This window comes from Mauremys mutica, unplaced genomic scaffold (genome assembly GCF_020497125.1).
Source record: "Mauremys mutica isolate MM-2020 ecotype Southern unplaced genomic scaffold, ASM2049712v1 Super-Scaffold_100125, whole genome shotgun sequence".
Taxonomy (NCBI): domain Eukaryota; kingdom Metazoa; phylum Chordata; order Testudines; family Geoemydidae; genus Mauremys; species Mauremys mutica.
The window spans coordinates 710,343-781,416 of NW_025423274.1; the positions used below are offsets into that span (position 1 = coordinate 710,343).

The 71,074-nt window shown below is 50.8% G+C and overlaps 6 non-coding genes across 6 annotated transcripts; 4 read left to right on the top strand and 2 right to left on the bottom strand.

The window, feature by feature from the left end:
• Positions 1–8,469: 8,469 nt before the first annotated feature.
• On the top strand, positions 8,470–8,551 carry TRNAS-AGA. Its single transcript has one exon. It is a non-coding gene; the product is annotated as a tRNA-Ser (tRNA).
• A 1,798-nt stretch (positions 8,552–10,349) lies between these two features.
• Positions 10,350–10,443, bottom strand: TRNAI-UAU. Its single transcript has 2 exons — positions 10,406–10,443; positions 10,350–10,385 (listed from the first exon to the last, which is right to left on the bottom strand). It is a non-coding gene; the product is annotated as a tRNA-Ile (tRNA).
• A 2,010-nt stretch (positions 10,444–12,453) lies between these two features.
• Positions 12,454–12,525, bottom strand: TRNAQ-UUG. The gene has a single exon. It is a non-coding gene; the product is annotated as a tRNA-Gln (tRNA).
• A 2,876-nt stretch (positions 12,526–15,401) lies between these two features.
• Positions 15,402–15,483, top strand: TRNAS-UGA. The gene has a single exon. It is a non-coding gene; the product is annotated as a tRNA-Ser (tRNA).
• A 2,972-nt stretch (positions 15,484–18,455) lies between these two features.
• TRNAK-CUU lies at positions 18,456–18,528 on the top strand. Its single transcript has one exon. It is a non-coding gene; the product is annotated as a tRNA-Lys (tRNA).
• A 2,657-nt stretch (positions 18,529–21,185) lies between these two features.
• Positions 21,186–21,258, top strand: TRNAK-UUU. The gene has a single exon. It is a non-coding gene; the product is annotated as a tRNA-Lys (tRNA).
• Positions 21,259–71,074: the final 49,816 nt, after the last annotated feature.

A 71,074-nucleotide genomic window follows, 5' to 3' on the forward strand; every position in this document is an offset into this window, starting at 1 on the left:
TGAGCAATTTTTGCTGGGCTGCTGCCTGCGCCCGCAGCGCCTGGCCGTGATCGTATAGGACAGAGAACAAAGGGTAGGAATTAATGGTAAATTTTCAGAATGGAGAGGGGTAACTAGTGGTGTTCCCCAAGGGTCAGTCCTAGGACCAATCCTATTCAATTTATTCATAAATGATCTGGAGAAAGGGGTAAACAGTGAGGTGGCAAAGTTTGCAGATGATACTAAACTACTCAAGATAGTTAAGACCAAAGCAGATTGTGAAGAACTTCAAAAAGATCTCACAAAACTAAGTGATTGGGCAACAAAATGGCAAATGAAATTTAATGTGGATAAATGTAAAGTAATGCACATTGGAAAAAATAACCCCAACTATACATACAACATGATGGGGGCTAATTTAGCTACAACGAGTCAGGAAAAAGATCTTGGAGTTATCGTGGATAGTTCTCTGAAGATGTCCACGCAGTGTGCAGAGGCGGTCAAAAAAGCAAACAGGATGTTAGGAATCATTAAAAAGGGGATAGAAAATAAGACTGAGAATATATTATTGCCCTTATATAAATCCATGGTACGCCCACATCTCGAATACTGTGTACAGATGTGGTCTCCTCACCTCAAAAAAGATATTCTAGCACTAGAAAAGGTTCAGAAAAGAGCAACTAAAATGATTAGGGGTTTAGAGAGGGTCCCATATGAGGAAAGATTAAAGACGCTAGGACTCTTCAGTTTGGAAAAGAGAAGACTAAGGAGGGACATGATAGAGGTATATAAAATCATGAGTGATGTTGAGAAAGTGGATAAGGAAAAGTTATTTACTTATTCCCATAATACAAGAACTAGGGGTCACCAAATGAAATTAATAGGCAGCAGGTTTAAAACAAATAAAAGGAAGTTCTTCTTCACGCAGCGCACAGTCAACTTGTGGAACTCCTTACCTGAGGAGGTTGTGAAGGCTAGGAATATAACAATGTTTAAAAGGGGACTGGATAAATTCATGGTGGCTAAGTCCATAAATGGCTATTAGCCAGGATGGGTAAGAATGGTGTCCCTAGCCTCTGTTCGTCAGAGGATGGAGATGGATGGCAGGAGAGAGGGCACTTGCAGGTTGCAGGGGGGAAGCCTTATGCCGCCCATGCCCTTTCCCCACCCCAGTACCCCTGGGGTGCCCGCTGGGCTGGGGCCTTCTCCCCATGTTCCAGTCTGGGGGTCTGTGATTCAGGCTCTCTCGGTTCAGAGCCCCCCTTCTGACTCTGGCCCCCCTCTGGACAGGCTCCTCGGGGCAGGGCAAGGGTCTTACAGCCATCTTCCCCCTGTCCCGGGCCTTCCTCCCCCTCTGGCAGAAGTCACAGGAGCGGCAGTGCTGCCGGACATGGGTAAAGACCCCAGGCCAGTAAAAGCTCCGTAGCAGCTTCTGCTGAGTACGCCAGGCTCCCTGGTGCCCTGAGGGGGGAATGTCATGGGCCTGGCACAGCAGCTGGTGGCGATACTCCTGGGGTACCACCAGCTGCCTCCTGATCCCCCCTGACTCCATTTTCCCTGGGGGAGCCCATTCTCGGTACAGGAACCCCTTCTCCCACAGGAACCTTTTCCGGCCACCTCATACCATGGTCTGTCCCCCCCCCCCCCCGAGGTTGGCCAGGTCCCCTATCCTCCGCAAGGAGGGGTCTTCCTGCACCGCGGCCTGGAACTCAGCCACTGGGGCAGGGATGGGGATCTGCTCTCTCTCACCGGTTGGGTCTGAGGCCACAGCCTCTCTGAGCCCTGTCCCTGGGCGTTCCCTCCCCACCAGGTCAGGGTCCTGCGCCTCGGGCAGAGTACCTTCCCCAGTGTCAGGGTGCAGAGCCCTGCGTCGACTCTGACTACGGTTCACGGCCAGGGCACCCCGGGTGTTACTTGGCCAGTCCTCGAGGTCCCCCCCCATTAACACCTCCGTGGGCAAAATTGGGTGCACCCCCACGTCCTTGGGGCCCTCCTTGGCCCCCCACTTCAGGTGTACCCTCGCCACAGGCACCTTGAATGGGGTCCCGATCACACCCCTCAGGGTCAGGTAGGTGTTGGGCACCATCAGATCTGGGTCCACCACCTCGGGCCAGGCCGGCGTCACCTCTGCGCCCGTGTCCCAGTACCCAGTGACCTTCCTCCCATCTACCTCCAGGGGAACAAGGCACTCGCTCCGGAGGGGCAGCCCTGTGCCCACCCTGTAAACCCAAAACTCAGGGCGGGGAGCATCCAGCCCCTCGGAGGGGTCGGCCCGGGGCCCCCCTCCCTCCTTCGCAGGTGGTACGCGGCCAGCCCCCCTTTCCTGCGAACGCTGCCCCTCATCCGACTGGGTCTCTACCAAGTTAACCCGGTGGGGGGTCGGTCTGCTCAGTTTGTCCATGGGTCTGGGGCACTGGGACCGCACGTGGCCCCTCTGGCCACAGTGATAGCAGCTCATGTCCCGTTGGTCCCTTCGAACTGATTGGTTGTCCCTGGCGCTGGCCGTTCCCTTTGGGAGGGGGTTCTCCCGATTCCCCTTTTGGGTGGTCTCAGGATGACTCTCTCTCTGCGTCGCGATGGGCCTGTTCCTTTGGGGCTCCTCCCTGCCACCCCCCAACCGGCTCTTCACATAGTCATCGGCCAGCCGCCCTGCCTGTCGCGGGTTCTCTGGCTTTTGGTCCCTTAACCACAGCCTCAGGTCGGATGGGCACCGCTCATACAGCTGCTCCAGTACCAGCAGTTTAACCAGGTCCCCCTTCGTCTGGGCCCCATCTGCCCACTTGCTGGCGTACCCCTCCATGCGGATGGCCAGTTGCATATAGGAGACCTCAGGGGTTTTATCCTGACTCCGGAACCTCTCCCGGTACATCTCAGGAGTCAGCCCAAACTCGCGCAGCAGGGCCTGCTTGAATGGTTCGTAGTTCCCTTTCTCCTCCTCTCCCAGCTGGCCGTACAATGCCACGGCTTTGGGGTCCAGTAAGGGGGTGAGAACCCGGAGCCTGTCCGCAGGATCCACCTGGTGCAGCTAGCAGGCCGTCTCAAAGGCATCTAGGAAGTCACCCATGTCCTCCCCCTCCTTGCGCGGGGCCAGGATGGACTTATCCAAGCTCCGCGCAGTCCTGGCCCCACCTTCACTCACCATCGCCCGGGGCCTGCTGCCCCCCAGCCTCTCCAGGTCCAGCTCATGTTGACGCTGTCGCTTTTTCTCCTCCAGTTCCTGCTCCCTCTGTCGCGCCTCATGTTCCCTCTGTCTCTCCTTCTCCTTCCGGTCATGCTCCCTCTGTTCCTTACGATCCTCCAGCTCTCTCAGTTTTATCTCTCTCTCCCATTCCAGCCGCTGGCGCTCCACGGATGAGCGTCGCCGGGACGATCTCCTGCTGGGGGGTGAGCTTCGCCGGGAGGATCCCCTGCTGGCCGGGGGGGTCACGGCGCCCTCGGTGCTCGCTGGGCTCCTCCTCCCCCTCCCCCTAGGCATAGGAATGGGGGGGTCTCGGGACGCCCTCAGCAGCCGGCTGACCACTCCCAGCCGGGCCAGACACTGGTACCTGTGCTGCATCTGCCTGGCTGCTTCCCTCAGAGACAGGGATCAGTTCATTCCTGTGATCTTCCTCCTCCAGTTGGGCAATCAGCTGGTCCTTGGTGAATTTCCCACTGCGCAGCCCCCTGTGCTTGCAAATCTCCACCAGGTCGCACTTGCGCCGCTTGGCATACATCTTCCTGCTGGCCACTCGCAGGCCGGGGTGCTCGCCGCTCCCCACAGGTTCCAGGGGAACCCCTATTGTGCCAGTCCTTGAGGTCACCCCCTCTCTGCCAGGGTCGAGCTGCAGACTCCTCCGCCCCTGGGAAAGCTCGCTGTGATCCCCCGGGTGACCCTGTTACTGCAAAGTCCTGCTCTCTGGTCACACTCTCCCAGGGGTTAATCGCCCCTTCGTTTTACTGCTCCCCAGTCACTTACTGCAGGAAGCGCCGTCCACGGGGTGCAGTAGATCCCACTGCTACCACCAGATGTCACGGAGTGTAGGGGAGTCAGGCCCTGCACCCCCGGGCTCACTGCCAATTCACAAGGACTCTCAGCCAGCCAGTAAAGCAGAAGGTTTATTTAGACGACAGGAACACAGTCCAACACAGGTCTTGCAGGCACAGATAACAGGATCCCCCCTGTTAGGTCCATCTTGGGGCCCCGGAGCCCCACAGCCCCCCTTGGGGATCAGAGCCCTCTCTCTCTGCCTCCCCTCTTTTCCCTAGCCAGCTCCAATCTGCCCAAACCCCTCCGGCCCCTCCTCTCTGCCCAGCTTCTTTCCCGGGCCAGGAGGTCACCTTTCCCCTTTGTCTCCAACACCTTTAGATGCACCTTTGCAGGGGAGGTGCTCGGGCCATCAGTTGCCAGGAGACAGAGTGTCAGGCATTCGGTTGCGCAGGCCTTCTGCTTTGCTAGATACTTAGAGGCCTGCACCCGGCATTCCCAGCTCCCAGTACGAACAGTCCCACTTCGTCACACCGTCAAGAGGAGGTTTTCAGAGGAAAATAGGTGCTGCTGAGCTAGTAGGTGAGGGCAAAGTCCCAGGCGGGTGTTGTGTGAGGAGCTGTGTAGGCCCGAAAAGGCGTGGTGCTGGGCAAGGGCAGATGAGGAGGGCCAGGGCTTTTCCCAGGGCTGTTGCTGCGGCCAAAGCCTTTGGGAAGCAGAAGAGGGCCAGGGGTGCTGTTGCCTGCTGGGGCCCATGCGACGGTGTAGGTGTATGCTGAACGTAGCTGGTCTGTGGGAGCTGGGGCCCCTCTCCGTGCCCCTTTCCTCGTTACTATAGTGGTGAGTATCCCCGCCTGTCACGCGGGAGACTGGGGTTCGATTCCCCGACGGGGAGGATGACCCCTTTTCAAGGGGGGAACAAAGAAATCCCTGGCCTGCCCACCACATGCCTTGCATTCTCCTTCTACGGCCACTTCCCTTCGCACCCTGAACTGATGACTTTCACCTCCAGAGAGACAATTACCTCGCAAGGACACGCTGGCCCTAGCCAAAGCCTCTCCCTGGCCTTCCGCCCCCGGGCCCAGCTTCGGGGCCTGCACGTGGGGGCACGTTTCAGAGCGGCAAAGGGAAATAGGCTGGCCAGGGGCATGAGGACAATGGCCCAGACGAACGTGGAGGGACTTGGTCCAGGGGTGGAGGAAGACAGAAAAAGCGGCAGGCATGGGATTGGCTTCCTCTATTTTTTCCTTTGCTCAGCATTTGACCTGTGACTGTAATGGGGAAACTTGAGAAATACCTGTGGCCGCCGGCGAGGTAGGTGGCCGCCCCGAGAGCGCAGAGCTGAGCATTTTGCACTAAGCTGCTGCCTGCACCCCCAGCCCCTGGCTGTGATCGTATAGTGGTTAGTGCTCTGCGCCGTGGCCGCAGCAACCTCGGTTCAAATCCGGGTCACGGCATTAATTTTTGGTGGGGAGGGGCTATCCTGCAGCACGCCTCGTGGCTCAGTCTGATGGCGTCCGTTTGTAAAGAGAGCCATCAGCCGGTCCACTCAGCACTGCTATTATAAGTCCTGTGCACTAACCCATTGCACCTCTGGTGCCCACCTGAGGGTCTTGTCTCCTTGATTCATGGATGGATTAGCGGAGTGGGGGGGTTGCATTAGCTAAAACAAATCCATATTAAAGGCTGCAGGATGGCAGCAGCAGAGGTGAGGAGCCTCCTTCCATGTGATAAAGCTGGTTCCCCCTTCCGTTGCTCAGGGGAAGGTTGGTGCTTTGAGCCCACCCGGTGCTGGAACGTCCCATGGGGGAGATTAACACGACTCTTGGGAAGGGAAGGGAAGGGAGGGGAAGTCTTTTCTATCCCTGCCTAGCTCCATTGGTCTCCTGTGGCCCTTTCGGCTCTCTGCTCCCCTGTTGAGGCTGTGTCCCATGGCGTGTGTGGGGGAGAGGGGGAGAGTGTTCTCCTTAGGATAGAAATGATAGAAAACACAGGGGCAGTGACAGTGAAGCCCCGTGTCTGTGTTATAACCCTGTGTGGTGCTGCCATTCACCACATGCCTCAGCTACTGAGTGTCCCTCTTAGAGATGCGGAGGACCGGAACTGATTTCAGCTGCTGGACAGCTCTGCTAGGTCTTTATTCATTTGTACAGGAAAGTGCTGTGTGTTTAAATTCATTTCAAGCCCCCTGCCCCCATTCGGCGAACTCCTGAACATACTGGAGATGGGTCTAGAAATCGATTTTCATTCGAAAAGTTTTTAAAGGGAATCACTTGGATTGGAACTAGGAACCCATTACCCTGCCGGGAAACATTCACCCGCTGAGCTCTACTTGCAACAGAGTAGCATGCATAAGCGACAGCAGGAACAGCTTTGACCCTGGCGGTGAATAAACTTTATCTCGATACAAACACCACAGCTTACAAACTCCCCACCCCGACTCTGTGTCACCAGAGCACAACAACTCTCCTTGGGGCACACACAGCTCCCCAGCTCCCTGCCCGTCAGTCTCTCCAGCATTGCTCCAATCCCTTAAAGCAGGGTATCAACCACAATTTACCTTAGGGCCAGTGCCAGTCCTCCAGTCCTACTAGTGGGCCAATAATGTCACTCATACTGCCCAGACCCTGCCCCCCAAAACTCCACCCTCCACTTGCATACGGCTCTGGGAGGGAGTTTGGGTGTGGGGAGGTCTAGGGTGCAGGCCCTGGGCTGGGGCTGTGGATTGGGGTGCAGGAGGGATGCAGGCTCTGGAGGGAGTTTGGGTGCAGAAGGGGTGAGATGCTGGTCTCTGGGAGGGAGTTTGGGTTGGGGAGGGGTTCTGGGGTGCAGGCTCTGGGATGGAGTTTGGGTGCTGGGTGCAGGCTCTGGGATGGGGCAGGGTGTGTGTGGAGGGGGGTGCAGGCTCTGGGAGGGAGTTTGGGGGCCGGGGAGGTGTGGGAAGGGGGGGGAAGGCTCTGGAAAGGAGTTTGGGAGTGGGAAGGGGTATGTGGGGAGAGGGTGAGGGTGCAGGCTCTGGGAGGGGGTCAGGGGTGCAGCGCTTATCTGGGGCTCTAAGGCAGGGCGGGCTGAGGGGCCTCCGTGTGCTGCTGCCCCCAGACACCGCCCCTGCATCATCTCATTGGCTGCAGGGGTGCTCGGGGTGGGGGCAGCGCGCAGAAGCACAGCCCCACCCTGCCCTGCCATGCGGAGGGACCGGCAGCCACTGGAGCGAGCAGACAGATGCTGCTCAGCTCCGCTGCACTGCCAGGGCCCCTGGGGGGGGGGCGCCTGGGGGCGGCAGGTGGGGCCAAGGGAGAGACCTGGTCCCAAAACTGCTGGAGCCCCACGGGGAAGACCTGGGAACCAGGGCTGCCAGCCAGACAAACACCTTTAAGAGGAGGCGTCCCTCTGCCTGTCAAAAACTGATCTTCCTCCTTCAGTTCAGTGACAGCCTGAATTGTTCCTTATCCCAGCAGAGCCAGAGGATTGAAAGCAGCAACGTCAAACCCCTGTGTAGCTCACAGGAATGGACATAAACACTCCCTGGTATCTGAAGAGATGTTCAGCTTTGCCCTTAGTCAACTACAAGGCTAAACGGAAAGGAGGTGGCGCCAGGTATAAAGAGTGAAACACGACACATCATAGTTATGCCCATGGTGGCTGCAAAATCTTTTGATGTACTTCTTCTTATCAGCAGTGTATTGTTTTCTCTGAAGTCTAGACCTTGACTATACCTTGTCCAAGAAATTTGTACCTTGATAAAATAATCGACTGCCCGTGGTGAAGGCAATGGACTTGACATCCACTGGGGTGTCCCTACACAGGTACAAGTACTAACAACAGTGGCTGCCTTTTAGCCATAGATTTTAATCAGGGCAATAAATTGAAACAAACCCCTGTTAAATCATTTCTCAGCCCGAGTCCTTCACCCACATTCCTTAGGGCGTTGGGCCACCATGTGAACGTTTCATTTCCCTCCTCAGTTTCACACAGAGACAAAATTTCCTTTGCACAGATCCATGAACAGCAAAACCTCTCTGTGTCTCTGGTCTGAGCCAGGGCATTCGATTCCAGTAAACACTTTTCTCCTGCAGTGGCGATGGTCAGACAAAGGGGACGTGGCACCTGCATCCCTGCCAGGGAGATATTGGCTCGGCTCTTTCTTTCTGCTGCTGTTGTTAGTCCATGAAACATCAAGGGTGGAACGCAAGGCTGAGTTCACGCAGCAGCCCTCAGTGCCCCAGAGAAATCCTGCCCCCTGCTATTGGAACGATGTGCTGGAGATTTGACTAGGAAAGGGACTGTCTGAATTGTCAGAGTGGGGAATGAACAACAATCTACAGCAATGTCATTCACACAAACACACTCTAAACATGCTCCAACCGGAAGGGAAATGGGCAGGAATTCTCGCTGTTCAGCCAAGGACACACTTACACTAATGCACATCCATGAGTGTGCTGGGGAAGCTGGTCTGAGCAAACAATTTGAAGTGACAATTCAGTGACAACAGAATCATCATGTAGTGAAAAAGGGGTGTCTATCAAGTAGTTGTGGCCGAGTGGTTAAGGCGCTGGACTAGAAATCCATTGGGGTCTCCCTGCGCAGGTTTGAATCCTGCCAACTATGCAAGCACTGTGCTGTTGTTGTTATTATTGTAGCCTTAGTACCTGAGCATCCACAGTGCAAACTGGAGCCAGATCTACTTTCACTCTGTCTACACTTAAAACGCTGCTGTGGCACTGCTATAGCACTTTGGAGTAGACAGTGACTGGAGGAGTTTTCCCATCCCTGTAACAGCTACATGGACAGAACAATTCTTCCTTTTCTTTAGCACTATCTAACCAGGGCTTAGGTCACCTTAACTCTATGGGTTTTGGGGGGGGGGTCACACCCTGAGAGACGTCGCTCTGCCAGTTCAGTGCCCAGCGTACACCAGCCCTTAGATCCCTCTTGGTATTTCAATGCAGGCACTGACCTGTGAGAGGAAAACATCAGCTCACAAACACAGAGACTGAATTCCCCACATTTAATCTCGCTGCACTTTCCAGAAAGTCACAAAATTCAATTCATTCTTGCTAGGACAGAGAAAAAATAAGTGACATTAAGTTTTTGGCTTGGTTAAATAAAATTAAGTGTTTAATCAATATAGTAAAAAATCTGTACTGACTCCTCTAACTAACACCACAATGTGAAATAGGAACAGAGACAAAGCTTGTCAGTGGCGACTAATTTTGCAAATGATCTTCCCATTATTAATTTCCACTCTGCCCCTGCATTCACCTTCCCCTTAGACTTGTTCTCGGACATTCACCTTCCTCTGCAGCATGGGGCATGGGTCACTTGCTGGAGGATTCCCTGCACCTTGAGCTCTTTAAGCCACGATTTGAGGATTTCAATAACTCAGACATAGGTTAGGGGTTTGTTACAGGAGTAGGTGGGTGAGATTCTGTGGCCTGCATTGTGCAGGAGGTCAGACTAGATGATCATAATGGTCCCTTCTGACCTTAAGTCTATGAATCTATGAATCTAGTCCCAAATTTGGAAAACTGTGCAGTTCAGAATGAGAATAGTGACCCCGTCTCCTTCCTGCACCTGCTCTACATTGCTCCACAGCAGCTTCTCCACCTGCAGAGTCACCCCAGCACTGCAGTGCAGCCGTCCAGGGGTCAGCAGGGGCCCCTGGCAAGGATAGTGGGTGCAGCTAACAGCCCAGTGTGCCTGGCAGTGAGGCAGCTGTAAAAAAGCAACCCCCACCCTCCCCAGAAGTACAGAGACTGAATTCCCCAACTTTAACATCATGACCCCCTGTAGAAAGCCACACGTGTCAGTTGTAGTTTCACAGGGAGATGCAAAAATCAATTGACACCAATTTTCAAGTTGAGTAAATAAAGTTGAGGAGATAGTTATTAACCTCCCAAAAATATACTAAAGATCCCTCAACATAACACCTGAAGGTGAAATATGAACAGAGACAAACCTTGTCAGCAAAGGCTCATTTCCCAAACGATCCTCAAAATGTTACAAATTCCCACCCCTCCTCCACAGGAGCTCTGTGCAGTGTAACTGTTCTGAAGGCAGCTTCCCATTCAATGCTGTTGTGGGACATTCCCAGGCCTGGAAATGTACCAAGGACAGAATTTGAAGAGCAAACCTGGTTCCCCACAGCAGGTGGGATTTGAATGTTTTGTCCCTGTCACTTAGTCTTTGTCAATAGTACAGACGCCAGGGGCAGGACTCCAGGCTCTGCTTGAGGGATCCTGGCACAGGGGCTGCAGGGGGAGAAAGGTTTGTAGATTCTCACCTGAGTTCTGGAGAGGAGGAAATAATTGAAGGGGCATTTTTAATACTCCCCTCCTCAGGGTCGGAATTCTACATTCCACAAGGCCAAACAAGGGGGTGAAGCCATTTGGCTAATGAAAACCAGTGCTCCAGGTGAGGTTTGAACTCACAACCTCAGCATAGCGCCTTTCAACACTGCCTTATAAGTACTGTGCGCTAACCAATTGCACCACTGGAGCACCTGTTAACTACGATTCTCCAAAACCCCTAGATTGATACAGGCAAGGAGTGACCCCAAAACATTCTCAGTGGGGTTGAGAGCAGGTAGCGACAAGTGTTGTACTTGGTGGGGTGGATCCTTTTTAAGGCTTCCAGGCACCATTTGACCCTTTTGTTCTTCCCTGTGTAATAACAGAGCTGGTTAAGACTCAATGGAGAGTCTTGCTGCAGACCAACAGATCTGAAATCACTGAGAACCAGCTCTAAGCATTAGTCCTGCTTTGGGACAGTGTCTCTCATGCAAGAAACTGCCCAGTCTGTGCTAGCAGTGAGGCTCCCTCACTAACAGCTGAAATCAGGGAGAGCTGTGTGAAGTGCAGGGCCCCAGGGGTGCCTGAACAGGGGGGAACAACACCCCAGGACTTTAAAAAATGGGAGGGCTCTGCCTTGGCACTTTGTAATGACCGTAAGGGCGGGTGAGGGTGGGGAGGGGACGGAGAGCAGTGAGCGGGAAGTGGGGTCTGGGGGGAAGAGGCAGCGTAGGAGCGGGTCCTTGGGGAGAAGGGGTGGGGCAGGGGCGTGGTGTTGAGCGGAAGGGATGGGGCTACTGTTCGGGCTCTGGTGGCCGCTACTTTTAGGGAGCCTGTTCCGCTCCTGGTGGGACCACAAGACGTCCCAGAGCAGAGAGGGTGGCCAGCAGAACGGTGACGGGTGGAATGGCAAGTGGTCGGCAATGTGGCCAGACAGCGGAGGGAGAAAGGGGCTTTCCCCCCAGGAGGTGAGAGGTGAACTCTGGGTTTTCACTGACCCAGGGCAGCAGCTGTGGGTGAGGTGCAGTGAAGGGAGGGGCACATCCACAGAGCTTCTGGTGTCTGGATTTAAGAGCCCGAGGCAAAAGGCCACTGCCCAGCGCACTGTGGGGGGGTGTTTTGCTCATAGTGTTGTGTTATTAATCCTCATTGTGGTGTTTTCCCAAGTTAATACAAGGTGATTTTCCTCCTTTTTATTAAAGTTTCTTTTCTACACTCAGTGCATGTGAGTGGGGAAAGTATCGCCTCTTAGAGGCACCCAGTGGCCAGGGTTAGTTTCCCCAGGTTACTGGGTAGGGGCTTAGGCAGATTGTGTGTTGTATTGTTGAAGAGGAGCCCCAAGCACCGAAACAGGGAATTGTAACTTCAGCCTTCAGAGTAAGAGCCAGAGGTGCTGCCAGCTGAGCTAACCAGGCCGCTGAAACGTATTAACCCTTTCACCACAAGAGCAAACACCGGGTACTTCTGTGCTTCTCAGCAGCTGGGAAAAAGCCTCTTGGGGGAAATATCTCCTGCCCCACCACCAAAAGGAGCCTCCTGAGTGGGAACGGTCAGAGGCCCCACCCAGGGGGCTGGCCCCTCTTTATGATGCTTTCCAACCACCTTGTGATACCGGCTGCAGAACGAATGCTGGTCTGTGGGTGGCCTTCAGTGGGGGTTCGGCATGGCAGGGAGCAGGGAGCAGGCTGGCTGGGTGTCTCTGTGGCTGTCTGCTGGCCACGCATAGGCATGGTTCTCCCCTCCTCTTGCCCTGCCCTCGGTTGCTCTGTGGCTTTTAAGCCTTCCCTTGGAGCTGTCAGCACCAGCCGCCTCTGCTCCAGGTGCCCAGAGGAGAAGAGGTGTGTTGGGCTCCAGCCTGGGACTCTGCCTCCCTCCTGCCTAGCCCTGACTATGAAGCCTGGCCCTGACACTCCTTCTTTTGAATGCCATGTGCACAAGAGGAAGAGTGTGGCAGCTGCAGGGACCAAAGTTGTGGACATCAGGTGAAGCAGCGAGAAACAACCATATGATCAATCCACAGGAATCTCTAGCCAGACTGTTAAGTTCTAGGACCCCAACCTATAGCCGCCAGCCCATTGAACCAGCCAGACCAAAGACCTATCTCTAGTGGGCATCAATCACCCAGCAAGAAGGGAAAAACCTCACTCTAGTTCACCCTGAGAGAAGCTAGCCAAATACATTGAGCTCCAGGGCTTTGCAGCAAACCAAAGCATCTCCACAAGGTCCCACTGAGATTTGAACTCAGATTCCAGGATTCAAAGTCCTGAGTGCTGCCCATTACACCATGGGACCTGCAGCATTTTGCTTTTCTAGACTCCTGTGACTCTTGGCTGGCTGGTTTGCACTCTGCACTTATTGCTTCCCACCAGCGGCTTCCTCTCGCAGGACTCTCTCTCCTTCTCCAGCGACTATAGTTCTGCACTACCGGATCTGTGGGTCCTGCCCTGAGACCCCACATCCCCCTGCTTTGTCTCCGTTCCCTGCAGACTGCAAAAATGTCAGGGGAGGCCGCCCCTCCCTTCACTCGGTGCTCCTGCTCATATCAGCCAGCTGCAGCATCATCTCCTGGAACTTGGCCAGCTGTCACTTGATCCGATCATACAGTCACACGCTGACCGGCTCCCCTGCCTGGATGCTCTTGTGGAAATCCCACAGGGGACGCTGCAGGACTTGGCACCGTTGGTTTCTTTAATGTTGTGGTGTTTGCCCGACCGCCGGAACAAAGCAGCCAACTCCTCCCTCACCGACTCCCACCAATCCCCCTGGTAACCACAGAACCCTCTGATGCTTTCCCGTTCTGCCAACACCTCCAGGCCTCGCCCCCCTGCTCCTTTATCTTGCAAGCTCTGGATGTTCAGCTTCCAATGTCCTCTGCCCTGGGTCAGGGAATTGCCCACATTGAGCACACGGTGAGAGCTGCGTGATCCGAACTGTCCATTGGCACCACCCTGCACTGGGTTGTCGATGTGCTCTCCTTCATGTAAATCCGGTCAGTGCGACTCCTGGCCTGTCCCCACAGAAAGGTGTATCCCCTCTGCAGCTGGTGTAAGCTCGGGTCAGAGGAATAGGAGGCTACCGCCCGCCCTCCACTGGTTCCACTGTGGAGAAACACGTCCTCTAAGCCAACCTTGCTACAGACCTGTGCCAGGTAGTGCTCATCATAGAAGAGTTTCCTCTGACAGTCGAGAAAACAGGACCAGCGGTCCTCAGGTCGGTGCAACAATTGAAATCCCGCCCCGACACCAAACACCGTGCGGTCCAGAGGAAGGGAGCCAGTTCCTTCCATAGAACTTTCCTTTCATGCCTTAACTGGGAACCATACACACTAATATAGCAGTAACCAGTGCCATGGAGCACAAAGCCCACCAGTAATGCCCTCCCTGGTCGGAGCTCCACCACCTTCTGTACTCGCACCGCGAATGTGAAGAACAAGACTCCAGCCCCATCATTCTTCACTGGCCTGGAGGACCAGAGAGATGGGCCCTTCCACCAATCACCTCTGCCCATCAAGCTACCCTAGAGTTGTTAATGTGCATTTCCTGAACACCCACCATGTCCAAGTCCAGCTGCTCCAAGGCACTGAACATCAAGTGCCTCCTCCTGGGCCCCCAAATCCCTGCCACCATCCACACAGCCATTTTCACAGATGTCCCTTCCAGGGCACTGCCCTTGCTCAGCTGCACAGAGGAGTTTTCATCACCTATTCCTGCCTGTCACTGCCCAGCACCCCCTCTGGCACCATTCCGGAGTGCCACTCTGCCTCACTCTCTTCCTGCCATATTGGGTCCACCAATAACTCATGTAGGAGAGACAGCTCCTGTCCCTCACTGTTAAAGGTCAGGCCAGCAGCTTCACAGTATCTTTTCCTACTGCAGAGCCCAAGCTCAGGGACTCACCTTGAGTGCAGGCTCTGCTGTGCTTCCAGAAAATGCGCCATCACTGCGCAAACAGGGATGAACGATCAACTGAAGCCTGGGATTGAACTAGGGACTTTTAGATCTTCAGTCTAACACGCTCCCAACTGAGCTACTTTGGTAGCTGTTTGGGAGTATTTTGGCCTGTTGCTTCTCTGTCCGGGAGGTTTTTGCAGCAGTTGCACCCAAAAAGGATGTCATTGTGAGCGGCCCATGAAGACAAGACTCGCTTTTGCCTGACTTGCTCAGCTTGACTTCACCCCGTTCCTGCCTCAGTTCCTCACTTTCCTACCTCCCACAAGGTTTTGGCGGTTGGAACCCAGACCCCTTAATGGTGAGTACTTTTCAGGCGAGGGTGAAGCTCTCAGGCCTCAAATGCCAGGTACAGTTACTCTGTCGTTGATCCAAAATCAACAGGAAAATACACTGGATTACTCCTGCTTCCTCTCCCACAATGCTTTGCTCCCATACCTGCTCACGCGGCTCCAGCCCTCCAGTCTGGCCCCTCCCCCTGGCTGGTGCACTCCCCTGGCCAGCCCGGGCTCTTCGGCGCTGAGAGCCCGGCCACCAGCCCCACCAGGGGCCCTTGACCAAGTGCCGCCCAGTCCCCGCCGGGGCCTCTGCTGGGCCCAGCTCTCCCCGGCGGGCCGGCGGCTGCGTCAGGGGCTGCAGCCCAGCTCAGAAAAGGAGGGGGCCGGACAAAGCTGGAACCTGATTTCAAGAACACTTCAGTGATGCCCAAGAGTCGTAGCCGGGTCCAGTCCCAGGAATGATCAAACCTGAGATTTAAATTGGTTCAATTAAATGCTCTGTCGGTGCCCCTGACTCCCTGCCCGCAGCCCCTGCTATCCCAGCCCTGAGCTTCCAGTCAGCGCTCTGCCTGTGCCTCTCACTCCCAGACCACAGCTCTGGCTTGTCGCTGGGGCGCTGGGCAATGCGGTGGAAGTGCGCTATACACAGCCAGTCCGGATTCTGCGGGAGTTTCCTTTCTCTGAGCAGGCTGTCTGCAGGGCAAGAAGCTTATGCAGCTTCAACCTTCCTGGGTCTGACCCTTGAGCATTCAGTATCCCTGTCCCACCAGCCACATCCTGCTGTGTGACCGCACATGGCTAAGCAAAGAGAATGAACCCCAAATCCCCCCTGTGCTTTGGGAGCCAGGTTTGCGGTGGGAATTCTGTAGTTCAGATGACTTCATGCCTGGGCATTGGGATTCTTTACCAGTTTCTCTGGCGTTGAAGCATTACTGTGCTCACAGCTGTGATGGCCGAGTGGTTAAGGCATTGGAGTTGAAATCCAATAGGGTTCCCCTACGCAGGTTTGAACCCTGCTCACAGCGAGGCCTGTGTTTTAGCCAGTCTCTCACCCGGGCAATACCTCTGTACAACCCCCTGAGACACTCTCAATTCTCTCCCCACCCCAAGTAAATCCTGTTCTGCTCCTTTCATAGAGATCCCTGGGACACCACCTCACACTGTGTCCCTGAGGGGTCAGGCAAACTCTCAGCACCTGAAGCCTCTGCCACTCACCTGGTGCCCCATAGATCAGCCATAGCCCTGGTTCTGCTCCTCTCCCTAGAGGGTGAAAGTAGCTGAGTCAGCGACTCCATGGGAGCTACGGGGCTGCAGAACCAACAGAGCAAAAATAGGTGCTCAGCGCCCACTGGCAGCCAGCTCCCCCCACACTACAGGCCTTGCTGACAAGCTCCTCCTCTTCCCCTTCAGCCCCTCCCACCTGCCAGTGATCAGCTGTTCAGTGGGGTGCAGGAGGCACTGGGCATGGAGGGGGAGGAGCAGGGACGGGAAGAGGTGGGGGAGGGAGAGGAATGGGGCAGGAAGGTGCAGGGCGTGAAGAGATGGGACAGGGGCGGGGGCTTGGGGGAAGGGGTGGAGTGGGGGCAGGGCCTGGGGAGGAAAGGGGGGATTTGTCACAGACCCCTCTAGGGCCAGGCCTGAAGGAAGCACCGACTATCACAGTGACAATAAAACTGACCAGCATTGCTCGGGAGACTGAGGGAGATCCGCACACACACACTGATGCCAGGGCATTTCAGCAGGGCTCAGCGAGCTTTATGCTTCTCATGGAGGTGGATTACCAGGAGCGCTCCAGCTGCAGAGCCCAGGTGCTCCATGTGCCTTGCGAGTGTGGACACCTCAGGAGTTAGGGTGCCCGGGGTTGCTTTAATGCACTCAAACTTGCAAGTGTAGCCAAGCCCCTAGACTATGTCACTTGTGTGACTTACTTGTGCTATTGTAATAAATATAATAGACGTGCAATGGTCAGAAATCGCACCAGCAGAGAAGTATATTGCAGGGAAACCATCATGAAATTAAGAGTTTAAATTATCCTGCACATGTCCCGCGTCCCACTAAAATGAATCCAACCCACAGGTCACATGGGCAGAAGTATCGGTGTCAGGATGCTACATTGTTAGCACAGTAAATGAAGCTGCAAAATAAATGATGTTTAAATGACCTCACTCTATTTTTTACAATCCGGTATTAAGAGGTAATAGATACAGATGGACACCAGGCAGGGTTGTTTGGAGGACGAAGCCTTTATGCTTCCATCCCCCACCACTGTCAAGTTTGAGCCAATTAGGACAAGTCAGCAAATAAGAACAACCTCAGGTCTCAGTAACTGCTACAGGGAGCAAAGTCCTACAGGGAGCAGTTTCTGGCACTACACCTGCGCAGCTCTGCTCCCCGGCTCTTCTCGGGCTCCTGCTCTCTCCTTAGCTCTGCCCCACTCTGGCCCAGGCAGTTCCAGCTCCCACGGAGGATGGGACCCCCTGGCCTGGTGACTCCCTCATTACACTGCCTGGCCTGTCAGTGCAGCTAACTTAGAGCTTTGGCCTCTCCCCATTGCCCCTGGGGACTGTCAGTTTCAGGGTCTTGATTTCCCATTAATCCTTCCCCCTTCTATTGGGACTGGGAACTAGGCAACCAACCCCCCCCCCACACTAAGTTTTAGTAAGGGGCCAAAAGTCCCTTACACAAGCCAGCCCCATGAGGGTCACGACTGTGCAGAGAAAGCAGCACAAGCTGGTGCCATGGTGTAACGGGCAGTACTCAGGACTCTGAATCCTGCAAGCTGAGTTGAAATCTCAGTGGGACCTTGTGGTAAAGCCCTGGAGCTCCCAGTGCTCAACTTCCCTGTCTCCAGCTGTGCAAGAGCCAGTCTTTCCCCTCCTGTTGGGTGACTCAGGCCTCTGGGTGGGACAGCTGCAGTGGGTCAGGGCTCTAGAACTGGCTACTGACACCTGAGGGTTGGGATTCTCACGGGTCTACCTGGTGCTCACAAGATTGGCACTTGCCTCTGTGCTTTTCCTCTTGCCCACCTGGCGCTTGAAGGAAGGAGGGCCAGGGCCAGGCTTCATAGTCAGGGCAAGGCAGGAGGGAGGCAGAGTCCCAGGCTGGAGCCCAGCACCTCTCCTCCTCTGGGCACCTGGAGCAGAGGCGGTTGGTGCTGACAGCTCCAAGGGAAGCTTAAAAGCCACAGAGCAATGGAAGGCAGGGCAAGAGGAGGGGAGAACCATGCCTATGCGTGGCCAGCAGACAGCCACAAAGACACCTGGCCAGGCTGCTCCCTGCTCCCTGGCATGCCGAACCCCCACTGAAGGCCACCCTCAGGCCAGCATGCAGGGCGGCTGCTGATGCTCTGTGGCCAACATCAGAAGAAGGTAGGAAAGCAGGGCCAGGCCCCCTGATGGGGCCTCTGACCGTTCCCACTCAAGGTGCTGACTTTGGAAGTGGAGTCGCCCATTTTTTTGGCAAGTCAGGAAGGGCAAAGGCGAGACTGGAAGCACCTGGGGCTCATGCCCCAGCCTTTGTGACGCCCACCCCCCAACTCCTTCCCGGGGCTCTAGCTGCACCCAGAGCATTGGCCTGAGCAGCGAAGAAGAGGTTCCAGCCCTGCAAGGAGCAGGACTTGCAGCACAAAGTGAGCACAACCACGATGGGACTCAAATCCTGAATCATCTGATCCACATGATGAGGGGGTCTAAGCACTTCTTTGGAAAAGCCAGACACTGTGTTTCTCAGGACATCTACTGAGGGGGCAACAAGAAGTCGAGTTCCCAGCGACATGTGAGACTTAATTCTCTGGAGCCAGGTGCAGGACTTTGGCAGGGAGGCTGAGGCATGGGGGAATTGGGGTGCAGCGGACAGAGCGGCTGTCTAGGTGCGGAGATTTAGTCTCCCGGAGGAGGAGGAGGAATCCTGCTGACAGGCAGTGGCTGTGCAGAAAAAGAGGGACTTTTTTGCCTCTCTGCTCACTCTTGTGGTGAACGGTGAAAGTGTTTTTCAACAAGCCCAGGTAGCTCAGTTGGTAGAGCATCAGGCTCTTAATCTGAGGGTCCAGCGTTCAAGCCCCTGTCTGGGTGCTCAGCTTTTAAGTTGCCTTGTGTGCCAGGAGCCAAGTTCTGTTCACAGCCACACAGGGATTCCCAGAAGCTGTGGCCATTTCCTGGAAAGGTTCCTTTCCTTAGCAATCAGGAGAGAGGTCACATCCACAGGAGCAGGTGTAGAAAGCGCAGTCTCTGGCCCCCAGGAAGTGCTGTGGGGCCAGGTGCTGAGAAAGCCCAGAGGGGGAGCAGCAGAGATGGGGGGAAGGGAGAGAGAGAAGCAATGAGGACAGAGCACAAGTGTAAAGGGGGCATCTGGTCTGGCTATTGGGGCAAACTTCCCTGGTTTATACACGACCCTGGTGGAATTGGCCAGTGGAAGGATCTGAGTCCCCAGAGGCTGCCTGACCTCGAGGACTGTTAGGATACAGAGATTCAGGCCAGTCTGCAGAGGCCTGTACTTTAAGAATTTAGGTGTATTTTTATCACTTAGCTAGTTATAAAGATATAAAAGAAAGAGTAAAAAGTCACTGTCTGTCTATGTAATGGCCTTCTCTTACTGTGACAGTCTGAGGCCTGGTTCTTCGGCTAAGCAGCGAAGGCAGCCATAAGCTGGGAAGTGTATGGTCACACCCTCACATTCCCAACTAGTCACATTGAACTAAGGTGCTATTGGGCTGTGAGGAATACAATCCTGTCCTGATATTCCTATCACCTCAAGAGAAAGGGAAACTTAGTTTGGTAGCATCCTGTGTGGCAAGAACTCACTTATCAATAGACACAGCTGGAAAACCCTTATGTCTGTATAGATGTAGTTGTGAAATCCTCCCTTCTGTATTGTTTTGTATGTTTATTTGCATGGTCTCTGGTTCTGTGATTGTTTCTGTCTGCTGTATAATTAATTTTGTTGGGTGTAAACCAATGAAGGTGGTGGAATATAATTGGTTAAATAACCATGTTACAGTATATTAGGATTGGTTAGTTACATTTCAGTAAAATGATTGTTTAAGGAATAGCTAAGCAGAACTCAGGTTTTACTATATAGTCTGCAGTCAATCAGGAAGGCGGGGGGGGGGAATGGGAACAGGGACTGGGGATGGGGGAATTGGGATCACGTTTTGCTACAGGGGGAAATGGGAACTGGGATGGGAACAGAAACAGGGACACAGACAAGGCTCTGTGGTGTCAGAGCTGGGAAGGGGGACACTAAGGAAGGAAACTGGAATCATGGCTTGCTGGACGTTCACTCCAATAAACTTCGAATTGTTTGCGCCTTTGGACTTCGGGTATTGTTGCTCTCTGTTCATGCGAGAAGGACCAGGGAAGTGAGAGGGTGACGGAATAAGCCCCCTAACCCTGTCATTTGTTGCTCTAGGCTCCATTCACATCCCACTCCTGACACAATCACTGTCTTCTATCTGACGAAATAGTCTAATTTCAACCTCTCCTGTAACTTTACACCACCAACTATTCAACATTTGTATGAGAGAAGTTGGAAGGAATTCAAACATCTTCAAATGGCAAAACTTTTCCCCCGGCCTGGTCAGTGAATCCTATGGTGAGAAACTTTCTGTGCATTTCAGTTTCTTGTATTGCTGGATGGGGCCTGAGGTGCTGAAAGGGAAATGTCCATGGAAAAATGTCACTGTTGTCCAAAAAAAGGCAGGTGTTAGACACAATCGCTTCTCGTATTCCCGTGGAATCCGAGTCTAGCTGAAGAATTTCTGTCTATCCTAGAGAGAATCATTCCATTGTAAATACAAATGAAATGAGATCTTCAGGTCGAGTCAGCGCCTTTTAAAAATATTTACTGAGAAAAAAGCCATTCTTTGTCTTGTTGATAAGGACAAGAAGCCCTCTTTTCCTTTCCATTTCAAATGCAAAATGAATGGAGATTTTCATTGAAAAACTTCTGGTTTTTAGGGGGAATTGAACCCAGGCCATGGGTGTTTAAAACACAGGAACCTACTGCTTAACGCACCAGGGAGGGCTGTTTTCTTTCTGACAGCCAGTGTTGTTTTTTTCAGCCTCCTACGTCACCAATGTCAGACTCTGAGTGTAGTTAAGCTCTGAAATAGGCTCCCAAGGGTGTCTGTGGTGTCTCTGTCCTCGGAGGCTTTTAAGAACAGGTTGAACAAACCTCTGTCGAGGATACTCTGCATATACTTGGTCCCATAGACAACCTGCTCTGGCTCTATCTGCTACCTTCATCGTGTTTGGATGTAAAGGTGGGAAATGATGGGGAAATTGGCCCCTCTTTCAAGTTTAAATGTTGTAACTTCTACATCTAGACCGGGGTGGCCAACCTGAGCCAACGTAACTGCCAAACGTGCACCTTTGTATGCAACTGCTGAGTCAGTTGTGAACCTTGCTACCATTATCATTATCCCTTTGAAATAATGATGGTGATGGACACTTGGCTGTATATCCCAGAGTGCCCTGGATGTCTACAGGCTGCATTAGCCAATCCAACCATTTGGCACTTACAGATGGGCACCTCTGTATTGTGCCTGAGTCTTGTATAGCTATCAAAGGCTGGTAGATGCCAATATTTTCCCGTCTTTTTAACCAGCACTAATACCCAGCCAGGCCAGGGCTGGGAAGAGAGACAGAGCAGCAGGTTTCCCCTATTGTGGCTGTCTCGCTTTTTCTTGACTAGCTTCACCTCTGCACCAACTTTCACTTTTCCTATGTGAGCCTGGCTAGCTCAGTTGGCAGAGCATCAGACTTTTAATCTGAGGGTCCAGGGTTCAAGTCCCTGGTCAAGTGAAAAACTTCTCACTGTGATTATAAAAATCTGTCTTTCTGGAGTCTTGTTCAGTGTTATTCTTTCTCTCCAGGATTTTGCCTTTCCTAAGAAGGGCCTTTCTGTGGGGGGGATTGAAGGAGCAACTCCTTGACATCCCCTCTGTCCTTGAAGGCTGGAGGAATAAAGTCCTCTGGGCGTATAGCATGTTCCTCCCAGGCACACACAAACACACAGAATATTCATAAGGAATTAGAATTAGAATCCACCACTTTCCTTGGGAGCTTGTTACTGTCATGAATCATCCTCGCTGTTGAATATTTGTGCCTTAGTTGTAATATGAATTTGTCTCTTTTCACCTTCCAGCCATTGGGTCTTGTTATGCCTTTCTCCGCTCGATTAAAGAGCCCTTTCATACCCAATCTTTTCTCTCCATTAAGGCCCTTCAACACTTCAGTGCAATCACCTTTCAATCTTCTTTTGATAAGCTAAACAGGTTGAGCTCGTTCAATAGCAAAGAGCCACTAAATGTTCTGAGGGCTGGAGAAAAATGTCTTCTAGGGAAAGTGGTGGATTCTCCATCTCTTGATGTCATTTAATGAAGACTAGATTCCTTTCTGGAATGTGCTTGCCCAAAAGTAGCTCTTGTGTCATACAGGAGGCCTGTGATATGCAGGGGGTCAGATTAGATGCTCTAATGGTCTCTTCTGGCCATAAAGTAGACTAATTTCTGAAAAACTGAGCGTAGCATTGGGAGCAGCGTCTGATGTTTTCCTGTCTAGCTGGCTTGCTTCTTAGAACGAACGCTCCTTGAGTGGGGTGATCCACAGGGAGTAGCTCAAACCTCCAAAGTGCCTGGCCAGGGGCAGGACATTAGCACAGCAAGGGAGGGGTGTGGCAGTGACATCACAAAGGCCTTTTGCAGGACCTGAGACTATTGGTCAAAGGTGGTGGGGAGGTGGTGACCTCACAGAGAGATGCTGACATCAGCCAGGCAGGACAGGGACCAGGGGGCAGGGAAACCTCAGAGACCCCTGTGGCTTTGTTTCAGCAAGTCTCCTTCTCCAGGTCTCTCTTTGAGGACTGAGAGAGTATTCAGGTTCAGGCACGTGAGTGCCAGGAGGAACCTCTTTCGAGTTTTCTCCTTCCCTTTAGTGATTTTACTAGAAAACAGAAGTCCCTGTTTAGAAGGTAAGAGCCTCCTCGAGGGAAGGGGTGTTATGGTCGTGTCACAGTTCGGATGCCAGTGGCCCCCCTACACTGTCAGGAAGTTCCCACCACCCTGCTCTGTGTTCACAGTGCAGGAGAGAGCAGCATTCCACGGTGGTGATTTGCTCCTGGTTGCCGGAGCAGAGCAGCAGGCTCAGCTGTCAGAACTTCCCAGAGCGATGAAAGGGGAGGGGCCCATGGCTCTGTAGCAGGAATGCAGGGCAGACGAGTTCACGACGGGCATTGTGGGATACTGGGGAAGGCCACTTATGGTGATATAATGAACAGCAGCATTTACTCTGTTACTTTAAGTTTGCTGCAAAAAGCTCTAGCCTTCTCATTGAAGTCGTTTTATTTTGTCAGCAAAACAGGGCACTTTTGTCGCCAGACATGGCATTGCAGTGTGTTCACCAGCCACAAGCTACCAACCGAGAGAGCGTTGTGTGTTTTTCATACACCTGAGCAATATAATTCTGCTGAAACAACTTTGTAGTGCAGACCTGGCCAAAGATTCACTCACACACAGCTTGCAAGGAAAACCTCACCTGCTCCTCTGCTTTGCAGAATCCAAACATAAGCAAAGCTTGTCAGGCCCTGGTGGCGATGGCAGGGAGTCAGGTGTGGGCAGATAGTGTATTATAGCTACCCCCAGGCACCATGGCTTAGCTGGCTAAAACTTCTGTTTCATAAACAAAAGATCCTAGGTTCAACTCCCAGTGGTGCCTTGTTGACTGATTGTTGGGGCACCTGGTATTGGCTACTGTCAGAAAACAAGGTTCAGAGCTAGATAGGCATTTGGTCTAGCCCAGTGTGGTTTTTCTTATGGTTTAAATAACACTCACAGGCACTGATACCAGAGTTACTGAACGTTTGGGAGTTTGGAGCGGGTAGGTCAGTGGTCCAGTCCCCACACAGATGACCCCTGTCTCCCTCTGGGACAGGGGCAGGTCTGAGCTCTCACCCAAATGCTCATTGTGGCTGCCAGAATCTGTGAGCAGCTTGTTTAGTTTACGGCAAAGGTTGAGTCCTGCTTTGTGCACTGTGTGTGAGAATGAAAATCCTAAACTGCCCTTTGAAATAAAGAATGCAGCAGGACGTGTTATTGTCCCTGCCCCAAAGCAGACAGACCAATGGAGAAATGCCGTCGAGTCCAAGGTAATACTCCCCTGCCATTTTACCTTTTTTGCTTGCTAAACTCCTTCTTATCTGCCCGGCCCAGGCTGTCCTCTGCCTCAGCTGCTGCTCCCGGCCTGCTCTAGAGTCAAACATGCAGGGCCCCCAGGGGAACAGAGGCTGGGACAGGGCAGCAGCCTGGGTTGGACTGGGAAGATGCTGGGAGTTCTCGTTCCCTGAGAACTGGCCTGGCTCCCTTCTCAACAGCAAACAAATCAATTCCACGTCCCCTCCCCAGAAAAACCAGCCTGGAGCCAAGGGCAGCAGGGGACAATTCCCTCCAGTTCCCACCAAGGCAGGAGAGAACCCAGGGTGTTTCTAGCAGAGCTTATGGAACTGAGGTGGGGAAACCAGCCTTTAATAACAGGCAGTTCCAGTTTAAGCTAAGTGTTTTTAACAATTTCTACAACATTAAATAACCCTTTAATCGTAGTGTCACCATGTATAAAATTGCTTCAGCCTCCTAAGTGCACAACTAAACATCTCTTCAAATCCAAGGGAGTGGAGATCAGTCAGTGTTCAGTCATCCCACAGAAAAGAACCATGTTGTGGTACATACTGGCCCCATCATGTGGCCATCGCCTTTCCCTCCTCCTCCAGACTCAGAATGTGATCAGCTCACACCCAGGGGGAGCAACACCCCTCCCTTGGTCTCTGTGCCAGACCTCCTATCAGCTCAGTGTCCTTCCCACAAGAGTCGGCTGCTGAGAGGGTTGCGATGGGGTAAATGAAGGCAGAGGAGGATTGTTCCTCATGGGGTTTTTTGTGTGGCTCTGTGATCCTGCTGGAGGAAGCATCATTTGAGTTTTTTTCAGTGGCTTGGGTTGGACTCAGGTTGTGACCCTGAGTACAGGGATTCCTGCACTTTCTGCTCTTAGCCCCTCAGGGAATGGACAATGGAGCAGCTTCAGAAATTGGATAGAAAGTAGCCTAAGAAAGTGTAACATAAGTGAGAAGAAAAACAACATTATCACCTCCCTAGTGATCTAGTGGTTAGGATTTGGCACTTTTACTGCCATGGCCTGGGTTCGATTTCCAGTCAGGAAAAAGTGACTTTAAACCAAAAATGCTTTAGTCATTCTTCACTTGCAATGTAAACAAATCCATGGTATTTTCCTGATTCCCCTGTCTTTCCAGTATCTCCATGGCAGGGTTGGCACCAGCGCAGCAAGCAGGTGCCTGGGGCAGTCAATGGAAAGGGGAGGCTTCAGAGGCAATTCGTCCCTCTCAGAGCAAAGGACTTGAGGCCAACAGCGGCAGAGGTAGAGCTCCAGTTGACTGCAGCTTTTTTTTTTCCACTTGGGATGGCAAAAACACTGGAAGTGGCCCTGCTCCATGGAAGACAATTTGTTAAATCCCAGATGAGTGCAGTTCTATCAGGTCTCAGCCTGAGTCCTTAGGTCTTAATCCTGGGGATATTGTCCCATCATGGGGCCATTTCCCGCCTCTCTTTCCTAGGGAAGCACAATTTTCCTTGCACAGACAGAGGAACAGCAAGATCTTTCTCTGTCCCTTGTGCAAAGCAGGGGGCCAAATTCCAGGGAAACAATGGACAAGCAGGGGGCCCTGGGCACATCCAGTCCTGGCTGTGAGATGTTCCCTCGCCTCTTTCTTTATGCCCCTGTTGTTATTTCATGGAATGTCTGGGATTGGGGAAAAGCTGAGTTCACTCCAGGTAGAGGGTAAAAAGGACCCTGAAAATCTCAGGCCCCAACCCCTGCTACCAGGATCACTGAGGTGCTGGGGATTTGAGTAGGAAAGGGACTGTGTGAATTGTCAAGGTGGGGAATGAATAACAATCTACAACTAGATCCACCTCATTAACCACTGACACAGGCTAATCCTGCTGCCGATAGAAGGGAAACTGGGAGTGATTCTTTGCTGTTCAGCCATGGAAACAGTGACCCCGTTGCACCGCAGTGAATGTGCTGGGGAAAGCTGGACTTCACAGGCAGGTGGAAAGAGCAGATCCTAGAAACACCTGGAGCTCCCCACAGCACTTCTGCCACCAGGGTCAGGTGTTGAGTGACTCACAGTGCCCCCCCCCGACACATTACCTTCCAGCAGGGGGTGGCAGCACCCCCCACCCAATGCAGGGGAGAGGACTGAGTGCATCTCTGCACCCTGAGTACAGGGCACCCACTCTCTCTGCCCCACACATAGAATCTGGCCCTGCTGCAAAGCGACTCCTAAGAACCAGCAGCCTCCAGGACAGCAGGTTTGCCCTCAGAGCAGGGAATGTGTCCCCCATGCTGCTTTTAGGCCACCGGGTGCTCTGGAAACAGGAGGGCTCTGAGTCTAACCTATAACACCCTTGGCCCATCTGGGGATGTAGCTCAGTGGGGCAAAAGAGGAAAGTCAATCTGAGGAAGGCAGGGCAGAAGCTAAGCACCTCAGTGCAGCTAAGTGCGGTTAGTAGAGCACCAGCAGTTGTTCTGCAAAGCCTGGGGAGGTGCGGTTGGCTGCTGGGAGGCAGAATCTTGTGCCTGCCTTTTGGCTTCCCAGGGATGGCTACTTGCAGCCCAGGAGAAGAAGGAGGGTTCTGGGTGAAAGGAAGACAAGCAAAGCTCTGGGAGGAAATTTGGGTGCACGGTGCTGGCTCTGCGCTGGGGGAGGGGGTTGGGGTACAGGTGGGGTGGCGCTTACCCCGGGCACTGCAGCTCCCAAAGTGACTGGTACACACAACCCTCTGGCAGCAGCTCCTAAGTGGGCCGTGCCAGGGGGTCTCCGTGTGCCGCTACCTGCAGGCGCTGCCCCCAGAGCTCCCATTGGCTGCACTTCCTGGCCAATGGGAGCTGCGGAGTTGGTACTTGGGGCAGGGACAGTGCATGGAGACTCTCCCGCCACCCCAGGGGATGCTGGGACATTCCGGCCATTTCTGGGAGCGGCACGGAGGGATGGAGGCAGAGTGGGCAGGGAGCCATCTCAGTGCTGCTGGCACATCTCTGCACACCCATGGGGGGAGGGGAGCAGAGGGCCTCCATGCGCTGCCTGGGGTAGGGGCAGTGCACAGAGCTGCCTCCCCTCCCAGGTCTATTACAGGAGTGGGTGGGTGGGGTCTTTTGGCCTGCAAGGTGCAGCAGGTCGGACTAGATGATCACACTGGTCCCTTCTGACCTTAAAGGCTCTGACTCTAAAAGGGAGAGGGAAGTAAAGGAAAAAAAAAATAAACCAAACATTGTAATACCAGGATGACTCCACCTGCTCATTGTATAGTCCCGCCCCTTTCTTCCTCCCCTGGGTGTTGAATGACCTGCTGGGATTTGGGACATTGACTCTCTCATTCCATTGATAAACTGATACAATGTGACTGAAATTAAACCAATTCCCAGCAGAGAAAACATCACATCCCTGCATTGGCTAGGAATTGAACCCACGTCAACTGCTTGGAAGGAAGCTATGCTCACCACTATACCACCAATGCATCTGGCAAAAGTGCCACTTATGCTTGCCCAATGAGGCTAGACCAGAATTGAGGCATTTTACTGCCTGTTAAAATGTACTGGAGTCTCGTCACTAAAAAGAAACTACCTCCATCTTCACTTGGGTTTGAACCATCAGCCTCTCAATTAAGTCACCCAAGTGGTTAATCACAGACACAGGTAACTATCCTACTTCCAAAGTTTGTCTATGAAGCACCTACAGGGGTACACCTGGCTGGTGAGGGAGGCGCACTGCTGGGGTTATGAGTTCAGGCCTCACCCAAAGCATCGGTTTTCATTAGCCATGGAGCTTCCCCCCCTCACTTTGTCTAATTCACAAGGAAAGTGCCATACGAGGGTGATGAGAGTAAATTCTAAACTCTGAAATGTGGAGGTGGCCCATAGATTGGGATAAGGAGTTTGAAGAGAAAAAGCTCTAAGGATATAAAACCAGACAGTCTCCAGGGGCAGGTATGGTACAACGCCTCAACAGGGAGCCATTTGGGGGAAGGGGTTTCACTTCCTCTGTTAAATGTCCTGAGAGGTATTTTAAAATGAAGATAACACCATGGCTAACAGTTGACTGGCACGTCCTGGGTTAAAGGAAGGAAGGGACTTGGGTTAATAGTCGGAAGATTTGTGTTACCGTCACTGTCTGACCCCCCTTCAGTGCAGAGGTTTGTACTTTGTTGGGTGGAACGCACAGACTCCTGGAGAGGAGCAGCAGCTGTTTCCATGGCAGAGAGCCTGGCACTTAGGAGACTTTCTTGACTTGCTGTTTTGAAGCAATTCAATAAAATGACGGTGGAGCTACACTGTCCAGTCCAAAATTTCAGCCCCCTCCCCCCCCGGTGCAAAAATGTTATTTGAGGATCTAAACAGGAGGCTTCCGGCGCTAGGACACCTGAGCAGAGAGCTCAGTGGGGGGTGTAAGAGCTGCTGACTCTGAGGGTCCTGGGCTAAATCCACTTGCAGGTGGAAGGGTTTTGATTTACTTGATGGATAATGAGCACCAGCTACCAGGGGAGAAGCCCTGCCAACCTGCTGCCACTCCAGCTGCTGCCCCGGGGGGGGAGCCCCAGGGGGCCTGCTGCTGCTCCAGCCACCCCAGGAGTGCTGCCGGGGGCCACCGAGCTGCGGTTGCTCCTGCTGCCCACGGAACCACAGGAGGGAGATGATTTTTTGACAGTGACAGATGCCTCGCCCTAAAGGCCTTTGTCTGCCCCCTTCTAGTGACTGTTTGGTACAGGAATGCAGCCCTCACTCCTGGGTCTCTCCTGGGGAAATAATGTTTCTGTGCAAAACACCAAAGCTTTTGACAGAAAGGAAGAAAAGGAAATGGCCACACCATGGGACTAGGACATAAGGAATGAAACACAAGATGCTTCTCCCATGTGCATTGACTTTGAACCTTGTTGTTTGCGGTGTTGTGTCTCATGTCTTGGGACCAACATGGATACAACAAGGGGGAGGGGGGTCACATAATATCTTCTAAAGGACCAAGGAAGGAAGTATTATTTACTCCTTCTCATAACACAAGAACTAGGAGGGGTCACCAAATGAAATGAACAAGCTGCAGGTTTGAAATGAACACACTTCCCTCAATCTGCTGGCAATGCTTCTACTAATGCAGCCCAATCTGCTGTTAGCCTTCTTGGCAACAAGGGTACTGTTGACTCATATCCAGCTTCTCATCCACTGTAATCCACAGGTCCTTTCCTGAAGAACTGCTGCTTAGCCAGTCGGTCCCCAGGCTGTAGCAGTGCAGGGGATTCTTCCTTCCTAAGTGCAGGACTCTGCACTTCTCCTTGTTGAACCTCCTCAGATTTCTTTTGGCCCAATCCTCAAATTTGTCTAGGTCACTCTGGACCCAAACCCTGTCCTCCAGCGCTTGGATTCTTTACATGCTTTCACAGAGTGAAGAGCACATGTTCCATGATTTCATATGGCAGAGTTTTATGCTATAGGGAGCTTTCCCTGTGTGAATTTGACAGGTGAATCAACATAGAGACACATTGTGACCCTTCTCAGGGAGCCGAGGGCTGTGAGTTTCCTTGTTGCCACCTTTCACTAGGAAGAGGGAGTTTTGCATTTGGCAGCTGGATGTTAGTGACCAAACTCACCCAGCCCATCAGGCACTCAAGGACCCTCCTCTGAGCTACAGCAGCCACCCTAACCCCTGAGTTCCTTCAATGTGTCCCCCTCTGGGGTGCAGCCCGGATCACCAGATACTCAGAGAAATCCCAGACTCTCTCTGCCCAAAGCAATGGTATATCCCAGGTTACTAGTTTTACTGTGGACCACTGCTACTGTATCTCACACCGCACTTGAGTATAGTTATCAAACAAGCAGAAGTTTATTTAACAACTGAGAGATTTAAACACACAAACGTGAGTGATGGAAACCAACTGTTACCAACTAAACAAAATCAGAAAATGCAACCTACACTTTTTAATAGTTACCTTTCCTATCTAAGTAGAGTCTCACCTCACACTTCAGTCAATTTCACTGATTGCTAGTCCCTAGGCGCCACGGCCCTGCCTTTCATGAAGTGCCACTGGTCATTAGGAATCTCCTTGGTGAATGGACCCAGAGTGTTTTTCTCCACCCTGTTATGAACTGAATCAGTCTTTTGTCTTTATATTCACAGAAAGGATGATCTCCTCATTCTCATATTGTCCTTGTCACTTCCACAGGGTTTCGATGTCTATAATTTGTCTTTGATGGTTTTCCATTGGCTTTTCTGGGTTGGGGCAAAGGCTGACAATGGAGCAATACATCACATAACTGGCTAGCAAGGGAGAGGTGCCAATTCCCTCCCACTGGAATGGGCCGTCCCCACCAAGACCGATGATTGGGATGACTCACTTTCACAACAATACCATATGGGCATAATTTTCCATGTACTTACATTACCCCTTAACTATGACTTGGACACACCTCTCGCAGTGAGTAGGAGTATCAATAATTTACAAGCTTTCAGCAGAGATCTCACTGCTATGCTTCCTGGATAAATATCATAAAATCAGTGTATTAGGTGTGGGGAGTTTGTCAGGTCTGACACAGGAGTTGCTTGTGAAGAACAGTGACCCCCTTTGCCAATTGGCATCAATGAGCTTTTGTCACAGATGCACTGAGCTATACAGTCACCCCCTGATAGAACAGAAAGGCCAGCACAAAAAACAGTGAGAGGAACAATAAGATACTAAAATGACAATGGTTGGAACTCTCCATTTCTCTCAGTCTTTGCATTCATGGGCACTAAGAGCTGTAGCTACAGTTGAGGAACCAGGTGAGCGGACAGCTGGCTCAGCCCTCCATACGAGTAACTTTCTCACACATAGGGAGATGGGTCAAAATTGGAATTGATGTTAAGGCTGTGTCTACACTTCAAGTACTGGAAATATTCTTCTGACAACCTAATACTGTCTACACTGGGGCTCAGGTCACATTAACGACTTCTCTCAGTGGAGAGGACTTTTCACACCCCTGAGAGATGTGGCTATGCCAACACAGCTTTTCTACATCGACCAGCCTTTAGCTGGCTTATGGATTTCAGTCTTTTTCTTTATATTGATGGTTGATGAGTGCAGCTGTCCTACCTGCTGGACACATCCTGTGACAGATGTCAGGCCTTTCCTTTGCAAATTAGAGAAGTGGGGAAGACAGTGACCCTTACAGTCTAAGCTGGTAAAAATTTATACAACTTGTCACCTCAAGTAGCTTTCCTTTGACTAGAAATTGACTTAGAAACTAAACAAAATAAATTCTATTTGAAAACACAAAATACTAAAATCTATACTGGGCCAATATTCTCTTATACACGCTCTCTCACACACATTCTCCCACCCCAACCTTTGGAGTGAGGTTTTCTACCAGAACTCTTTATACTACAGGGGGTAAATTAAATCAAATTAACTTTTCAAGATTAGCCACCATTTCCTGTACGACTAACAAAACAAAACAAAAAAAACAACTTTCAGTTTTCCAAAATACTTCAGATTATCACACATTTAGTCTCTTCTTCTTTAACCAATAACTTTACCAATAATCTCATTTTAATAGATGATAAAAACATATTCAAAGATCACAAATTCTTATCATATATGTTAGTTTTCTTCTAATGCCCATTGCCAACAACTGAACCTTGGCTCAAGTTGTGGTTTGTCCCAACCACTTCTGGGAGTTCATAATCTCAGGATCGTCTGCAGTATGTGTTGGTGGAAGGGGTCTCCTATGTGGGAATCTTTGCATCATGAGGAAAAATACCGCTCGTGTCACACTTTTAATCTTTCAAAGTGAGAGAAGATAGAGAAGTGATGTAAATGCATAAAACACAAGAGAGAACGGTCTGGTCTACAGTAAAGACATTTATCGGTTAACTATATTACTCCGATGTGTGAAAAATCCACACCACTGAGCAATGTAGTTACACAGCCCTAACCCCCTGTGTAGATAGCGATACATCAGCAGCAGAACTTCTCCTGCCAAAAGAGCCACTGCCGCTTGCGAGGGTTGGACTAATCAAGTCCGATGAGAGAAATCTCTCCCATTGGCTGAAAGCGTCTGTAATAGCTAGCACCAACATCAGCTTTATTGTGTAGCCATAGCATCAGACACAAAACCATAGAATCAGAACTCAACATGCGAGTATCCAGAAGTGCGAAATTGGAGCCGGATACATTCATTGCCTCATTGGTTACCATCATTTCTACAGCCTTGAAGTCCTTGTTACCCAATCAGGCAGCCAGTTTGGGATCCACGGGGAAGGAATGTCCTTTGAAGCTCTCTCTCTTTGGATCCAAATGGTGAAGGATGATTGTTCTCAATGTAACCTGGCATCCTCTGGAACTGTAATCAGTGACACTGAACTAGGAAATGGAGTTGTACAAACAATTTTCCTTGGGTCATTGGTCACCAGAGCTTCCTTTACTGGGGTGAAAACCAAGAACTGGGTGTGGACTCTTTCAGCCCCAGTTCTTTCCAAATCCTTGGCCTTGGTTAGGGTAAATTTACACTTCTCCGAAGTAGAATCCTTTACAAAACCACTCCAAATCTCAGCAGTGTTAGTGAGGCTTACCAAAACATGGAGGCTTACCAAAACATGCCCAGCTTTTCTTTCATTTGGTGGCACAGTTCCAGGCAAGGAACTGGATAAAGGGCTGGATCACAATCTTCATTAGTGACCAGAGCTGGAGTTTCTATTCAAAAATAGCTATTTTTCTGCAGCTATTAGATTTCCAAAACTGATTTGATCGATATACATTTTTAGCACCTACAAAGGATAAATTCAACAAAACTCCACTTCTATTTCCTCAACATCTGCATCATGAAGGGCAGCATCTCCGATACAATAAGATTAGCTAGGAAAGAACTTCTGCAGGGCCTGGGTTACAAAGGCTTTGGAACCAAATACATGGGCATTGTCCCTAGTTCAAAAATCACTTACCATGGAATTTTCTCCCCAGAACATCTGGGACAATATTGACTTAAACAATTGAACTACACTGTGATCATATGCACTTCCTTCAGTTAGTTGGGGTTCTACTGTTGTTCACCATTTCTGAGTAGAGATTTTAAATCACTGCTGTTTCTTTGTTAGCCTGTCCAATAAATTGGAGAGTTCTCTAATGCTGACAGAACTGCACTTCAACCTTCTCCATGACATCATGCAGGGATGGGGAAAAAGCAAAGCTGAAGTGAGAAATGATGACTTTAGCAAATAGTCATTTGTCTTAAATTCTCCAATAAATCTGCACTACATCCTATCAAACTGAACTACTATCCAATTGAGTGACCAAACAGCCTTCAGGAAAGATAGAAACCCACATCACAGAGAGCTAGAATACATGGCAATGAAAGTGTGAAGTGAAATTCCAGAGCAGGTTACATCTGATTATTCAGAATCAGGACAAGAGATTCTCCCATCACATTCTCCTCTGATCCATTCAAACATACTTCACTCAGCACTGTCTCAATAGCCAGTTATGTTATTTACAAAATTTTTAGTATAGCATTGCCATAATGGGGGACAAAACCACTCACCTTGCCAGAAGTGGCTTTACCAATAGATGGAACCTGCGATTTAAACTCCCAATGAGCACACTGTGTTTGGGATCCATTTGAATTCCCCTTCCAGGTCTTTCACACTTTCATCTCAGAGCGACCCTGATATAAGATTAAAGAAGTCAAAGCATCATCTCCAAGCACAGACAGCTGAGAACTGTTCCTCACAGGACACTTTGAGAAGTGGATGGATAGAATGTGATGATGATAACCTCTGCATGGCTCAGACAAAAGGTAACAGATCTGCAGTGATGGGGAAGGAGGGAATCTCTGAGTCTCCCCATCTCCTTCCAGTGTCACAGAGGCTGAAATTACACTTTTTTTCCCTGCCCCTGCTCCTCTTCATTTAACTATAATTTAAAAAATTCCCATTATATCTGCTCTTCAGCACAACCCAGAGCAACATGAGAACAAGTGGCAATGATACAATCTGTATCACTAGTGACTAACAATAACTTTGCAATAGGAAGAATAGTATAAATGTGATGCTCCCTGGTTCCTGATAGGAAAGGCAAACCTGAATTACTCATGGGATAATGGAGTTGATAGAAAGGACAAATGGGTCCACCTCAAAACTGGGCAAACTGCAAAAGGGGGCCACTCATCTGGTCAAACTGAGGGATAACCATGCTGCAAACAGTTCAAACAGCTTTAAAAGTTACTATGTGGAAATCAGGAACATTATTAGAGAAAAAAAAGTATTGATAGCCCTAGAGGTGTTTATGTTGTTGATCTCCCTTGCAGATTCTCTGATGACTAACATGGGCTAAGTGCCCACAGAAGGTTTTCCCACACTCACTGCATTTATAGGGTCTCCAACCGGTGTGGATTTTCTGATGTTTAGAAAGGCTTGAGCTGCTAGTGAAGTTTTTCCCACACTAACTGCATTCATAGGGCCTCTTCCCTGTGTGGATTCTCTGATGTTGATAAAGGCCTGAGCTGCTAGTGAAGCATTTTCCACACTCACTGCATTCATAGGGCCTCTTCCCTGTGTGGATTCTCTGATGCGTATTAAGGTGTGAACTGCGACTGAAGGTTTTCCCACACTCACTGCATTCATAGGGCCTCTCCCCTGTGTGGATTCTCTGATGTTGAGAAAAGGTTGAGCTCTCAGTGAAGCATTTTCCACACTCACTGCATTCATAGGGCCTCTCCCCTGTGTGGATTCTCTGATGGGTAAGAAGGTTTGAGCTGCGACTGAAGGTTTTCCCACACTCACTGCATTCATAGGGCCACTCCCCTGTGTGGATACTCTGATGTTCAGAAAGGCCTTTGCTGCTAGTGAAGCTTTTCCCACACTCACTGCATTCATAGGGCCTCTCCCCTGTGTGGATTCTCTGATGCTGAGAAAAGGCTGAGCTGTTAGTGAAGCATTTTCCACACTCACTGCATTCATAGGGCCTCTCCCCCGTGTGGATTCTCTTATGTTGATAAAGGCCTGAGCTGCTAGTGAAGCATTTTCCACACTCACTGCATTCATAGGGCCTCTCCCCTGTGTGGATTTTCTGATGCCTAAAAAGGTGTGATCTGCGACTGAAGGTTTTCCCACACACACTGCATTCATAGGGCCTCTCCCCTGTGTGGATTTTCTGATGCCTAATAAGGTGTGATCTGCGACTGAAGGTTTTCCCGCACTCACTGCATTCATAGGGCCTCTTCCCTGTGTGGATTCTCTGATGCTTTATAAGGATGGAGTAATCACATACATTTTCCCCAAACTCAGTGCATGTATTTTTTCTCTTTCTGCTGAGGATTTCCTGTTGTGTTGTGGTTTCCTTGAGGTCCTTCTGAGTTTCCTGACAGGAAATACATTTACCCACTTTCTCCCCTGGCTGGTTTCCCTGCTCTCCTTCTGGTCTGTGCTGAATGTCATGGGATTTTTCCTGCTTATGACTCCAGGACACATTCCTTTTCGATCTTTGCGATAATTCTCTGTGTTTATCCACTTGCTCAACATTTCCCTGCTGAGAATTCTGCTCCTCTTTCTCACACACCCTTGCGTCACCTGCTGTGATAGAGACAGAAAACTCAAACAGGGATGGAAAGGGGAAGGCCAAACCAATACAAGTACTGGAGAGAGGTCAAATAAAAATCAGGAACTGAACTCCCCCAAGTTCTTCCCCCAAACAGGAGAGAGGAGGGGATCAATTCAGCCTTCACATCCCATCCAAATTCACAGGGGGAACGGAGGAAGCTACTGCCTGGTAGGGTCTACAGGAAGCCATGAGCTATATTTACCCTGAGGATATGACCCCTGCTAGGGACAATATTGAACTGTAGGGCATTGTAGGGCATCCCAGACGTTTCCTTCAGGCACTTACAGATTCTGAGTTGGTTTAATCTTTCCTCACCTGTGCAGGGAGCTCTCAGGATCTCTCTTTCCTCTGAACGCTGGAGGTCTGGGACCCATGGCTCTTCCCCTTGTTCCAGCTGGGAGATCACATCAGGTTGGGAAACTGGAAACCCTGCTCAGATGAAAGAAAACAAAGGAGGTCATTTGATTTCATAAGACTGTCATAAAAAAACAACAACACACTATTAATTTAACTTCAGTGCTTAGTGTGACTGGTGTGCCTGGGGCAGTCCTCACTGAAAATGCCAGGGTCAGGGCAGGCTGAAAAAGGGAGAGCAGATGCTCCCAAAACTGGTGGTTAACACTGAAGTTAAACTCACCGACCAGTCACAAACTGTGCTTCTGATCCCACACACGGGTTATCAAGAAGCTGAAAAAAGAAATCACATGACTCCCTTTATTGCATTCCAGTTCTCCGACTCCCAATCAGCACCTAGGTCCAGTACAGTGAGAGGTTATTTAAAAACTCTGCTCATATACAAAATGTTTTTCTGACCCCAAAAGGTCAGCCACATTACAAGATCACTATAGGTTTGGACCTTACCCAAAAGACCACACTGCCAGCCAATCCTTTAGCATGGAAAGACAAGACAGGACACGACACAAAAAAAGTTGTTAAATGGAAAAGCAGCGAGATGCATTCAGAAATCTGTATATCAGGTTATTAGCAGTATTGTTGAGCTGCTGGCTTGAAAGTCCGTCTGGAACACATCCACAAGTTCGATGGGTCTTTCAGTCCTTTGTTCCAGGCTTCAATTTGTAGAGAAGTTGCTCCAGAGGTAGGAAGAGGGATTGAAGACAAAATGGAGATGATGCAGCTGCCCTTTATATTCCCTTTGCCATGTGGCTTGTACTTCCTGTGTCCCAAACACAAGCTTCACAGCACATGGCATGGAAAAGCCTCGGAAGTCTCACCACACAGACATACCCCTGCATGTCTTGCTGACTCAATAGGTTTATGCCCTTGATCAGGGATGGACAAATTACGGCCCACGGGCCACATCCAGCCGACAGGACCGTCCTGCCCAGTGCCTGAGCTCCTGGCTGGGGAGGCTAGCCCCTCCCACTCAGCCACACCACCGTGCGGGCAGCGCTCCTGCGGGGCAGGGCTGTGCGCTCCTGCGGGGCAGTGTGTCTGCCTCTGCGTGGTCCACGTGGCTGCCAGACACGCTGCTCTGAGCAGCATGGTAAGGAGGTGGGGGCGTTGGATAAGGGGCAGGGAGTCCCAGGGGGCAGTCAGGGGACAGTTGGATGGGGCGGAGGTTCTGGGGGGACGGGGGCTGGATAGGTGTGGGAGTCCCAAGGGTCTGTCAGTGGGCAGGGGGGTGGATAGAGGTCAGGGCAGTCAAGGGACAGGTAGCAGCGGGGTTGGGTAGGGGGTGGGGTCCTGGATATGAACCCATATCCACACCCCCGCCCCCTGACAGACCCCGGGACTCCTACGCCTATCAAACCCCCCAGTTCTCCATCCCCTGACCGACCGCCCAACCGTCCCCTGCTCCCTGTCCCCTGACTGCCCCCCAGGGATCTCTGCCCCTTATCCAACCCCCTGGCCCTGGCCCCCTTACCACAGCCACGCGGCCCGCTGCAGCTAGACATGGGGTCCCTCAGGAGCGTGCAGACCAGCCCCCTTACCATGCCGCTCAGAGCAGTAGGAGCTCGCAGCCCCACCGCTGCAGCACTGCCCAGGAGCGGTGGGCCAGAGCGCTGGTGGCGCGGCATGTTGAGGCTGCAGGGGGACAGCGGGGGCGAGGGGACAGCAGGGGAGAGGAGGGGAGGGGACGGGGGAGCCTCCCCGGCCGGGAGCTCAGGGGCCAGATGTGGCCTGCGGGCCGTAGTTTACCCACCCCCGACTTACACGTTAGTTTGTAAAAAGAACAGGAGTACTTGTGGCACCTTAGAGACTAACAAATTTATTTTGGTTTATCTTGCATTTCTTTTGTAAACAATTCTGACTTTTATGACTTGTTACCTGTAGTCACTTAAAATCTTTTTTTTTTGGTAATTAACAATTTTGTTTTATTGTTTTATCCAACTAGTGTGTTTGGATTAAAGTGTGTTGGAAACTGCATTTGGGATGTAGCTGGGTGGACGTCCGCTCCTGCTCTGAACGGTTAAAAACAGCCCTGGGAGGGGGCTGTGGCTGGAGAAAGCAGCGTTTAGGCTGGGCTGATTGGGGGAAGTGGCTGCAGCTGGGGCCACGCCCCAAACAGACTCAGCTGCTCTATAAAGGCACAGAAGCCAGGGGCAGATAGTCTCTCTCTCTGTTTGTAGAGGGAGATGGGCCTGGCTGCAGGGAGCTGGACACAGGGTACCTGAGTGGAGCAGGGCTGGGGAAAGGCAGAGGAGCTGGGGAGCTCCAGCCTGGAAAGCCCCAGGCTGCGGCCTAGGAGAAGGCAATAGGTACTGGAGGGTTGCAGAGGGCAGCCCAGCGGTAGGCAAAGGCAGCAGGTCCAAACCCTCCTTGCCAGTGATGAGTGGCTGATACTGCAGCCTGCCCCAGGGTGTGGGGCTAGACGATGACTGGCCTTATACTGAGCCGAGGTGGGAATAGTGGGTGGGAGTTCCCTGAGGAGGGGAGACCCTAAGACTGAGGGGTTACTGCCAGAGGGCAGCACCCCAGGTAAAAGGGGCACCAGGTCCAGGGAGGGACACGGGGGGCCAGAGGACGGGCGGATCACCGGCCTGCAGAGGGTGCGCCGGAGCTGGAATGAGCTAATTCCCAGAAGTCACCAGCAGGGGGTGCCGCAGGGATGAGTCCACTCATCTACATGGGATAACAAGGCTGGTGCATGTCATTTTCCACTGATGAAATGACAGACTTCATATGAGTTTGCCTTGTTCAGTAGTGTGCTGGATGGGGAAAGATGCACATTTCTGGGGGAAGTCTGGGAACAGAGACTTTTCTGGGGTTTTCCTGTGCTGCACTGTAACTCCTGAGTCGCTGACTAGCAGCACTAAATACTGTGTAGCTGGGAGCGAGTTACATGCTGGAGACTGCGTTAACTGCCCAGGAGCGGCTGCTCTCACAGTAAAACAGTGTAAAAATCACCCCAGCTTGGGAAACTGAGGGGACACAGCTGTTCAACACTCCAGATTGCACTGCGGTTAATGTCAGAGACACTCAATTTCAAAGAGGCTCCCAAACCACAGAGAAAGTAAATCCATGTCCCAGAAATCCAAGACTCCAGAGAGAGGGCAAGTCTCCCTGCCACTGCTTCTTGCTGACGGAGAGGTCCAGAGACAATGAGAGAGTCCTGGGGAAGCTGGGAACAATAGCCATGGGCTGGTGGGGTTCAGTGGAGAAAGGGAACAGGAAGGGCAGGGATATTACTGAATGCAGGATCTCAGCAGTACTAGATGTCAGGATAGCACATAGTGCAGCCCATTGGAAAACATAATCCCAACTAGACATACAAAATGATGAGGTGTAAATTAGCAGTTTCCACTCAAGAGAGAGAACTTGGAGTCATGGATAGTTCTCTGAAAATATCCACTCAATGTGCAGCAGCAGTCAAAAAGCGAACGGAATGTTGGGAATCATTAAGCAAGGGATAGAAAAGACAGAAAATATCATATTGCCTGTATATAAATCTATGGTGCACCCACATCTCGAATACGGCTGTAGGAGCTGGATTTTATAATGTACTGTGAGAATTTAATGTACGATTTGATTTCATCCTGTCAGCCACCCTGTTTGAATAGCAGAAAGGAATGACAGACCAGAACAATCCTTCTGACTGATTATGGTCACCTTTTGTTTTAGGATAAGTTACACTGTCTACTATGGTTTCCTCTATGTATTACAAATTAGGCATTCTAGTTAAATCTACATGTCTTTGTTTTAAGGTTTAGTAAGTAAGAGACAGGATTCACTATTGTGTCTATGTTAAGTAGATTAGAGAAACATTGAAGGCAAGGTTTCATTTGCAATGCCTTTTTGCTCGATATAAAATACTACTGTTTGTATTCTCAGTGGGTTTGTGTGAATGAGGATGTATGCATCAGGAAAAGAGAAGGTGTAAAGGCCATTGTTATAGCCAGAGTCAAGGAAGAAGGAGTCAAGAGACTTAAAGGACATCAAAGAATCAACAACGCGCATCCATAATGAAGGGCAGATTGATGACCCTGAGGTCAAGGCTGGCACCCCTGAGGACAATTGATTAAATGAGAACAAAAGGACAGGCTGACCCTCTTGGAGGTGCACTGGAATGTTTACACCAGTTAAGAAGTAACCGATCACAAACTGATACAGCAAAATCCATAGAGTTCAACAAAGGAAAAAACCCTATAAGAACCAGGGTGCTTGGCCATGGGACTTTGGGTTCATCTTGCCACACTCCTGGAGCATTGGATTGCGACCGACAAGAGCCCAGCCCCACACTCGTGCTCAATCTAACTGGCCATTAGATTGACTTCAGCTACAACAGACCAGTAACTATGGAGTGAGTGAGAGAGAGAGAGAGTGTGAGAGTGAGTGTGTGTGTAAAAAGCATATGCTAACTGTTATATTCTCAATAAATGCTGTGTATTTACCTTCCTCTATAAAGATCCCGTGTGCTTTGTAGGAGCATAACACTGCGTGCAGATGTGGTTGCCCCATCTCAAAGAAGTTTACTTATGCAAACAGGAGATATTTGACACTGTGCAATACTGTTCCTGTGTTCTGAAGCAGGGGAGGGTCTGTGGCAGTGTGTGGGTCACTGGCATATTGGGGTGATGCAGAGACAGGACAGAGCAGAGGTGGCATTGTGGGACTGGCATGAACCGTATCTCTTCATTTCCCCTTCCAAGAACTGAGGGGACAGGAATCCTTACCCAGCGAGGTCACATTCTCATAGTTCTCCTGCATGACGTCTCTGTAGAGGGCTCTCTGAGCAGGGTCCAGCAGAGCCCACTCTCCCTGGTGAAATACACAGCCACCTCCTCAAAGGTCACTGGCCCCTGAAAGAGCAAGAGTCCAACACTCAGTACCTGCTGCCCCACTCACAGCCCCACTATTTGTGGGGGAGAGAAGCCAATCAAATGCAAGCTTTGGGTGGATCACAGTCAGAGTCCCACTTCCACCCCACTCAGAGCATCCTGGAAACACCAGGTTAAGGGGACGAATAGAGAGACCCTTTTCTCTCCCAGCAGATCCATCACACTCCTACTAGCCACAGACGGATAAAGGAGATGGAGCCCCTAGCAGGGACCAGGGAGAGATCTCCGGTAGGAAGCCCAACACCCTCCTCATTGTGCAGAGCTGGATACGAAAGGAGGGGAATCTCCCCTAAACCTCACTAGTGGGTGCCCCCTTCATATCTCACAGCAGCCACTGGTTAGTCAGGTCAGGCTCCAGCACTGGGAGTCTGGTCAGTTTTCCTAGCCCCATGTAGAAGGGTTATTTTCTGTTTCACAAATTAGGGTATTTCCACCTCCTAATCTCAAGGGTCTGTTCCTAGAATCTGGGCCATTTATTAAACTCCCCCCAGCAGGAATGTCATAAGCTGTCCTCCTCCCTTCCCCACCTTGTGCATTTCCTGCCCTGCTCCAAACCAGACTGTGCAAATCTTCCCATCTCCGGTGTATTTGCTGTCCCTCTCCCTCCTGCAGGAACCCACCAGAAACCCCCCGATAATCCCTACCTGAACAGGCTCCTCTGCAGCCATTTCTCTCCCCTGTCCCATGGCAGGATGGGATGAGCTGGAGTGAAACATGGACGTCATTCTGCAGCCTGGGAGGGTGAGAAGGGCAGTTGTGGGGGTTACAGAACAGGCTTTAGTTAATTTCACAGGACGATTCTCCCAGGCCCTTTCCCTGCCGATAGACATCCTAGATTCTGCCATCCTGGGAAAATGCTCAATCTCTTTATTACAGTGTGGACCTGGCCCCTCCTGCCAGGCTAAGCCCACAGAGAGATTTTAAACCTTCCTTCTCCCTCCCCCAATCGGATAACAAAGTCTCTGAACACAAGGCTGGAAAAGAGCAGAACCCAAGGAGTCACTGTGGGGGATTCCCTCGGACACTGACCCCCCGGCAGTCACACCCCAGCAGGGGAAATGTGGAGTCAGGAACTGGCTTTTCCTCTGTCTGATCCTTTTCTTGTTCACTGGAAAGTGGTTCTGCCCAGGGATGCTGCAATACATGTGTCTGGGTGGACTAGAGAGCTGGAAATCTCTCCCCCCGTTCATTTCTCCCACTGCCCCTTTCAGTCTCTCCTTCCCCTGACCTCTCTCCCTGTCCCTCTGGCTGGGAAAGTCCCATTCCTGGGGGCTTTGCTCTCCCATGGCTGGATTTGCTCCTGGCAATTGCTAATGGGAGGAGAGGCTGTTTGTGTAGAGTCACTTTCTTGCCAGTCCCCAGCACTTTCCCAGAGGACTTTCAGTTACCTGGAGTCTGTGGTACAATTGGTATTAACAGGGCCCAGGGCTGCCCCAAGGGGCTAGGACCAGCTGGAGAAAGTCATCCCCTGGGCCAGGCAGAGAAGCAGCTTTAATTCAGGTCACTTCCCAGCACAGAGCCCCACTGGGGGAGCAGCAGCTGCTCAGCCTGGTCTCCCAGATCACAATGGAGGCTGCAGCGTCTGACCCAGGAAGCTGAATCCCAATATCCTGAGCAGAGAGGGACAGAGCGTTTGAGCAGCTTACCTCCTTTAGCTCTCTGGGGAGAGCAGCTAATGAGAGCCCCTCCTCACAGGGAGAACTGCTGATCTCATTTGCCCCACTGTCCATCTGGAGTCACTCTGGATTAAAAATGGTCTCAATGAAACCAGATTTCAGAAAGAAGGAGTCCAGAACGCTGTGGAAGAGACCATTGTGTGGCATTTCTAGCCCCCTTCCCACCTGCCTCACCCCCCAGATCCAGTATAACGACTCGGGGCACAAATTTTCCCAATGGAACTGGAAGGTCCTGGAGTTTTCAAGATGTTTGATAAGTGGCTAGAAAGTTATCAGGGTGACTGGGCCTGGACGAGGAATGCCGGGACGTGCTTGGAGTCAGGATTCTGGCACAAGCTGATGAGCTAGAAGGACCATGGTTAGTAGCAGCCCCCAGATCCCGCAGCCAGGGTCCCACCAGATATTCCCTGGGACCCATCCCCCAAAATCCCTGAACAGGGACTCCAGATACCCCTCAGCACCCCACTGGCCAGAGAACCCCCACCAGACCATCACTGGCAGGCTGGGAATCCTAAAGGGTTCCCCCCACCAAGAGCCCCCAACAGCCAGGGACCACCCCCCCAGGGGACCCCTCACTGGGAATTCAGTCCCTCACTGCCTGCCCAGGATTCCCCTACTGCCTGCCTAGGACCCCACCTGCCCTCCAGCAGGATCTGCCAGGCCGTTTGCCTGGGACCCCCTGATGCTTTACAACGGGACCCCTCCCTCTGCTTGCCTGGCATCCCGACCTAGCGCCTGGCACTCCCCCACCCAGTTCTGTGCATTGGGCACGACTGAGCCCCTGGCACAGCACCAGGCTCCCTCCAGCCCCCTGCCCCGCCTCCCCAAGAGATGCCCACCCCGCCTGTTCTGCACCAACAAGTCCCCAGTGATACCCACCTCCAGGACCCACAGCCTCAGGGCTGGGCACATCAGAACACCCCCCCCCAAAACCTCCAGAACCCACCAATTTGATTAGGGTACCCCCTGCCCAGTCACCCAGAGGCCTCCCCCTCCCACAATGCCCCTTCAGCTCCAGCTGCAATCTCCCCACACAGACACCCCATCCCCTACCCCAGCAACAGTTACCTCACTGTGTCTGCTAAGTGGATAGAAAGTTATCACTGCCCCCTGCTGGCCAGTCACATGGGCAGAGGGATCCCTGGGGGGTGCTGCTTCAACAGGAGAATGGAAGGCCTGGCGGGCAAGAAAGGTCCATGCCTTGTCACTAGCTACATCTTCGCACTGCGGGAAGCAACCCCTCCCAGAGACCATTTGTCATGGGCTTTGGGACACTTCTGGACCCACGCTGCACTCAGAGTGACCTCCTCACCCAGTGCCAGCTGGAGAAAAGAAAAGGGTCCAGCCAACTCTCCTGTTACCAGCTGGGAACCACTGATCCCCCAAACAGGGGGAGGCCTCTGGATTTGATGGGTATTAAATCCGTTTAGAGAGGAAAGTGGAAAATCAGAGGGATTTTATATCAGTTGTTGATACGGGGTAAAATCTGAGTGTTTCACATCAATATTTGATAACTGAATAGAGAGAAAATGGGCAACATTTGCCAACATTTTATACCCATGTTCAGGAATCTGAGAAAAGGTGTAAATTTGAGATTTTCTTAGTATTTTATAATTAGAGAGACAGGGAAAAATCTCAGGCCATAGTCATTTAGAAATAGACAATTGGAGAAAAAGTGGGGCTTAGGATAATTTTTATCAATCTTTGAGATTTGCAGAGAATACGTGTCAGAAACTACACAGTTGATAACATGCAAGAGGGGAGAGGGATAGCTCAGTGGTTTGAGCACTGGCCTGCTAAACCTGGGGTTGTGAGTTCAATCCTTGAGGGGGCCATTTAGAAATCTGTGGTAAAAAGCTGTTGGAGAATTTAGCTGGGGATTGGTCCTGCTTTGAGCAGAGGGTTGGACTAGATACTGCCTGAGGTCCCTTCCAACCCTATGATTCTATGAACACCACCAAGATCTGAGGGGATTTTATATTACTGTTAAATAACTAGAGGGAAAAGCAGGACTGTTGGACATAAACAGAAAGTGATGGCTCCCTCCACCATTCCCATGGGCAGCAGGGAGCCCTGTGAGGAGCTGCTTTAAGAGGGCAAAGGGGGGTGGGGGAGCTCGCAGGTCCCTGGAGGAGGGAAGGGGGCAGCGGTGGGGGGATGGGCAGGTGGCTGGGGGATGTGTTGGGAGTTGGGGCAGTAACTGGGAAACTGGGGTCTGGGCAGCACCCACGGGGGACACGTGCCCCTCCCGTCCCCCGCCCCCCCCGGCAGAGAACCGGCATCTCACCCCCCCCCCCCACGCCCGGGGCAGCCACGTGCTGGGGACGGACCCAGGGCAACAATTTCCCACCCGGACAAGGACAAATCGCTGCAGGTAAAACGGGGGGGGGACCCCCCATGGGAGAGATTTTAAATGGACATTGGAGACTCATGGAGAGACCGGGGGGGGGGGAACAGGGGAGCCGAGAGAGCGGATCATGGGCGGGGGGCGAATCTCCCCGGATGTTACAGCCCGAGCGAGACCCCGAGAGAGAAACGGGGCAGAACCGGAGAGACTCTGTACCGGGGGCGAGAGGCGCCAACAGGGACAGGAGCCAATTAACCCCCCGCCCCCCCCCAGGCTGCCCCCCGCGCGTCCCACCGAGGCGGCTCCGAGGCTTCTCCCAGGTTCCCCGGGGCAGAGTCACGTGCCCGCCCCCCCCCCCCCGGGGTCTCTCACTCACCGGCTCACACGGAGGCGGCAGCACCAGCTTTGTTCTCCCGCCCCCACCGGGACTCGCACGGAGCATGCGCAGTTCCAGCTACTGACCCCTCCCTTACCCGGGCTGGAGAGGGCGGACGCGGCCCCGGGGCAGGCTGGGAGATGTAGTTCCGGGCTCTCCCTGGAGCGGAAGTGACGTCACCGAGGGAGCCGGAGCGGTTCTGCCTGGCTCGTGCGGGGCCGTTGGAGCTTCTCCCGGGCCAGAGAAGGTTTGTGCCGTTGTGCTCTGGGCATGCGCAGATCGAGGGGGGAGAGACCTTCATTAACCCACCCCCCCACCCCCCCCCGTGCCCGGCCTCCAGGGCAGCGGGGGTCCCGGGGGGTGAGACCGGGCGGGGAGGTCCCGGGGGGGCTGGGAAAGGGGCGGGGGGGGAAGTGTCGGTGCAGCCCGGACATGGCCGGGGGGGGGGAGGGAGCCGGTGACCCCCGGGGAGCGGGGAGAGAAAGGGGGGGGCTGAGATCCCCTCGGATTTACCGCTGCCCCCCCCGTGGGGACCCCCCGCCCCCCCCGCCCTGCCCCCTTTCTCCCTAGAGAGCCACGAGCAGCCCCCAGGGTGACCCCCCCCTCCCCCCACCCCTGAGAAGTTCCCTGTCCCCCCCCCCCCCGATTGTGCCCCATTTTCTCTCCCCTTCGCCAGTGGCCAGTTCAGAGCTCGGGTTTGGGGGTTTCCCCCATTTCCCCTGCAGGGATTTGTCCTTGTGCGGGTGGGAAATGGTTCCCCCGAGTGATTCCTGAGCTGGGCAGAGGGTGAATGGGCAGAGGCTGGGGGGGCCCTGAGACAGGGACACCTCTGGGCTGGGCGGGGGGGGGGCTCTCTCTGCTGGCAACGGGGCCTGGGAAGGGCCAGGAAGGGGAGGGAGGAGCAAGTGTCCCCCATGGAGACGGCCCAGCCCCAGGTTTCCCAGTCCAGCTACTGCCCCTCCCCCACCCTGCCCAACCCAGCAGCCCCCCCCCGTCACATTCCCAGACCCCCCCAGCCAGCGACCTTCTGACTCCAGCCCCACTCCTCGAAAATCTTCCCGCTTTTCTCTCCAGATGTGTGACTGAGATCAGGGCTCTTATCACACTGAGCGTAGCCCTGTTCTGCCAGGCGCTGCAGAGACCCCAACTGAGATCTGGGCCCTGTTCTGCCAGGTGCTGAAGAGACCCCAGGTGAGATCAGACCCCACTGTTGTGCCAGGTAAAACTGAAACCTGGACCGAGATCACGGCCCCCCTTGTGTCAGGCAGTGCACGACTGTGGCCCAAACTGCTTCATCCACTGTGCTGGGCACTTCGGAGACCTCGACTGAGATCTGTGTCCCCGTTGGGTCTGGCATTGCACTGACCCCGACCCAGATCACGCCCCACCACTGTAGAGGGCACTGCACTGACCCTGACAGAGCTCCTGGCCCCACATTTTGCCAGGCGCTGCAGGGGCCCTAAACAAAATCCGGGATCCTGTAATGCCGGGAGTTGCAGAGCCCCCGGCTGAGATCAGGCCCCCTGTGTGCAGGGTTCTGCGCAGACACTGACCAAGATCAGGGTCCCCATTGTGACAGGTGCTGAACAGACACCCAGGGTATCTCTACCCTGCTGTTAAAACCCCCCAGCTGGCCCATGGCAGCTGCCTCAGGGTCACAGGGCTCAGGCGAAGGGGCTGGTTAATTGCCGGGTAGATGTCTGGGCTCGGGCTGGGGCCAGGCAGTAAGACCCTGTGAGGTGGGAGGGTGCCAGACCTTGGGCTGCAGCCCCAGCCAAAACATCGACACCACCATTAAACAGCCCCACAGCCTGAGCCGTGTGAGCCCAAGTCAGCGGGCACGGGCCAGCCGCCGGTGTCTGACTGCAGTGTAGACGTGCCCACAGGGACAGAGAGGCCTTGCCACAAAAAGCTCAAAGGCTAAATAGGCCAATGGTGGGAGGGGAGTCTCCATTTTACAGATGGGGAAACTGAAGCTCCAAGAGCTGAAGTAATTTGCTCAAGTTTCCATGGAGAATTTGGGGCAAAACTGGGAACTGAACCCAGATTGTCAGAATTCTTGCCTCTCCCCTTAACGCTAAGCCCAGCGTGTGTGTGTGTGTGTACAGCTTGTTTTGGGCTGTTTCTGCCTTGCATTGGCTTCCAAGGGAGGCTGTGGCATTTCCTTCGCTGGATTTTTCTAAGACCAGGTTCGAGATACACCAGTCTGGGAATGTCTAGGGATACTTGGTTCTGCCTCATCACAGGGGGCTGGAGTAGACGCCCTCTCAAGATCCCTTCCAGGCCTACATTGAAATAATTCTCTTTTGTGCTGTGTCCTGTTCTACGCTGAGCTGTTTTGCATGGTGCCATTTGGAACTGTGATGCACCATGTTGTGTAGCAGTTTTATGGTGCATTGTTTTGCCTTAGCTTGTTTGGTGCCTGTGTTGTGTTAGTTTGAGCTGAGCTCTTTTCCCTTGTGTACTTTTCTCCTAGGGTGTGTTAGTTTGCATTGTTTTGCTTTTTCCCCTTTTGTATTGTCGTTTTATGCTGTGGAGTGTGGGTTGTTCCCCCCCCCCCCCCCGAATTGCCTGACATTATCTTGTGGTGGGTTTTACTCTGTATGGTGTTTTTTATACGTATCTATTTCATAGCATCATAGAAATGTAGAGCTGGACAGGACCTCAAGATGTCATCAAGTCCAGCTCTCTCTGCCGAGGCAGGACCACGTCTATGTAGATTGTCTCTGACAGAGCTTTGTCCTACTTGTTCTTAAAAACTTCCAGGGAAAGAGACTCCCCAGCCCCCCTTGTAAGACTATTCCAGAGCTGAACTGCCTTAGCTCTGGGGACACCCACACAGATTTGAGTGGTGAGCAGCTCTGGAGAGAGAGGAGACCCCAGTGAGTGGGCAGCTGGGTAAATAGATTAAAGTTGGGAGGAGAAACATTGATGTGTCCAAGGTCACCCAGGCTGTCCGTGACAGAGCTAGAACTAGATCCCAGTTCTAGTGCCACCGTACTGCTGGTTTGGGCACTGAAGGTCTCTGCCACACTGGTGTTTTAGGCACTGGTGCAAACCCTTAGTCTAGACAGAATTTACACTAGTGCACTCTGGCACTGGTGCACCATGTCCCGGTTTGAAGGTTTGGTGTGGGGGGAGGGAGGCAGTGATCTCACTGAGGCCTGGGGCTGGCTGAACAGTGCAGCTGGCAAGGGAGGGGCAGCAGTGAAGTATGAGCCAGGAGCACAGCCCCACAGCACTGGACACTGACTTCTCCTGACCCATGACCCACACACCCAGCTGTGTGCAGGGACTGCCGCTGAGCTGCCCTGCCAAGACAGCCTGTGCATCCATGGGCAACCCACCTGTTCCTGCAGCCTAATGCTATGGGGTCTGGGACCTTTCCAAGCTGCGGGTGACGGGGCTCTGGAGTTACCAGGGTCTGTTCCTGGCTCTGTCCCTGACCTGCTTGGTGGCCTTGGGTAAGTCACAGCCCCCTCTGTTTTCCTCCTACCCATTGTCTGCTTGGACTGTGATCTCTTTGGGGCAAGGACTGTCCCTCTCTGTCTGTGCCGTGCCCAGCACCATGCGGGTGCTGACCTCAGTCAGGGTCTCTGCCATATGCAGCACGATGGGGCCCTGATCTCCATCAGTGTCTGTGCAACGCAAGGCACAGTTGATAGACTCACAGACTTTAAGGCCAGCAGGTAGAGGTGTATTTCAGATGAGGTCTCATCAGTGCCTTGTATAACAGTACTAACCCTTTCATGTGTCTGCTGGAAATACCTCGCCTGATGTATTCTAGGACGGCATTAACCTATTTCACGGCCGCATCACGTTGACAGCTCATAATTATCCTGTGATCAACCAATACACCCAGGTCTTTCTCCTCCTCTGTCACTTCCACTTGATAAATCCCCAGCTTATTGCAAAATTATGCACTTGGGGACTAACAACTAGAATTTGTGCACTATTAATTTTCATCCCATTTCTATTACTCCAGCTTTCAAGGATGTGCAGATTTTCTTTTATGATTTTCCTGTCCTCCTCCATAGTGGCAATCCCTCCCGGCTCTGTGTCCCACTCCCACTTCTTGTGCCAAGATCACTAATAAAAGTGTTGAGTAAGATTGGTCCCAAGACTGATCTGAGGAACTCCACTAGTAACTCCCTCCAGCCTGACAACTCACCATTCAATATGACCCCCTTGTAAACCCCCCTTTAACCAATTCTTTATTGACCTTTCGGTTCTCATATTAATCCCCATCTTCTCCAATTTAACAAATAGTTTCCCATGTGGAACTGTATCAAAAGCCTTATTGACGTCCAGATCACGTTTCTCTGGCACCATCTACCATTTGTAACACCATGTTTTATTTATTTATAGTGCTGAAGGCTGGGAGGAACTGTTAGCAATGGGCTGAGAATGGCCATGTGGAGGTGGGGGAAGAGATGGGAGGCGGGGGGGAGGTGGCATTGGAGGTGTATCTGGGATTGTGTTTTGTAGGAGTCCATGTCTCTGCTCCCTGTGGCCGTGGCGCCTTCCGTACCAAGGCAGCACGTCAGCAGAGCAGACGCACACACCATAGCTCCGCCTGGAACACGCAGCGTTCACTGCCAGACGGGCTGGGCAACTTTTCAGGGACCCAGCTTGATATGCCTGGCTGGGGTGGGTTCAGTTGGGCGGGGGTCTGGGGCTCTGATAGTTTGCGATGTTCCTTTTTGCATAGTCAGTTCTTTCCATTTAATGTTTTACCCTGCCCGATGCCACTCTCTTCTTAACTTGCTTTGGTTATTTCACTTCCAGGTTACCGCCAGTCATAGAATCATAGAATATCAGGGTTGGAAGGGACCTCAGGAGGTATCTAGTCCAGCCCCCTGCAACTAGTCAGATACTAACCCAGACACCAACTCACAAGCATTCAATAAAGTCTAAACACATTCTTACAATTCTAATACCTCTTTTAACAATACTAACATAGGTGAGTCAGACTGATTCCAGGTATGTGTTTGTCCTTGTTCAGTTAAGACATGGGGGCTTTTGCAAGAGCTAACACCTCATCTGTCAGTGTCAGAGGCAGGATAGGCAGGGATGGTGTGTCTAGGGGGATGGATCACTTGATGATTTTTCTGTTCTTTCCCTCTGAAGCACCTGGCATTGGCCACTGAGCTAGATGGACCAGTGCTCTGATGCAGTGGGCCATTCTTATGTTCACCGTCTGTATGAGGAATATCTACTCATTTGGACTCGCTGGGAGGCACAGAAAGAAACAAGATGTGCTGAGGCAAGAAGGCCCAGTCTCAGCGCCCCCAGGGTCACACTTGCCAAAAGCTAAAACTAGGCCCAGCCCATGAAAGAAGCACTCCCAGGAGAGACTGTATAAAGGCTGGAGCATCCAACAACTTTGTAAACCCGAGACAGCTGCCTTGGGGACAATGACAGGGAGAATCCCCCAAAGTGACTCCTTTGATTCTGCTCTTCTCTGGCCTTTGGTTCATAGAATCATAGAACTGGAAGGGACCTCGAGAGGTCACCAGTCCAGGCCCCTGCACTCAAGGCAGGACTAAGTATTATCTAGACCATGCCTGAGAGGTGTTTGTCCAGCCTGCTCTTAAAAATCCCCAATGATGGAGATTCCAGAACCTCCCTACGCAATTTATTCCAGTGTTTAACCACTCTGACAGTTAGGAAGTTTTTTCCCTAATCTCCATCCTAAACAGCCCTTGCTGCAATTTAAAGCCATTGCTTCTAATTCTGCCCTCAGAGGTTAAGAAGAACAATTTTTTTCCCGCATCTTTGTAACAACCCTTTATGTACTTGAAAACTATTACCATGTCCCCTCTCAGTCTTCTCTTCTCCAGACTAAACGAACCCAATGTTTTCAATCTTCCCTCATAGGTCAGGTTTTCTAGACTTTTAATCATTTTTCTTGCTCTTCTCTGGACTTTCTCCAATTTGTCCACATCTTCCCTGAAATGTGGCACCCACAACTGGACACAGTACTCCAGTTGTGGCTTAATCAGTGTGAAATAGAGCAGAAGAATTATTTCTCATGTCTCACTTACAGTACTCCTGCTAATACAACCCAGAATGATGATTTCTTTTTTTGCAACAGTGTTACACTGTTGACTCATATTTAGCTTGTGATCCACTATGACCCCCAGATCCCTTTCTGCAGCACTCCTTCCTACGCAGTCATTTCCCATTTTGTATGTGTGCAACTGATTGTTCCTTCATAAGCGGTGTACTTTGCAGGTGTCCTTATTGAATTTCATCCTACTTACTTCAGACCATTGCTCCAGTTTGTCCAGATCATTTTGAATTTTACTCCTATCCTCTCAACCACTTGCTACCCCTCCCAGCTTGGTATTGTCCACAAACTTGATAAGTGTAAAAGAGACTGTTACTTGGAGAGTTTCACGATTTCTCAGAGGGTTACACCCTGGTGCGAGGGGGCTAGGCCTGTACAGGAATAAGGTCACTCTGTGCTTCACAGTGTGGCAGAACCTAAAATGTCCATTAGCAGCGAAAAATCCTGGGGGGAATCGGCTTGTGGAATGGATGAAAACCCCATCTGAATTCTCTCACATTGCCCTTCTCGCCCTGACAGGCTACAGACTAACGTCCACGTTTGCTCCAGATCATCCCGTCCTCCCAGGGGGCAGGAAATGGCTGCCATGGAGCTGGCTCAGGTAAGAGATTATCATGGAGCTGATGGTGGGCTCTGCTTGGAGGGAGAGGAGCAGTAAATGCATAGGAGGGTGGGAGCTGCTGGAGGTGGTGGGAGGCAGGAAATATTGAGGGTGGAGAAAGGGAGGGGACAGGGTGTGACAAACCTGCTGAGACTTGTGTAATGTAGGGTATGATGGGTTGTCACTCTCCTTTTATCTCAGTTAGTATGTACACGCCTACATCCATTACAACACCCCCCAAACCCTCATTAAGTAATAGAAATACCCATACTGTTAGTATACCCACCCCTATCTATTATTCACAGGATTACACATGTCATATAGGTTTCAGAGTAGCAGCCGTGTTAGTCTGTATCCGCAAAAAGAACAGGAGTACTTGTGGCACCTTAGAGACTAACAATTATTTTAGCATAAGCTTTCGTGATCTACAGCTCACTTCTTCGGATGCATAGAATGGAACACACAGACAGGAGATATTTATACATACAGAGAACATGAAAAGGTGGAAGTATGCATACCAACTGGAAGAGTCTAATCAATTGAGATGAGCTATCATCAGCAGGAGAAAAAAAACTTTTGCAGTGATAATTGAGATGGCCCATAGAAGGTGTGAGGAGAACTTAACATAGGGAAATAGATTCAATTAGTGTAATGACCCAACCATTCCCAGTCTCTTTTTAAACCTAAGTTTATTGTATCTAATTTGCATATTAATTCGAGTTCAGCAGTCTCTCTTTGGAGTCCGTTTTTGAAGTTTTTTTGTTGCAAAATTGCCACCTTCAAGTCTGTCACTGAGTGGTTAGAGAGGTTGAAGTGTTCTCCCACTGGTTTTTGAATGTTATGATTCCTGATGCCAGATTTGTGTCCATTTATTCTTTTGCATAGAGACTATCCGGTTTGGCCAATGTACATGGCAGAGGGGCATTGCTGGCACATGATGGCATATATCCCATTGGTAGATGTGCAGGTGAACAAGCCCCTGATGGCGTGGCTGATGTGATTAGGTTCTATGATGGTGTCACTTGAATAGATATGTGGACAGAGCTGGCATCGGGCTTTGTTGCAAGGATAGGTTCCTGGGTTAGTGTTTATGTTGTATGGTGTGTGGTTGCTGGTGAGTATTTGCTTCAGGTTTGGGGGGCTGTCTGCAAGCGAGGACTGGCCTGTCTCCCAAGATCTGTGAGAATGAGGGATCATCTTTAAGGATAGGTTGTAGATCTTTGATGCACTGGAGAGGTTTTAGTTGGGGGCTGTAGGTGATGGCTAGTGGCGTTCTGTTATTTTCTTTATTGGGCCTGTCCTGTAGTAGGTGACTTCTGGGTACTCTTCTGGCTCTGTCAATCTGTTTTTTCACTTCAGCAGATGGGTATTGTAGTTTTAAGAATGCTTGATAGAGATCTTGTAGGTGTTTATCTCTGTCTGAGGGCTTGGAGCAAATGTGGTTGTATCTTAGAGCTTGGCTGTAGGCAATGGATCGTGTGGTGTGTCGTGGATGGAAGCTGGAGGCATGTAGGTAAGTATAGCGGTCAGTGGGTTTCTGGTATAGGGTGGTGTTTATGTGACCATCGCGTATTAGCACAGTAGTGTCTAGGAAATGGACCGCTTGTGTGGATTGGTTTAGGCTGAGGTTGATGGTGGGATGGAAATTATTGAAATCATGGTGGAATTCCTCAAGGGCTTCCTTTCCATGGGTCCAGATGATGAAGATGTCATCAATGTAACGTAAGTAGAGTAGGGGCGTTAGGGAACGAGAGCTAAGGAAGCATTGTTCTAAGTCATCCATAAAGATGTTGGCATACAGAGGCGCTGCTATGGGTACCCGCTCCACCAAGCCTTTTAAAACTCTTGGATACAAGTTATCTGGACCTGCTGATTTAAACATGTCTAACTTTAATAGCTGCTGTTTAACGTCCTCGTGAGTTCTTGTTGGAATGGAAAGAGTGTCATCGTCAACATCTTATGATATGAGTTATAGCATCTGTTTTTCTCCAAATCCAGGAGAGAAATATTTGTGGAGGACTTTTACCTCTTCTGCATTATTTTTTATAATTCTGCCATTTCCATCTAGTCATTTACCATTACCACTGTTAGGATTAATTTTGTACTTAATATACTTTTAAAAACTTCCTTCGTATTTCCATTGATTTCTTATAGCCAGTTGTCTACAATTCTGACCTTCTCACTTAAATTCTTTACTATTGACTTCCCCTTTCTTCCATATATTTTATTTGGAGAGTGTTGGCATTCCTACCAGGGAGACACCAGCAGGGTCCAGAGACAGCCCCATCTCCTATATCAAGCTCTGGCTAGTAGGTATGTGATAAATGTGAAGACCCTGCCTCCGTCTGTCAGCTCAGAAACACAAAGTTTGTCTTTTTCTACCCTCTGATGCCTCCTGGATGCTCTAGACAAGGTGGGGTGGGACTCTGTTAACATGTGCCTCGCGGAGCTTCTATTTACCTGGTGCTGCTGTTCTGTGAATAATAGGACTGTGAGTGGGGCAGCAGGTACTGAATGTTGGACTCTTTCTCTTTCAGGGGCCGATGACCTTCGAGGAGGTGGCTGTGTATTTCACCAGAGAGGAATGGGCTCTGCTGGACCCCGCTCAGAGAGCCCTCTACAGGGATGTCATGCAGGAGAACTATGAGACGGTGGTCTTGCTGGGTGAGGAGTCCTGTCCCCTGGGTTATTAGAAGCTGTGGGGTCTCTAAAGAACCCGAGTAGTGATAACTTTATACCTTGATTTGTCATACAAGTCTTGACAAGTTTCCTTGCCCCCCTTTTTTGCCTTACCTCCCATACATAAGTATCATTTTTGGACATGTGCCTTTTTTGGTGCTGTCAGTCATTTTAAAATTGCATTGAATGCATCTTTATTGACTACGTTAGTAACTACATTAATAACTGTAGCTTTGATGCCTTTTCAATAGGAAAATATGCTGACTGTAGAATTCTAAAGTAAATAGGTGTGTGACTCATGCCTGGCTTGTGTGACAGGCAGATGAGCTCCTCTTTTGTTAGGAGATGCAGCTGAAGAAGTGAAGTTTTTTACCCACGAAAGCTGATGCCCAAATAAATCTGTTAGTCTTTAAGGTGCCACCACTGGACTCCTTGTTGTTTTTGATAGAAGAGCGTATAATGTTGACATTCAGGACCCCACAAGTGAAGGGAGAACAGAGCTATGGGAGGGGAGGAGAAGCGGGGAGTAGATAATTCTGGGGTGCCAGGACATGGGGAGGGCGTGTGCAGGGTTAGAGCTAAGAAGCAGCAGGGAGGGATGAGGTTGTGAGAGACGAGGAGGAAAGGCAAGAAGTTCCCAAGGTGCCGGGAGGTGGTGCCGGCTGAGAGTAATGGGATGAAGAGGAGGGGAGTGTGGAGGAAGGGTACCCAGGACGTTGGCTGGGTGGGTCAGTGGGAGGGAGGAGAGGTTTAGGGATCTGGAGCTGTGGGGAATCCCAGACCTTTAACCCCGAATCCCTACTCAAGCTTTAGAGCCTACACTCCGGTTTTATTTCTGTTCAGTTTCATAGAATCATAGAATCTCAGGGTTGGAAGGGACCTCAGGAGGTCATCTAGTCCAACCCCCTGCTCAAAGCAGGACCAAACCCAACTAAATCATCCCAGCCAGGGCTTTGTCAAGCCTGACCTTAAAGACCGCTAAGGAAGGAGATTCCACCACCTCCCTAGGTAACACATTCCAGTTCCTCACCACCGTACTAGTGAAAACGTTTTTCCTAATGTCCAACCTAAACCTCCCCCTCTGCAACTTGAGACCATTACTCCTTGTTCTGTCATCTTCTACCACTGAGAACAGTCTAGATCCATCCTCTTTGGAACCCCCTTTCAGATAGTTGAAAGCAGCTATCAAATCCCCCCTCATTCTTCTCTTCTGCAGGCTAAACAATCCCAGTTCCCTCAGCCTCTCCTCATAAGTCATGTGCTCCAGCCCCCTAATCATTTTTGTTGCCCTCCGCTGGACTCTCTCCAATTTATCCACATCCTTCTTGTAGTGTGGGGCCCAAAACTGGACACAGTACTCCAAATGAGGCCTCACCAGTGCTGAATAGAGGGGAATGATCACATCCCTCGATCTGCTGGAAATGCCCCTATTTATACAACCCAAAATGCCATTAGCCGCCTTGGCAACAAGGGCACACTGTTGACTCATATTCAGCTTTTCATCCACCGTAACCCCTAGGTCCTTTTCTGCAGAACTGCTGCCCAGCCATTCGGTCCCTAGTCTGTAGCAGTGCATGGGATTCTTCCGTCCTAAGTGCAGGACTCTGCACTTGTCCTTGTTGAACCTCATCATATTTCTTTTGGCCCAATCCTCTAATTTGTCCAGGTCCCTCTGTATCCTATCCCTACCCTCCAGCGTATCAACCACTCCTCCCAGTTTAGTGTCATCTGCAAACTTGCTGAGGGTGCCATCCACGCCATCCTCCAGATCATTAATGAAGATATTGAACAAAACCGGCCCCAGGACCAACCCTTGGGGCACTCCACTTGATACCAGCTGCCAACTAGACATGGAACCATTTATCACTACCCGTTGAGCCCGACCATCTAGCCAGTTTTCTATCCACCTTACCGTCCATTCATCCAGCCCACACTTCTTTAACTTGCTGGCAAGAATACTGTGGGAGACTGTATCAAAAGCTTTGCTGAAGTCCAGAAATAGCACATCCACTGCTTTCCCCTCATCCACAGAGCCAGTTATCTCATCATAGAAGGCAATTAGGTTAGTCAGGCATGACTTGCCCTTGGTGAATCCATGCTGACTGTTCCTGATCACTTTCCCCTCCTTTAAGTGGTTCAAAATTGATTCCTTGAGGACCTGCTCCATGATTTTTCCAGGGACTGAGGTGAGACTTTCTGGCCTGTAGTTCCCTTGATCTTCCTTCTTCCCTTTTTTAAAGATGGGCACTACATTAGCTTTTTTCCAGTCATCCGGGACTTCCCCCGATCGCCATGATTTTTCAAAGATAATGGCCAATGGCTCTGCAATCTCATCGGCTAACTCCTTTAGCACCCTCGGATGCAGTGCATCCGGCCCCATGGACTTGTGCTCGTCCAGCTTTTCTAAGTAGTCCCGAACTACTACTTTCTCCACAGAGAGCTGGTCACCTCCTCCCCTTACCGTGCTGCAGAGTGCAGCTGTCTGGGAGCTGACCTTGTCTGTGCAGACAGAGGCAAAAAAAGCATTGAGTACACTAGCTTTCTCCACATTCTCTGTCACTAGGTTCCCTCCCTCATTCAGCAAGGGGCCCACACTTTCCTTGACTTTCTTCTTGTTGCTAACATACCTGAAAAAACCCTTCTTGTTACTCCTAACATCTCCGGATAGCTGCAACTCCAAGTGTGATTTGGCCTTCCTAATTTCACTCCTGCATGCCTGAGCAATACTTTTATACTCCTCCCTGGTTATTTGTCCAATCTTCCACTTCTTGTAAGCTGTTTTTTTGTGTTTAAGACGAGCAAGGATTTCACTGTTAAGCCAAGCTGGTCGCCTGCCATATTTACTTTTCTTCCTACACATTGGGATGGTTTGTTCCTGCAACCTTAATAAGGATTCTTTAAAATACAGCCAGCTTTCCTCGACTCCTTTCCCCGTCATGTTATTCTCCCAGGGGACCTTGCCCATCAGTTCCCTGAGGGAGTCGAAGTCTGCTTTTCTGAAGTCCAGGGTCTCTGTTCTACTGCTTTCCTTTCTTCCTTGTGTCAGGATCCTGAACTCGACTATTTCATAGTCACTGCCTCCCAGGTTCCCATCCACTATTGCTTCCTCTACTATTTCTTCCCTGTTTGTGAGCAGCAGGTCAAGAAGAGCTTTTCCCCTAGTTGGTTCCTCCAGCACTTGCACCAGGAAATTGTCCCCTACACTTTCCAGAAACTTCCTGGATTGTCTGTGCACTGCTGTATTGCTCTCCCAGCAGATATCAGGGTGATTAAAGTCACCCATGAGAACCAGGGCCTGTGATCTAGCAACTTCTGTTAGTTGCTGGAAGAAAGCCTCATCCACCTCATCCCCCTGGTCCGGTGGTCTGTAGCAGACTCCCACCACGACATTACCCTTGTTGTTCATACTTCTAAATTTAATCCAGAGACTCTCAGGTTTTTCTGCAGTTTCATACTGGAGCTCTGAGCAGTCATACTGCTCTCTTACATACAACACAACTCCCCCACCTTTTCTGCCCTGCCTATCCTTCCTGAACAGTTTATATCCATCCATGACAGTACTCCAGTCATGTGAGTCATCCCACCAAGTCTCTGTTATTCCAATTACATCATAATTCCCTGACTGTGCCAGGACCTCCTTGCCCCTCCACGCATGTTTCGCTTCATTATACATTTTTTTCCTAAATATTATTATTTTAACTCTTGACCTCCCTCTCCCGCTCATTCCCCCCCTCCCCATATAACCTCCCCATCTCTGTGCACAGCGACCCTGGCCACCGATCCGGAGTCCTTGCTGCATCCTCCCTCCCATCGCGGGGCCGCTACCCAGGCACAAATGGGCACTTTGTTGATGATGTCACAGGGTGGTGGTGTAGCCTGTACAATTTTTATGGCTATAGGATGACGTATTGGGGTACAGCTTGTCCTTGTAGATGGCTACTTCAAAGTTAATTGAGGGGATGAAATTTGGTGAAACACACAGAAACGTGATTTAATACAGACAGTTATAACTGAAATCATAGGCAAGGCTCAATACACGTAACAATTAGACTATATAGTAAAGAGGGTCTTGCCCTGTGCATACTTACCAGTTATGGACACCGTTGGAAACGAAGATCAAGGGGCAAGGGAGCCCATCAGAAGGGAGGCCCTGCTTCAGTTGACCCTATCTCAGGGACCCAAAAAAATGAAAAAATGGTCACTAGGAAAGGTAATTTACCCACTTTATTATGGTAATAGGATGGCTATATACCATATCTGCTCCTTTACTCTGATTACAATAATGTCAATAGCTGCCCCAACCCATATGTGGCCTTTGGGAAGTCCATAATTTAGCATCAAGCATTAATACTCATGATTTACATCACTTAGTTATTAATAATTCCAATATATGAATGCGTCCAACTGCTGAGATACTGCATAGCAACCTAATTGCTAAAGCCCGCCCTCGCCCTCCCCCCACCCCGCTTTCAGAATCCTGTGGCGTGTTGCACCTGTTTGTGGTTACTCGTTAGTTTCTCAAAATCAGGGTGCAAAATATCTGACTTGGGATTCTCTCCTTAGGCCTATTCAGATAAATCCCAGACTTCAGCATAACTACTCCCACAAAGCCTCCACCTAATATATGGCCCTTAACTGTAGCAAGCTTTGGCTATGTTTACACTACCGCAGTCAGTCGACCTACGCTGCGCAACTCCAGCTACGTGAATAAAGTAGCTGGAGTCAGCGTACCTTAGATCACGTTACCACAGGGTGTAAGCTGCAGGGGGTCGACTTACTTTACTCTTCTCATCTGGATAGAGTACAGGGGTCGACTGGAGAGCGATCTGCAGTCGATTTAGCAGGTGTTTACTACACCCGGTAAATCGACCATGGGTGGATCGATCTCAGAGCGTCGATCCCGGCTGTAGTGTAGACCTGCATCGCCTCCTTGCCCCTCCACGCATGTTCCAAGCTGATAAGCAATATTGTGATCATGACATTTTCCCTCTAGCGAGTATAAAATTGCCCACAAGACATGGTGGTCGTAGATGATAAAATCAGGTCGGGGTCAACAGGAGTGAGAGTTTGGAGAGTCTTGTCCCCCCCTCTCCCCATCTGCAGCAGCCACAAGCTGTCTTCCCTCCAGGCTCCTTGGATCTCTGAGCCTGTCCCTCCGGAGCTTGCGTGGCCCAGTTCTTGTTTCTTACACTCTCCTTTTCCGGAAGAATTAGGGGCTGTTGCTTCTGAATTTTAGTGTTTAATTCCCCAGCCTTCTCCACACACTGGGGGAGTTTAATTCTCCCTCCCATTACACCTGAGTCACTAGGTTTCCTAATTCCCCCAAATCTGCTTTTGCGATGTCACAGTTCTGGGGTAGCGAAGCCTTTGAACTGCCTCCATGGTCTGCTCAAGCAATGGCCTCTTGGGTATCAGGCCTCTAGCCAGCCCCTCTCTATGGGTGGGGACCCACATGCCTCTCCTGTTTGACCAGGGTGTGAGGATTGCAGCTTGTTCTCCACTGTGTTCACTGGACTAACATCCAGTTCCCGTGCTTTGCTTTCTCTCCAGGGGCTGTGAGCCGTGTGTGTGTGATAGAGGCAGGAATTTTGGTGATACTTCTATGATGCCAATACACACCTCAGTTTCCCTCTGTGGTTGGTATTGCTATGATTATAAAGAGGAGGAGACATGAGGTGTTTTGTCACGGAGCTGTCTTGGGGTGATATGAATGGGTCATTAAGGACAGGCTGGGACCAACCTACATCAATGGAATACCCGACAGAGACAAGGGAATAATTGTCACCTGTCCATGGGAGGATCTCAGTTTTGCTGAGTGAAGCATACATACATACATACTACCCTAATTAACTTACACCCAGCAAAATTAATTATACCGCAGGCAGAAACAATTAGAGAACCAGAAAAGTGGTGGACATAAAGATAAAACAATACAGAAATGAGGGTACCACAACCGTTGATAAGTGATTTCTTGCCAGACAGGATGCTATCAAACTAAATTTTCTTTAAGCATCTTAAGATCTATTTCGTTATCTGGTGGTTCTACCCCATTCCCCCATTCTGTGGTTGTCTTGTCTAGTTAGATTGTAAATCGTTCAGGGCATGGGCCATCTACTATTCTGTGTTTGTACTTTGCCTAGCACAATGGGGATCCACTGTTAGCTGGTCCTTAGGCACTAAGGTAATGCATATGATTTATAATAATAATAACTCTCCTGCCACTTTGAGCCAAGGAAGCCGGCCTTGGGACGTTACTGCTTAAAAATGATCTGGGGTTAAAACCGTGGACTATTCTTTGTGACAAGTATCCCACAAATTCCACTGACCTCCCTTGTTTTCTTTACCTGACGTAGGGTTTCTAAATTCCAAACCTGATGTGATCTCGCAGCTGGAACGAGGGGAAGAGCTGTGGGTCCCAGACCTCCAGGGCTCTGAGAAAGAAGTGCTCCTGAGAGCTGCCTGCACAGGTGAGGGATTGGTTAAACCATCTCAAAAACTGTCCATGAATACAGGAAATATTTGGGATGCCCTACAAAGACCTTGTGAGCTCTCCAAATTCAGGATTGTTCCCTTCAGATGTGGAATCATTAGGCAGATGTCACTCATGGCTTCCCACCTACCCTAACTGACAACTGGCAGCAGGTCCCTCCCCAATCTCGCTTTCCCCTGAGTGTTGTGGTGAGATACACACCCAGAACTGATCCCTTCCTCTCTCCTCTGGGGAAGGGTTTGGGGAAAATGAGCTCCTGATAGGTTTGATCTCTCCCACACATATTTTGGTTTGTTCATCCCTTTTTCCCTTCCTGTCTCTGAGATTTCCTTTCTCTCTGGCGCAGGGAGTGACCTATGTCTGGATTCTCTCTGTCTCCCATCAGGTGTTGGGATGGTGAGTGAGAATGAGGAGAATCCTCAACAGGAAGATGATGAGCAAGTAGAATCACATAGGACATTATCAGGAAGATCCAAAGGGAATGTTTCCGGGAGTTGTGCACTGCCAGAAAAAGAAAAAGCCTGTGAGACTCAGCAGAGTCCAGAGGAAAACTTAAGTAGCCTCTCAGACCTTATTACACACAAGAGAATCAACTTGGAAGAGACACATTACACATGGCATGAGTGTGGGAAAAGCTTCAATGAGAGCTCAGACCTTTTCACACATCAGAGAATCCACAGAGGAGAGAGACCCTACATGTGCTCTGAGTGTGGGAAAGGCTTCAATCAGAGCTCTACCCTTATCGCACATCAGATAACCCACACAGGAGAGCTGCCCTACACATGCTCGGAGTGTGGGAAAAGCTTCAGTTGCAGCTCAAACCTTATCACACATCGTAGAATCCACACTGGAGAGATGCCCTACACATGCTCTGAGTGTGGGAAAAGCTTCAATCAGAGCTCACACCTTATCACACATCGTAGAATCCACACAGGAGAGCTGCCCTACACATGCTCTGAGTGTGGGAAAAGCTTCAGTTGCAGCTCAAAGCTTATCACACACCGTAGAATCCACACTGGAGAGACGCCCTACACATGCTCTGAGTGTGGGAAAAGCTTCAGTCGGAGATCAACCCTTATCAAACATCATAGAATCCACACAGGAGAGAAGCCCCACACATGCTCGGAATGTGGGAAAAGCTTCAGTTGGAGCTCAGACCTTATCACACATTGTAGAATCCACACAGGAGAGACGCCCTACACATGCGCTGAGTGCGGGAAAAGCTTCAATCAGCGCTCAGACCTTATCCGACATCAGAGAATCCACACTGGAGAGATGCCCTACGCATGCTCTGAGTGCGGGAAACGCTTCAATCGGAGCTCAGATCTTATCGTACATCAGAGAATCCACACCGGAGAGACACCCTACACATGCTCTGAGTGCGGGAAAAGCTTCAATCGGAGCTCAAATCTTATCGTACATCAGAGAATCCACACGAGAGACACCCTGCACGTGCTCTGAGTGTGGGAAAAGCTTCAGTCAAAACTCAAACCTTATCTCACATCGTAAAATACACACAAGAGAGACCCTACACATCCTCTGAGTGCGGGAAAAACTTCATTGAGTGCTCAGACCTTGTCATACGTCGTAGAATCCACAGTGGAGAGAGATTCTGCACATGCTCTGCATTTGGGAAAAGCTTCAATCAGAGGTCATTCCCTATTAGATATCAGAAAATCCAAATGGGAGAGAACTGTGAGAAATGCCTTGATTAGGGCTGGCCAAAGATTTGTTTTTTAAAAAATCACATTTGCTAATTCCAGTATAGTGATCTCTGCACCATCTTCACCGTGGTCTCTCAGCTCCCCCAGATGAATTGCCTCCTTCTGCCTTTTGCAGCTCCCCCTTCTTTGGGGTCAGTCCTGTGATCTTTTCTATCAACTCCTTTCCTTTTGACTCATAGGAGCATGTGTCCCTCCAGCCAGGAATGTTCATCAGCTCCAGGTCGGGGAGAGAGGGTTGATGCCGCCAAGCTACCCTGAGGCAAAAGCTACCTGTGTCTTACATCCACTAGGACTGTACATGGAATTGGCTGCTCAAGTTAGTGATTTTGGTGTAAAAAGACAATCATAGTTGTAGAGCAGAAGCAGCCCAGGGAGTGAACCTAACAGGTAATGATCAAGTGATCTCTCTCCTGCCATCCATCTCCACCCTCTGACAAATAGGCTAGGGACACCATTCCTTACTCATCCTGGCTAATAGCCATTCATGGACTTAACCTCCATGAATTTATCCAGTTCTCTTTTAAACCCTGTTATAGTCCTAGCCTTCAGAACCTCTTCAGGCAAGAAGTTCCACAAGTTGACTGGGCGCTGTGTGAAGAAGAACTTCCTTTTATTTGTTTTAAACCTGCTGCCCATTAATTTCATTTGGTGGCCCCTAGTTCTTGTATTATGGGAGTAAGTAAATAGCTTTTCCTTATCTACTTTCTCCACATCACTCATGATTTTATATACCTCTATCATGTCCCCCCTTAGTCTCCTCTTTTCCAAGCTGAAAAGTTCTAGCCTCTTTAATCTCTCCTCATATGGGACCCGTTCCAGACCCCTAATCATTTTAATTGCCCTTCTCTGAACCTTTTCTAATGCCAGTATATCTTTTTTGAGATGAGACCACATCTGTACGTAGTATTCAAGATGTGGGTGTACCATGGAGTTATATAAGGGCAATAATATATCCTCCGTCTTATTCTCTATCCCCTTTTTAATGATTCCTAACATCCTGTTTGCTTTTTTGATTGCCTCTGCACACTGCGTGGACATCTTCAGAGAACTATCGATGATGACTCGAAGATCTTTTTCCTGATTTGTTGTAGCTAAATTAGCCCCCATTATATTGTATGTATAGCTGGGGTTATTTTTTCCAATGTGCATTACTTTACATTTATCCACATTAAATTTCGTTTGCCATTTTGTTGTTCAATCACTTAGTTGTGTGAGCTCTTTTTGAAGTTCTCCACAGTCTCGTTTGGTCTTAACTATCTTGAGCAATTTAGTGTCATCTGCAAACTTTGCCACCTCACTTTTTACCCCTTTCTCCAGATCATTTATGAATAAGGTGAATAGGATTGGTCCTCGGACTGACCCTTGGGGAACACCACTAGTTACCCCTCTCCATTCTGAGAATTTACCATTTATTCCTACCCTTTGTTCCCTGTCTTTTAACCAGTTCTCAATGTTAGAGAGAATCATGAACTGCTCAGAGACAATTAATGCAGAGAAGCAGGAAAATTTGTCAAACATATGACTGGTTCTGACTTATTTACTTGGTCTTCAAAGAGAACAACAAGCACCTGAGTCTCCTTCCTATCAGTAACCCCCTGCTCAGCCAATCAGGGTAGAGACTGAGGATGGGAGGCTGAAGGTTCTCACCAGAGAGCCCAATGGATGGCCCAGGTCACCGGTGGGGATCAGTGCCCGAGCACTATTTCAGCCCCACATTTTTGGGTGGACCTCCCACAGTGGGAGGTGCAGAGCACTCCCCCGCAACACACACACACCCCGCTCCTGGTATTAGGAGGGGAACAGAAACGTTTGGTGCTGGGGCCCACAAAAGATTAATCCGGCCCTGATTGGCTGAGTACTAATTCAGCCCCACATTTTTGGGTGGACCTCCCACAGTGGAAGCTGTAGAGCACTCCTCCATGACACGCACCTCCTGGTGTTGGGAGGGGAACAGGAAAAAGGACAAAAGAAGCAAGAGACAAAGAGAAAGGAGGGAGAGAGGGAGGAAGAGGTGAAACAAAAAAGACAAACCCCAATGTCCCCAGTGATTCTAAGGGACAAAATCCCAGGAGCAGAATAAAATTCGGCCTCCTTAAGCTCGTGTTTTCCATGCCTAGAATTCAACTGTCACCAGATGGATCAGACTGAACAGGTTTCAAACCTTGAGGAGGCTCTTACCTTCTAAACAGGGACGGCTGTTTTCTAGTAAAATCACTAAAAGGGATGGAGAAAACTCGAAAGAGGTTCCTCCTGGCGCTCACGTACGTGAACCCGAATACTCTCTCAGTCCTCAGAGAGAGACCTGGAGAAGGAGACTTGCTGAAGCAAAGCCACAGGGGTCTCTGAGGTTTCCCTGGCCCCTCGCCCCTGTCCTGCCTGGCTGATGTCAGCATCTCTCTGTGAGGTCACCACCACCTTTGACCAATAGTCTGAGGTTCTGCAAAAGGCCTTTGTGATGTCACTGCCACACCCCTCCCTTGCTGTGCTAATGTCCTGCCCCTGGCCAGGCACTTTGGAGGTTTGAGCTACTCCCTGTGGATCACCCCACTCAAGGAGCGTTCGTTCTAGGAAGCAAGCCGGCTAGACAGGAAAACATCAGACACTGCTCCCAATGCTACACTCAGTTTTTCAGGCTTATCACAGGCCTCCTGTATGACACAAGAGCTACTTTTCGGGCAAACACATTCCAGAAAGGCATCTAGTCTTTATTAAATGACATCAGGAGATGGAGAATCCACCGCTTTCCCTGATAGCTTGTTCCTGTGGTGAATCATCTTCGCTGTTGAATATTTGTGCCTTAGTTGTAATATGAATTTGTCTCTTTTCACCGTCCAGCCATTGGGGCTTGTTATGCCTTTCTCTGCTTTAATACCCAATCTTTTCTCTCGATTAAGGTCCTTCAACACTTCAATGACGTCACCTTTCAATCTTTTGATCAGCTAAACAGGTTGAGCTCATTCAATAGCTCACTAGAAGGCATTTTTCTCCAGCCCTCAGAACATTTGATGGCTCTTTGCTGCCCCAGCTCCAATTTCACAACATGTTTTTCTAATGAGGACACCAAAACTGGGATAGGGGCAGGTCTGAGCTCTCACACCAAATGGCTCATTGCAGTTGCCAGAATCTGTGGGCAGCTCATTTAGTTTATGCCGAGGGTTGAGTCCTGCTTTGTGCCCAGTGTCTGAGAATGAAAATCCTAAACCACCCTTTGAAATAACGAATGCAGCAGGACGTGTTATTGTCCCTGCCCCAGAGCAGACAGACCAATGGAAAAATGCCATGAGTCCAGGGTAATACTTCCCTGCAGTTTTACCATTTCCACTCGCTAAAGTCCCTCCCACCCTTCTGGGCTCCTAGACCAGGGGACTGAGCCTGAGCCCAGACACGGACACTGCAACTTTACTCCAGGCCAAGCCACATGACCCTGATTAATGTGACACAGGCCAGCCGAGGGTGTTTCATTGCACTGGAGACATAGCCTAATGTTATGTCTATACTGTGATTAACACACCCAGGGCACCTGTCTCAAAGCCCAGGTCAGCTGACGCAGGGTAATGGGGCTTGGGCTGCAAGACTATAAAATTACAATGCAGACATATGGGCTTGAGCCCAACCTCTGAGGCCCCATGCGAGGGGAGGGTTTCTGAACCCAGGCTTCAGCATGAACACAAATATCTGCCCCTCAGCTTTAGCTCCAGGAGCCCAAGTCAGATGACCCAGGGTACGTCTCCATTGCAATGTAAGCCCAGGTGTGGCACTCTGTGCTCAAAGCAGCACCTTGCAAGCCCCATATTCACCACTCTCATATAATGATGACATGGTTTGTACAAAGTCTGCCTGGTGAGGTATCATTTCAAAAGTCTCGATCTGTTGAACATTAATATCGTGTTGGATTGTGTGTGCTCGCATTGGTTGGGAAGTTATGAAGTTTTGCTCTGTGGGCTTGGCTACACTTGCACTTCAAAGCGCTAAGTGTAGTCAAAGCGCCAGCACTGGGAGAGAGCTCTCCCAGCGCTGTCCGTACTCCACCTCCCTGTGGGGAATAACGGACAGAGCTGGGAGCCGCGCTCCCAGCGCTGGGGCTTTGACCACACTGGCGCTTTGCAGCGCCGCAATTTGCAGCGCTGGAGAGGGTGTTTTCACACCCTGCTGCAGCGCTGCAAATTTGCAAGTGTAGCCAAGGCCTGTGTGTGTTACTGAGATATGGGTTGGGAAATGCCCATCGCCAGCCTTTCTGGTGTGACAATGGAGGAGCCAGACTCGCTGCTGGCCCATTAAAGGGATCCACACTGCCAAGGACTAGCCCAGGAACTGTGTACAATGCAGGCTTCTCCGAGATAGCACAGCGACAAAGGACACTGCTTGACTCATGTCGTAGCTAAGGAGCTTCCTAGCAAGTTGGAAGAAACTATGAAAGAAGGGTAGAGACATCATGACTTGGCCTCTCTCCCCCACAACTCAACATCTGGAAACACACCTGGAGGACAAAGACTGAACTGATCAGAAATCAGAAGAGAATAATATTAATACATTCAAACCAAAGTCCCCAAACAGACTAGTATTGGTTTCTCAGCAGAAAATTTTCAGTTTGGGGAATTTTGTTTTCTCAGTCAGACCTTGCCAAGGGAAGCAGGGAGAAAATGTTGGAGTTGCCTCCTTCAGAACAGCTTGGCCTAGACACTAGCTGTGGTTCACTGTTGTAGCCTTGCTCAGGATGGGAGTATTTCAATTATTTGGGGGAGGTCCCGGGGTGTTTGGGGGAGATGATGAGGATGTTACCTTTTGAGATAAAAACTAAGAAATATGGGACTAGAGAATTTTTTTTTTTTAAGAAATCTGGGATTTAGACATTTTATTTAAAGCAAGGGGGGAATCTGAGTTTCTGAGAAGGTTTTTGTTTGCAAGAAGCAACATTGTTTGATCTGTCATTGTACCAAAGGGGGAGATGGTTGTCTACAAAGGAGGGGTGAAGACTAAATGCATCCGATGAAAATGGGATTCGGACCCATGTGTGCAGAGCACAATTGATTAGCAGTCCACCACCTTAACCACTCTGCCACCTCATCAGAACTATCAAGAAAAAGACAGGAGGAGGAATCTAAGGCCAGCAGAGATAGGGACACTATGGAGTTTTTAAATACTAAGCGGAAGCAGGGGCTGAATGAGCTCCCCCCTCACATCTAGTGAGGAGCTGGGGGAAAGACTTCAGGAACAGACCGTGTTTGCACAGACACACCTACTCTGCCTAGTTATGCAGCATGATGGGGCCACTTTCCCAAAATGACCAGTTTTGGCTGGTGGTGGGTTACAAATCACTTCAGGATTGAGTGGAATGAAATGTTATTATCCTTCCTGCATGAGTGAAGGGCAGCAGAACATACCTAGTCGGTCCTGATGGAGGGGTGGGTGGGTGAGGAATAGCTTTTATTGGACTTTGTAGAAGTGATTGAGAACATCACCCTAAACCAGTGGTCCCCAAACATTTCACACTGTGCCCTCTTAGCCATGGCTGTGGCCCCTCGGCAGCCGCAGTCAAAAACCGGGGCTGGGAGTGGGGCTGTTGCTTGCTGGAGAGAGGGGTGCAGACAGGGGTAAGGGGGTCGAGGCTGTGCTGGGAGTCAGGGGCCCAGGCTGAGGGTGGGGTTGGGGAAGAGCTGGGACAGTGTGGGGCTGAGTGGTGCTCCCTCCCTGCCCTCCATGGGGCCTGGCTTGGGCCCTGAGGTGCCCCCATGAATGTTCCTCTGTGTCTCCCTAGGAATCATGCCCCACATTTTGGGGACCACTGAACCCTACTGGCTAAGCAGGGGCTAGTGATGCCAAAACCCAGGGAAAGGAAGAACAGGGGCAGCAGCCCTGGCACCAGAACCATGGCCCCAAACACTTCTGCCTGCGGCCCTGCCCTCTTTCAACCCTTCCACGCCTTCCACCCACGGCCCCATCCACTGGGCACCTGTGCTTCACCCCTTCCCCACTGGCCCCACCCTGCTCACTCATTTACTCCTCTCCCTCCCCCCCCCCGCTGCAGCCCTGAGAGCAGAGAAGCTCAGTGTCCCTGCTGCAGCCCCTGGGCCAAAGCGGGGGATGGGAGCTCCTCTAGCACTTGGGACGACATGGGGAGACTTTTCCATGGGCCCCAGATCTGCGGGGCACTCGGTGATCAAAGAAGCACCCTGCGGCAGTGCGAAGGTGCACACTGCCAGTGTAGTGTCAGACACGGCTTCCTGGGGGGCTCCCACATTTCGCCCTGCTTGGACCCAGTGGGGGAACATTGTGGGGGGAGGGGCAAGTGTTGACACAAAGATACAGCTCACCCACCCCCAGCGTCCCTCCGTGGCCCCATAGAGGGTTGGGGGGAGCGAGGAGCAACACGAAGTGCCCCATCCGTCCTGGTAACTGTCCCCATCCAACCTGGGCTGTGCTGGGAGCATCAGAAGCTCCTGCTCTCTGCCCTCCCCTGATGCAGCCCGGCTGAGGAAAGTGACCTGGATGCAGGGAGCTCGGATGTGCTGGAGATATGTTGGGAAAAGGGACTGTCTGAATTGCCAAGGCAGGAAACGAACAATCTACAGCGATGTCATTAACCACAAACACACTCTAGCCATGCTCCAGCCAGTTGGGAAACGGGCAGGAATTCTTGCTGCTCAGCCATGGCCACACGTACAGAGCTGCACAGCAGTGAGTGTGCTGGGGAAGCTGGTGTGAGCAAACCACTGGAAATGACCCTTCAGTGAGAACAGAACCCGAGTGTAGAAAGGCCCCCGTGTTAAGTGGTTGTGGCTGAGGCCTTAGGGAGCTGGGGTATAACAACATAGGGGTCTTTCTGTGGAGGTTTGAGTCTTGCTAGGCAGGGAAGGCTGGTGTGTGGTGTCTCCATGGTTGTACTTTCAGTGATGCAGGTTTCTCTCTCCCATTGTTCCATGGGCATCCTACTAGATTGCCAGCTGCCGTTCAACTGCAGTGTGGAGACAGTGAGTGTGTGTGGGGAGAGACAGTGTGTTGAGGTAGGTAGGAGTGGATCATTATTATCCCTACTTGAAAGAGGGAGAAGCTAAGGCTGAGAAAGGAGAATTGACTTGTCTTAGGTCACACAGCCAGCCAGTGGCAGAGTTGGGAATAGGACCCAAAAGCCCTGATTTTCAAACTAACCATCAGATCTTGAATTTCATACACTGAATGACCTGAATAAAGTGCTCTCAGATGAGCTCCACACCAACAACAGTGCACAGTAATTATTCAGCAAGTATTTGAGGAGAACTACAATGTTAGAGAGAATCATGAACTGTTCAGAGACCATTAATGCAGAGAAGCAGCAAAATTCATCAAACATATGACTGGTTCTGACTTATTTCCTTGGTCTTAAAAGAGAACAACAAGGACCTGAGTCTCCTCCCTGTCAATAACCCCCTGCTCAGCCAATCAGGGTAGAGACTGAGGACGGGAGGCTGAGGGTTCTCACCAGAGAGCCCAAAGGATGGCCCAGGTCACCGGTGGGGATCACTGCCCAAGCACTATTTCAGCCCCACATTTTTGGGTGGACCTCCCACAGTGGGAGCTGCCGAGCACTCCCCTGCAACACACACACACACACCGCTCCTGGTGTTGGGAGGGGAACAGGTGAAAGGACAAAAGAAGCAAGAGACAAAGAGAAAGGAGGGAGGGATGGATGGAGGAAAAGGTGAAACCAAAAGGACAAACCCTAATGTCCCCAGTGATTCTAAGGGACAAAATCCCAGGTGTGGAATAAAATTCTGCCTCCTTAAGCTCGTGTTTTCCATGCCTAGAATTCAACTGTCACCTGATGGATCAGACTGAACAGGTTTCAAACCTGGAGGAGGCTCTTACCTTCTAAACAGGGACGGCTGTTTTCTAGTAAAATCAGGAAAAGGGAAGGAGAAAACTCGAAAGAGGTTCCTCCTGGCGCTCACGTCCGTGAACCCGAATACTCTCTCAGTCCTCAAAGAGAGACCTGGAGAAGGAGACTTGCTGAAGCAAAGCCACAGGGGTCTCTGAGGTTTCCCTGGCCCCTCGCCCCTGTCCTGCCTGGCTGATGTCAGCATCTCTCTGTGAGGTCACCACCTCCCCACCACCTTTGACCAATAGTCTGAGGTCCTGCAAAAGGCCTTTGTGATGTCACTGCCGCACCCCTCCCTGGCTGTGCTAATGTCCTGCCCCTGGCCAGGCACTTTGGAGGTTTGAGCTACTCCCTGTGGTCACCCCACTCAAGGAGCGTTCGTTCTAGGAAGGAAGCCGGTAGTTTTGGATCATCTACAAATTCTATCAGCTCACTATTTAGCAGATCATTTATGAATATGTTGACTAGTCCTGGTCCCAGTACAGACACCACTAGTTACCTGTTTCCATCCTGAAAACTGATCATTTATTCCTACCCTTTGTTTCCTGTCTTTTAACCAGTTATTGATCTGCGTGAGGACCTTCCGGAGGTGAAAGTAAGCCGGTATGTTCTGGTATGGGATACCGGCAAGAGCCGTTATGCTGTGCCAGCCCGGCCCGGCTTCCCCAGGCTGGTGATTTAAAGGGCCCAGGGCTCCCTGCAGTGGCCAGAGCCCCGGGCCCTTTAAATCGCCTCCCGAGCCCCCCTGCCGGAGCCCCAGGGAGCAAATCACTGCCGTGGATGCTGCTCTCTCCCGCTCTGCCAACACAGAGCAG